We start from the raw sequence: 72,089 nt of genomic DNA on the forward strand, positions 1-72,089 counted from the left end.
ACATCAGTGTTTGAAATATCCTTGGTAAGATAAGTCTTGGAGAATACTTACATCAGTGTTTGAAATGTCATTGGTATGATAAGTCTTGGAGAATACTTACATCAGTGTTTGAAATGTCATTGGTAAGATAAGTCTTGGAGAATACTTACATCAGTGTTTGAAATGTCATTGGTATGATAAGTCTTGGAGAATACTTACATCAGTGTTTGAAATGTCATTGGTAAGATAAGTCTTGGAGAATACTTACATCAGTGTTTGAAATGTCATTGGTAAGATAAGTCTTGGAGAATACTTACATCAGTGTTTGAAATGTCATTGGTATGATAAGTCTTGGAGAATACTTACATCAGTGTTTGAAATGTCATTGGTAAGATAAGTCTTGGAGAATACTTACATCAGTGTTTGAAATGTCCTTGGTATGATAAGTCTTGGAGAATACTTACATCAGTGTTTGAAATGTCCTTGGTATGATAAGTCTTGGAGAATACTTACATCAGTGTTTGAAATGTCCTTGGTATGATAAGTCTTGGAGAATACTTACATCAGTGTTTGAAATGTCCTTGGTATGATAAGTCTTGGAGAATACTTACATCAGTGTTTGAAATGTCCTTGGTAGTCTTGGAGATAAGTCTTGGAGAATACTTACATCAGTGTTTGAAATGTCATTGGTTGATAAGTCTTGGAGAATACTTACATCAGTGTTTGAAATGTCATTGGTAAGATAAGTCTTGGAGAATACTTACATCAGTGTTTGAAATGTCATTGGTAAGATAAGTCTTGGAGAATACTTACATCAGTGTTTGAAATGTCATTGGTATGATAAGTCTTGGAGAATACTTACATCAGTGTTTGAAATATCCTTGGTATGATAAGTCTTGGAGAATACTTACATCAGTGTTTGAAATATCCTTGGTATGATAAGTCTTGGAGAATACTTACATCAGTGTTTGAAATATCCTTGGTATGATAAGTCTTGGAGAATACTTACATCAGTGTTTGAAATATCCTTGGTATGATAAGTCTTGGAGAATACTTACATCAGTGTTTGAAATATCCTTGGTATGATAAGTCTTGGAGAATACTTACATCAGTGTTTGAAATGTCATTGGTAAGATAAGTCTTGGAGAATACTTACATCAGTGTTTGAAATGTCATTGGTAAGATAAGTCTTGGAGAATACTTACATCAGTGTTTGAAATGTCATTGGTAAGATAAGTCTTGGAGAATACTTACATCAGTGTTTGAAATGTCCTTGGTATGATAAGTCTTGGAGAATACTTACATCAGTGTTTGAAATGTCCTTGGTATGATAAGTCTTGGAGAATACTTACATCAGTGTTTGAAATATCCTTGGTTGATAAGTCTTGGAGAATAATATCCTTGGTATGATAAGTCTTGGAGAATACTTACATCAGTGTTTGAAATGTCCTTGGTATGATAAGTCTTGGAGAATACTTACATCAGTGTTTGAAATGTCCTTGGTATGATAAGTCTTGGAGAATACTTACATCAGTGTTTGAAATGTCCTTGGTATGATAAGTCTTGGAGAATACTTACATCAGTGTTTGAAATGTCCTTGATGAGATAAGTCATTAAAAATACAGGTATCTTCGTGTGTACCAGATGAGATTATGCATTGGCATTCTTTGACACGATCATTTTGTCGTACACTACTACGTACAGTCACTAGAATGCCATCGCACGTTTGCTATTAATACACCCGATTCAGTCCGAAAGAAATTATACAAGTGTCGAACTCCGCGGAGAATCCGTAATCGGCCGACTTATTCCAATTGGCTTGGAATAGCGGTGAGAGATATTTTCATGACGCCCGTCTATAATGTTTTAGCATATTTTGTTTTCATCAGTGTCATTAAATTGCATCGGTATATAATACAATATTCTAAGAAACTACCCATAAAATTTGTGTGACATTCTACAAACACCGAATATCGTGACATCACGAGGGGAAATTTCAGCAAATTTTCATAAATTGCTAACGCAGGTAGCATTTTATAATGAAAGTAGACGGTGATCGTGAAGGAAATAGCTAGACATGTTGAACGATAGAGAACAAGCTGGTTAGAACTTTACCATCAAGCACATATGGCGTACATCTAGATAAGGGATTTCAAACTGCATGCAGTTTTATAAACATTGATGATATTAGCCAACACACGTTTGTTTGGATTTTCTGGCGAGTTATTACAGATTTGCACAAACGATCCATCGTTTATGTTGATATTGGTTTTGCATAACCTACAGACGAATGACCAAATTGTTCGTGCCAAATTGTATGTACTGCATTTTATTTTCCTTTGAAATAATTATGTCATAGGAAATCCCGAATGTTTTTATGCGTGTAGTGTTTTAATTTAAAACATGTTTAAGATAAGATACTATTTAAAACCAAATAAAGAAAAAGTAACATTATCTGTTAGTTGTTGGGTTTCTGTTTGTTTGTTCCTTTGTTCTGTTTTTGTTTGGTTTCTTTTCTTTTGATGGGGGGTGGGGGGGGGGGGGGTGGACGAACTCTTACTATGGCTGAAACTCAGGACAGTCCCTTTCATTTCCGGACAGCATGTGATTTTGTGCACGTAGCGACATTATCAAAGTGAACGTGCAACTATGTTACTAAACGTTTTCAAGACTTAAAAACAGCATCGACTTTGTATCGACTGCGATTCTGATTTCAAACGGATACATTGTATATTTCTCACACCTGCAATGTAGGCTTATTTTCTTCCAAAATCGGTGATAAATTGTTTTAATGATTTTCTGACAAACGATTACAGCTTTTGCACGAATGATCCATTGTTTATGTTGATATTGGTTTAGCATAACCGACAAACGAACGACAAAATCTTTCTTGCCAAATTGTATGCTCTGCCTTAGTAAGATAAGTCTTGAAGAATGCTGATATCAGTGTTTGAAATGTTCTTGGTAAGATAAGTCTTGACGAATGCTGATATCACTGTTTGAAATGTTCTTGGTAAGATAAGTCTTGAAGAATGCTGATATCAGTGTTTGAAATGTTCTTGGTAAGATAAGACTTGAAACATGCTGATGTCACTGTTTGAAATGTTCTTGGTAAGATAAGTCTTGAAGAATGCTGATGTCACTGTTTGAAATGTTCTTGGTAAGATGAGTCTTGAATAATGCTGATATCAGTGTTTGAAATGTTCTTGGTAAGATAGGTTTTGAAGAATGTTGATATCAATGTTTGAAATGTTCTCGGTACCGCCTTGCTTTTTCCCTTGCGATTACGGTGTTCCATAGAAAGAACATTCTTTGAAACCTGTCTAGAATGAAGACAGCAGCACCATAGTATTTATTAATTTTTAACTGTTTCTTAAAACGGAAAGAGTAAAAAATATACCTAGAGTTGTATCGTCTGTGCGTGATGTTCAGTTTGTGTACAAGCAAACCAGTGATGTAATAATCATCCACCCAGAAGAACGGAGTGGTCAATGATGTCCTGTACAATCTCTCTGTGACATCAGAGCTCATCAAATAGGCACAACCGGAACAATATCGCGGAAAATGGTACGGTGAGAAATCTTCTTTAGACACATACCATTTAGATTTTTTGTCACGTATCACTGGCATGTTCACCCAGACATGGCATAAAATCAATCTTGTACTTCCGTATCGAAATTCAACAGTTGGCAGTATATATCTGATAAAGACGTAAAAATTAACAAAAATATCATCGTCTGTTTTTAAAACATACACAGCTTGTCTACAGAACGTGGACACCCACTTCAATCCAGCGACCGCCTTGTAGGTCAAGTTACGATAACTGTCGACGAAATCCTCCTGGACTATGTCGCCATGGAGATCAGACTCCTCCCTCACTGACGTCATCACTCCTATATCTGCCACTTGTCCCAGAATAAAAACTACCTCAACCCTTTTGTTCAGATAATACTTCCTGCTCCCCCATGTCTGTCTAATTGCGTCTCGTTTCTCGAAATGGTCCGGTGCACTGTGAACATATGTTATGATGAAGATATCCTTTTTGTTGCAGAAAGTCTCGGGATTCAAAAGATAACGAAACGGATGTGGATTTACAATTGGACCTTCTACAGATAGATCTGTTTGTGGTGTTGCTTTGACTGTTGAAGTTGCCGTCGTGTTTGATCCCCTAGAAGAAGGAGACTTTTCACGTACTGTGGCATCATTAACTTTTGATACCCTTTTTTCGAGAAACTGGACGATCATCCCAGTAGATATGAAAATTAATGCCATCACTGCAAAATATTTAAAAATAATCCGAATTCTTGGTAAGGTCGCCTTTAATGCCGAAAACAGAACTGTATTTTTCCCCATATTCGTTGAGGCACTAACAGAACAGGACGCTATAGTGATCTGAAATTGAAATCATTAAAGTATTATTATCATTCTTTGCATATTTGAAACAACTCCAGGTAATTCTGGCACAGCAGTTGTCCTATCGGGGTTTTGGTGTCCGAGAGCATACAAAGCGTTTTATGATAGCCATTTGGAGGCTACATCTACTAAATACGATGCATCACTGACCAAAATGATGGCTGATGCTATTCCATCTTTTGCACATTTATTTGTTTATCGTTTGTGACGGTCCTTTCAGTTGTGGTGGCAGTACTCATGACATGTGTCGCCGGTAGCGCATGCTAGGCTCACCTTTTGGAAACACCCGATATCATCAGTTTTAACAGCGATACAGGAGTGCATGTCATTACAGTTGTATTTATTCCAATGCACTATGTCCTTTGCAAGTTTTGATTTAGTAAACCAGTCAATGAGTGGCTGTCTGCTTTGTGACGGTGCCAGAATGATGAAATCACGAATAAAGGATCTTCACGGCAGTGTTTGTCCTATAGAGGCACTAGATAGAGATTCATGGAATCAACCACTATTTTGTCAATTGCCCATTCGACTGCACTGATAACGCATTACGCTTTTGTCGTTCAGATTATAATATTAAAATTAGCACGCTAAATAGTAATTTGAAATTAAAATAATAAAATTATAAAAAATTTGAGAACTAGGTATATTCTGGGATCATGAGGATGAGAAAATTGTTAGGACCTATTATGTGTGAGGCATTTTTGGAGATTAGCTTCATTGTTAAAGGGACATTCCCGAGTTGTTTGCATTGTAAGATGTTTCCGACTAATAAAATATTTCTACGATTAAACTTACATATTAAATATATTTTCTTGTTTAGAATATCAGTGTCTGTATATTCAATGTGTTTCTGGTCGATTTAATATTTGTTAGAAGCCCAAACTGGATTTTGTCTTCAAATAATTTCGTACGTACGAAAAAATCTCATTTTTTTTAGGAAATAAAATGAAATTTAACCTAGTACAAATATTAGAACGATCAGAAACACGTTTAATATACAGGCACTAATATTTTAAGCAGAAAAATATATTTGATATGTAATTACAGTCGTCAAAAAGTCTCTGTTTTTCGACAACATCTTAAAAATTGCAGCAAACTCAGTAATGTCCCTTTAACTCTTTCTGCTGAAATCATTCCAACTCGGGGCGGAATCTAGCTCAGTGGATAGAGCGCTCAACTGGAGTATATGCCCACATATAGGCTATTCCTATACGATATCGTAAATCCGTCCTGGGCTACGTACGGCGTCACTACAACACACGTCAAAGCCCCCAAATGTTTGAGGATAACGAAAGGACAAATATAGCGATTCTACTCCGAACGCTGTGCCACAATTATGATGGTTTACCAGCCGATGATTGATTTATTACCTCATGCAACTCAGTTAAATAAAACAGATTTTGTCTTTCATTCCAGCTTCATACTTTGCAGTCGTACGCATATTCAAACTCAAAAAAAATATATCGGAACAAATCTATAAAACAAAACTTTCTAAACAGGTACAACATTTGGATGAGGTTTAGTCGGCAGACACCCATTCTAGATAATGGAGTGTAATTCGTGAATTTTATAAACTTAAAAAATAAAGTATATTCAAATATTCAAAAAATTAAAACAAAATTCTGATGTCAAACCTTCAATATCGCCAATAAGGAAAACGAAAAAATCCGTCAAACATCATAATCGGTAACATAACCCAAAATGTAAACGTTCATACTTTGATATCTACGTTACATTTGTTTTGGGGACAATATGAAGACAACTGTATGATGAACACAGCTGAAGTTTTAAATTAAAAAGCCCATAGTGGGAAACAATAGGCACTGGCAGTAACAGAGTGGAACCTTTTGCACACCACGCTTGAGCCGACAGTGGTTAGATAGCATTGTATGCATCGACCTTTACACAAAAATCATAGCACAGTTCTTGTTCACCTGCAAATGGTAACAAATGTGTGTTTTTTAAAAGAGTTCCTTTCCTAGAACACATTTCACTTGTACTACATCAATTTTGCACTGTGCTTTGGAATATCTCCAGGACGCAGTGGAGAACTGACGTTATGTACGAACTATATGAAAATTAAGGTAATATGACGAAGATAATTACGTACTATGTATCTGGACTGCGGTTAGGCATCGCTCTCTTTAATTTTCTTTTTCGTTCAGCCTGTTTTGAAATCCACGATCAGAACTTCAACAATTTGTTTCTCAAGACACTGAACACTTCAGTACTTTCTTCGTTATTGAACTGAGCAAATGAAGTAAAAAAAAGTTAACATTTTCACCTAGCTACAGTGTCGTATGTATCGATCGTGGCGGCATGTGCTGTATGTATGAATATCTGGCAAACTGTTGTGTGTCCGAGGACGACCCCTCACCAGGGAACTGCACGGTTACCTTTGATTTCAGTCTTTTTTTTATTTGGAAAGCGGAAGATTGCGATACTACTAACTGAAGCCCATTAGATGGAAGGAGCGTACAGCGCTCTCCTGGTGTGCTTAGGTTATAAGATCGAATACCCTCGCCGGACCCGTGGGCATTTCTCCTACATCGGCGGACCCGTGGACATTTTTCCTATATCCTTAGCCCGAGTACTCTGACTGTAAGAGAGCTAGACGGACATTTGGACATAAATACGCTCTCATTACAGTCAGAGACCAAGCTATGTTGTTTTTTTGGCAATTCCCGACAACCAAAAAGTTTCCCCTACATCGGCGGCGGACCCGTGGACATTTCCCCTACATCGGCGGCGGACCCGTGGACATTTCTCCCACATCGGCGGCGGACCCGTGGACATTTCTTCTACATCGCGGCGTACCAGTGGTCATTTCTTCTACATCGCGGCGGACCTGTGGACATTTCTTCTACATCGCGGCATACCAGTGTTCATTTCTTCTACATCGCGGCGTACCCGTGGTCATTTCTTCTACATCGCGGCGGACCTGTGGACATTTCATCTACATCGCGGCGTACACGTGGTCATTTCTTCTATATCGCGGCGTACCCGTGGCCATTTCTTCTACATCGCGGCGTACCCGTGGTCATTTCTTCTACATCGCGGCGGACCCGTGGTCATTTCTCCCACATCGCGGCGTACACGTGGTCATTTCGTCTATATCGCGGCGGACCCGTGGACATTTCCCCTACATTGCGGCGGACCCGTGGACATTTCCCCTACATTGGCGGCGGACCCGTGGACATTTCTCCTACATCGGCGGCAGACCCGTGGACATTTCCCCTACATCGGCGGCGGACCCGTGGACATTTCTCCTACATCGGCGGCGGACCCGTGGACATTTCTCCCACATCGGCGGCGGACCCGTGGACATTTCTCCTATATCGGCGGCAGACCCGTGGACATTTCCTCTACATCGCGGCGGACCCGTGGATATTTCCCCTACATCGGCGACGGACCCGTGGACATTTCTCCTATATCGGCGGCAGACCCGTGGACATTTGCCCTACATCGGCGGCGGACCCGTGGACATTTCTCCCACATCGGCGGCGGACCCGTGGACATTTCTCCCACATCGGCGGCGGCCCCGTGGACATTTCTCCCACATCGGCGGCGGCCCCGTGGAGATTTCCTCTACAACGGCGGCGGCCCCGTGGACATTTCTCCTACATCGGCGGCTGACCCGTGGACATTTCCCCTACATCGGCGGCGGACCCGTGGACATTTCCCCTACATCGGCGGCGGACCCGTGGACATTTCTCCCACATCGGCGGCGGACCCGTGGACATTTCTCCCACATCGGCGGCGGACCCGTGGACATTTCTCCCACATCGGCGGCGGACCCGTGGACATTTCTTCTACATCGCGGCGTACCAGTGGTCATTTCTTCTACATCGCGGCGGACCTGTGGACATTTCTTCTACATCGCGGCATACCAGTGGTCATTTCTTCTACATCGCGGCGTACCCGTGGTCATTTCTTCTACATCGCGGCGGACCTGTGGACATTTCATCTACATCGCGGCGTACACGTGGTCATTTCTTCTATATCGCGGCGTACCCGTGGCCATTTCTTCTACATCGCGGCGTACCCGTGGTCATTTCTTCTACATCGCGGCGGACCCGTGGTCATTTCTCCCACATCGCGGCGTACACGTGGTCATTTCTTCTATATCGCGGCGGACCCGTGGACATTTCCCCTACATCGCGGCGGACCCGTGGACATTCCTCCTACATCGGGAGACCAGATAACATTTCGCCTACATCCTCGGAGGACCCGTGGACGTTTCCCTACATCGGCGGACCCGTGGGTATTTCTTCTACATCAGCGGCGGACCCGTGGGCATTTCTCCTACATCGGCGAGGGGCCCGTGGACATTTTTCTTACATCAGTGACGGACCCGTGGACATTTCTCCTACATCGCGGCGGACCCGTGGACATTTTTCGTACATCGGAGGCGGACCCGTGGACATTTCTCTTACATCCTCGACGGACCCGTGGACATTTCTCCTACATCGGAGACGCATCCGTGGAAATTTCTTCTACATCGGCGGCGGACCCGTAGACATTTCTCCTACATCCTCGGTGGACCCGTGGACACTTCTACATCGGCGGCAGACCCGTGGACATTTCCGCTACAACGGCGGCGGACCCGTGGACATTTCTCCTACATCGGCGGCAGACCCGTGGACATTTCCCCTACATCGCGGCGGACCCGTGGACATTTCCCCTACATTGGCGGCGGACCCGTGGACATTTCTCCTACATCGGCGGCAGACCCGTGGACATTTCCCCTACATCGGCGGCGGACCCGTGGACATTTCTCCTACATCGGCGGCGGACCCGTGGACATTTCTCTTACATCCTCGGTGGAGGCGTGAACATGTCTTTTACATCCTCGGTGGAGGCGTGAACATTTCTCTTACATCCTCGGTGGAGCCGTGAACATTTCTCTTACATCTTCGGTGGAGCCGTGGACACTTCTACATCGGCGGCGGACCCGTGGACATTTCTCTTACATCCTCGGTGGAGGCGTGAACATGTCTCTTACATCCTCGGTGGAGGCGTGAACATTTCTCTTACATCCTCGGTGGAGCCGTGAATATGTCTCTTACATCCTCGGTGGAGGCGTGAACATGTCTCTTACATCCTCGGTGGAGGCGTGAACATTTCTCTTACATCCTCGGTGGAGCCGTGAACATGTCTCTTACATCCTCGGTGGAGCCGGGAACATGTCTCTTATATCCTCGGTGGACCCCTGAAGATTTCTCTTACATCTTCGGTGGAGCCGTGGACACTTCTACATCGGCGGCAGACCCGTAGACATTTCTCCTACATCGGCGTCAGACCCGTGGATATTTCCCCTACATCGCGGCGGACCCGTGGATATTCCCCTACATTGGCGGCGGACCCGTGGACATTTCTCCTACATCGGCGGCAGCCCCGTGGACATTTCCCCTACATCGGCGGCGGACCCGTGGACATTTCCCCTACATCGGCGGCGGACCCGTGGACATTTCTCTTACATCATCGGTGGAGGCGTGAACATGTCTCTTACATCCTCGGTGGAGCCGTGAACATGTCTCTTATATCCTCGGTGGACCCCTGAAAATTTCTCTTACATCCTCGGCGGACCCGTGAACATATCTCTTACATCCTCGGTGGAACCGTCAACATTTCTCTTACATCCTCGGTGGAGCCGTCAACATTTCTCTTACATCCTCGGTGGAGCCGTGAACATGTCTCTTACATCCTCGGTGGAGCCGTTAACATGTCTCTTACATCCTCGGTGGACCCCTGAACATTTCTCTTAGATCTTCGGTGGAGCCGTGAACATGTCTCTTACATCCTCGGTGGAGCCGTGAACATGTGTCTTACATCCTCGGTGGACCCCTGAACATTTCTCTTACATCCTCGGCGGACCCGTGAACATGTCTCTTACATCCTCGGCGGACCCGTGAACATATCTCTTACATCCTCGGTGGAACCGTCAACATTTCTCTTACATCCTCGGTGGAGCCGTCAACATTTCTCTTACATCCTCGGTGGAGCCGTGAACATGTCTCTTACATCCTCGGTGGAGCCGTTAACATGTCTCTTACATCCTCGGTGGACCCCTGAACATTTCTCTTACATCTTCGGTGGAGCCGTGAACATGTCTCTTACATCCTCGGTGGAGCCGTGAACATGTGTCTTACATCCTCGGTGGACCCCTGAACATTTCTCTTACATCCTCGGCGGACCCGTGAACATGTCTCTTGCATCCTCGGTGGACCCGTGAACAAAAGTAAAGTTTGTTTTATTTAACGATGCCACTAGAGCACATTGAATTTTTTTATCTTATCATCGGTTATTGGACGTCAAACATATGGTCGTTCTGACACTGTTTTTTTAGAGGAAACCCGCTGTCGCCACATAGGCTACTCTTTTACGACAGGCAGCAAGGGAGTTTTTATTTGCGCTTCCCACAGGCAGGATAGCACAAACGATGGCCTTTGTTGAGCCAGTTATGGATCACTGGTCGGTGCAAGTGGTTTACACCTACCCACTGAGCCTTAAGGAGCACTCACTCAGGGTTTGGAGTGACCCGTGAACATGTCTCTTACATCCTCGGTGGACCCGTGATCATTTCTCCTACATCAGCGGTGGACCCGTGGACACTTGGACATTTCTCTTACATCGGCGGCGGACCCGTGGACATTTCTCCTACATCGGCGGCAGACCCGTGGACATTTCTCCTACATCGGCGGCGGACCCGTGGACATTTCTCTTACATCGGCGGCGGACCCGTGGACATTTCTCTTACATCGGCGGCAGACCCGTGGACATTTATCCTACATCCTCGGCGGACTCGTGGGCATTTCTCCTACATCCTCGGCGGACCCGTGGACATTTCTCCTACATCGGCAGCGGACCCGTGGACATTTCTTCTACATCGGCGGCGGACCCGTGGACATTTCTCCTAGATCTAACCAGCTTTGTCGCCATCGTTTAACGTGTCCAGCTATTTCCTTCTCGATGACCGTCTACTTTCGTTATAAAATGCTACCTACGTCAGCACGCCACCGACATATTTACAATTTTCCTAAAATGTTCAAACCCCTGACGTCACGATATTTGGTGTTTGAAGCACGTCACAGAACCTTTGTGGGTAGTTTCTTAATATATTACATTATACACCGTTGCAATTTAATGACACTGATAAAAACAAAATATGTAAAGAAAATTATAGGAATGTCATAAAAATCTCTCTCACCGCTATTCCAAGCCAATCGGAATAAGTCGATTACGAATTCTCTGCGGAATGAAAGAATGAATGAATGTTTAACGACACCCCAGCACGAAAAATACATCGGCTATTGGGTGTCACACTATAGTAAATGCAAAAACATTGCTGAACAACATCAATATAAAAATTCAATAGTTAAATTAAAACAGTGTAAAGAACTGTGCAAAAATACAAATATCACAGTTAGATAATAGTTAAAATGTACAATAAAACGCAGTATCATGTAGGAACTGTAAAAATTTAATAAGTTCTGGATGGAATCGAAAGGATTCCATCACATTTCGTGGTCCAAATATATCTTTTCGAGTTTCTTTCAGATGGTTGCACTCCACCAAAATGTGGCGTACCGTCAGAGTACACTGACAGTGCTCACACTGCCCCTGCGTGTACTGTAACCTCACCGTGGTGCAGGGGTGAAACATTCTCCTTGACAATGGCTAATACAGTACAACTCCCCTTTTGGGGCGCCTTGTTTGCCGTGAGGTTCGACCCGTGAAAATGGATGATGGGATCCTGGTGATTGAGTTGGGGCATACCTGCGGGTATGACTTCTGACAATACATACTTTGGCCCGGAGTTCAAATAGACGGGTGGTCAGGTAGGCCCGACCTGATCAATCGGCTGGTCACGCCAAGCTCGAGAGCATACAATCTTTGTTTTGTTTACAGTTAGTCAAGAGCAAACATTTTTTTTATATACCATATGTATTTGTTGCTCTTGGGGCGGTGGCTAGGGTCAATTGGGTGATTTTGTATTCTTAATGCCCAAGTATATCAACCATGTATCCCTGGCATGGATGTCTGCTGGTTATCCGCAGCACCATGTCCCCTTGTTGGACCCGGTGGAGGGTGGGGGCATGGTTGATGAACATTTTTTCAAATCTAATATGGATCAACCAAAAATTATACCAAATACAGATGGGACCCTTAAAAGGGTCCACACCGAAGTTTCGGACTTCTTGTCTTCCGACGAGGAGTCCATGAAATCGAAAACTAGTGTGAAGAAATCCAAAGTGATTTCTTCACAAAACTGGCCAAGGTTTCTCGTCATCAGTTCCACTGATGACGGAGTCTTGAATAAACTTTCACCCTTTGCCATTCAAAAGGCAATTGTTGGCTTGGCTGGTGAGCCAAAATCTGTCAAAAAAATTAAGACTGGCCTTTTGGTTGAATGTTTAACCGAAAGGCATTCTACTTGTCTTCTCAAGTCGACAGTTTTTTGCAACGTACCAATTAAGGTAACTGCGCATTCCTCCCTTAATTCGTCAAAAGGAGTTATCAGATGCAGAGATTTGGAAGGTGTTAGCGAGGAAGAAATATGCCAAAATTTACGTACACAAGGAGTTACTGCTGTGAGGAGGATAAAGGTTCGTCGAAACAATGACTTGTTACCGACGAATACTTGTATCCTCACCTTTAACGTCCCTACCCTTCCTCAATCTGTCAAAGCCGGTTACCTTAATATTCCTGTTGAACCCTTTATTCCAAACCCCTTGCGTTGCTTCAAATGCCAGCGGTTTGGCCATGGTCAGAACACATGTCGTGGAAAACTTACATGCGCTCGTTGTGGTCTATTTGACCATGACAGCAAGACATGTAAGAACGATACACTTTGTCTCAACTGCAAGGGCAACCACTGTGCATACTCGCGAGAGTGTCCGCGGTGGAAACTGGAAAAAAGAGTTCAACAGGTGAAGGTACAAAATAAACTGTCCTTCACGGATGCCAGGAGGTTGGTGGAGACAGCAACACCTACAGTCGGTGACAAGTCATATGCAGCTGCAGCTGCTGCCAAAGTCGCCACTAAAAGTGTTGCAGTCAACACAGACCTCACTTGGCATTGTGATGAAGCCAAGTACAAGAAACTGTCTGATATTGAGAAGACGCAAAAACAGGTGCAAAAAGCAGCACAAAAACAAAAAATCACACCCTAGAAAAAGGAAATTGAAACTCAAGTGTCATTGGATTTTAAAAATCCACCAAATAGGTCGAGCACTAGTCTCCCTAAGACAGGCAATGACACAAAGAAATCTCCAAAGAAAGCTACAGAAGTACTGTCTGGTAGGCTGAAAAAGATCGAATTACGTTCGGTCCCGATCAGCAATATGTATGATACTTTGGCTGATATCGGTGATGATGATATGGAGATTTCATCTCCAGATCATTGCCGATCACAAAGACCACCAGCAAAGCCAAAGATAAAACCCATACTTCCTCCCGATGGAAAATAAAGTTATCCAGTCGAACTGTCGTGGGCTTAGGCCCAATTTTGATGAATTAAGTCTTCTAATTCAAAAGTATAATCCTTTTGCAGTGTGTCTTCAGGAAACTTTCCTGAAGGATACTGACAGTATTAACATCAGAGGATTTAATCTCTACCATAAATGTCAACAGAGTGAAAACAGAGCGTCTGGGGGCGTTTCCATTATTGTAAATGAAAACATTCCTCAGAGTGAAGTCATATTAAAGTCGACTTTACAAGCTGTGGCCGTAAAGGTCACGGCTCATAAAACTATTACTCTCTGTTCAGTTTATTTACCCCCTCGAAACAATTACAATTTTAACACTACGGACTTTCAAGGTCTTCTTGATCAACTCCCTACTCCCTTTATTATCATGGGAGATTTTAATGCACACCACACTTTGTGGGGATGCGATGACATAAACACTAGAGGTAAACAATTACAAGACTTAATTCTCAAAAATGACTTAATATTACTTAATGATAAAAGTCATACATACTTTCATCCTGCAAGTGGTTCTTTCACATCCATTGATTTAACCCTTTGTAGTCCATCACTTTGTGTTGATTTCTCATGGAAAGTTTGTCCAGACCCTTGTGGTAGTGACCACTTTCCAGTTATTTTGGAGAATGATGGACCTCCATCACTTGAAAGAGTTCAGAGATGGAGGTTGACGGGGGCAAACTGGGATCAATTTCGGCATCTATGCAGCATTCGACTGCAACAAACTGCCATGACTGGTGCCGATGATCCCATGTCTTTGTTCACCTCCATCTTGAAAGATATTGCAGAGGAAACTATTCCTAAGACTTCGGCAGTACCGAAGCGTTTCAATAAACCATGGTTCAATGAGACATGCAAAGATGCAATCAAAGAGCGAAACAGGACACTCGAGAGGTTCAAACGCGAACCTACCGGGGATAACCTGAATAGTTATCGCATTGCTCGGGCAAAGGCTCGTAAAACTATCAGACAGAGTAAGAAATCATCTTGGAGAAATTATGTCTCCAAGTTGACTTCTCAAACATCTGTGAAATCTGTCTGGAATAGGATACGTAAAATCAAGGGAAAAGAATCCAATAATACAGTTCGCCATTTGTCTGTCAATGGCACGGATGTTACGTCTCATCGTGACATTGCCAATGCATTGCCAGACAGTTTCTCCCATAACTCTTCTTCTTCTTTCAGTACAGATGCTTTTACGTCTGTCAGAAATAAAGCTGAAAAGCAACCTATTAACTTTTCATCTGAAAATGTTGAAGTATACAACAGGCACTTCTCTTTGGAGGAGTTGCAGGACGCTCTACGTAGAGCCCATGATACTTCGGTAGGACCAGATGAAATACATTATCAACTCTTAAAACACTTACCTGAATCATCCTCAATGGTTCTATTAAATATCTTTAACAAAATCTGGATTTCGGGTGACTTTCCTTCTGATTGGAGAAAAGCCATTGTCATTCCTATTCCTAAGCCTGGTAAGGATCCAACAAATCCTACCAGTTATCGCCCTATTGCTTTGACAAGTTGCATTTGTAAAACCATGGAAAGAATGATCAACCATAGACTTGTCTGGTGTCTTGAGTCCCACAAATTGCTTACTAACGTGCAATGTGGGTTCAGGCCTAGACGTAGCACGGTCGATCATCTTGTTAGATTTGAAACGTTTTGTAGGGATGCTTTTATCCATAACCAGCATTTGGTATCGGTCTTTTTTGACCTCGAGAAAGCTTATGATACCACGTGGAAGTATGGGATTTTGAAAGACCTCCATGGCATGGGCCTAAGAGGCCGTATGCCTGGCTTTATCTCAAATTTCTTACAGAATAGGTCGTTCAAGGTACGAGTGGGATCTACGTTATCCGATTCTCACTCCCAAGAGATGGGTGTGCCTCAAGGTAGCATCCTGTCAGTAACTTTATTTTCCGTGAAAATTAACAGCATCACCCAGTGTTTAAAACCTGGCGTTGATAGCTCGTTATATGTCGACGATTTTCAGATTTGCTACAGGTCGTCCAGTATGAGTATCATTGAACGTCAGTTGCAGCTTTGTTTGAATAAACTTCAACAATGGGCAACTGACAATGGATTTCGATTCTCAAAGTCAAAAACCGTCTGTATGCATATCCGCCAGAAAAGAGGTCACCATTTAGATCCTCAGCTGTTTCTGGACAAAACTCTAGTTCCAGTTGTGGAGGAGACCAAATTTCTGGGGGTTATTTTTGACAGGAGGCTATCTTTTGTTCCTCATTTACAGTATGTGAAAAAGAAGGGCTTGAAGGCCCTCAATATCTTAAAGGTTATTGGCAAGACTGAATGGGGGGCAGACCGAAAGGTTATGCTCCGACTTTACAGATCTTTAGTTCGGTCTAAACTTGATTATGGGTGCATTTTGTATGGGTCAGCACGTAAGTCTTACTTGCAAATGCTAGATCCTATTCACAACCAGGGACTTAGACTTTGTCTTGGTGCTTTCAAAACATCTCCTGTGGAGAGCTTGTACGTCGATGCACACGAACCTAGTTTGGGTGCTAGACGTTCAAAGCTTTCTCTGCAGTATGCTACAAAGATTAAATCAATGCCAAAACATCCTGCACACAATGCGGTGTTTGATAATAAATATATGAAATTATTTGATGCGAAACCGAATGCGATTCGGACATTTGGTCTTCCCATTAGGCAGTTTTTATCAGTTTCCAACATTGATTTAACAGACATTTTGGAAATGCCTTCATATTTTATTTTGCCACCTTGGTGTATCAAACCACCAAAAATTGTATTCAATCTTGTGCATCTTAAAAAAGATCGCACACATGCAGTTATTTATAAACAACATTTCATGGAAATCCAAGAGAGGTACTGTGATTACATTCCTGTTTACACAGACGGATCACGGGATGGGAATTCTGTGGCTTGTGCTACAGTTTTTCCATCAGACGGAATAATTTCCATGAGATTGCCCGATTCAGCATCAATCTTTACTGCTGAAATTTGGGCAATCATTAAAGCCCTGGAACAGATTAAGGATTCATGTGCATCCAAATATATTATTTTTACAGACTCACTTTCGTGTCTCCATGCTCTACAGTACATGAAATTGGAGCACCCCTTAGTTGGAATGGTGATACGAAAGTGTGTCTTTTTATCAATTGCCAATAAAGATGTTATATTTTGTTGGGTACCCAGCCATGTCGGCATTAGGGGTAACGAAAAGGCAGATGTTGCTGCCAAGTCTGCTTTGAACATGCCCCGTGTCCGTGTTGGTGTCCCCTACAGTGATTTTAAATTTCATATAAAGCAATATATCTTTTCGACTTGGCAAGACGATTGGGACGGTGCGGTTGCGAACAAGCTTCATTCTGTCAAAGCAGTCCTGGGAGAGTGGCAGTCATCCTACAGGCGATGCAGGAAGGATGAAGTAGTCTTGTGCCGTGCCCGCATCGGCCATACATATTTGACGCATTCATTTATTTTAAAGAAGGACCCTCCCCCTCTGTGTGAACATTGTCAGTGTACACTGACTGTGCGTCACATTTTGGTGGAGTGTGATCATCTCAAGCCGACGAGAAATGATATATTTGGCAACAGAAATGTTTTGGAATCTTTTAAATTCCACCCAGAATTAATTGTAAAGTTTTTAAAACACTTTGACTTCTATACAAAGTTTTAAAATGTACTCACTTTGACTTCTATACAAAGTTTTAAAATGTAGTTACCTTGATTTTATGTATTGTATTATACTTTTTTCCCCACAGCTCCTTACACTGTGGTTTTACATGAATATATATAAATAATATTTCCATATACTTACCATTTGTGACACCCAATAGCCGATATGTATTTTTGTGCTGGGGTGTCGTTAAACAAACATTCATTCATTGTGCTCACACTGAGGTGGAGGATCCTTCTTCAAAATAAAAGAATGGGTCAAGTAAGTATGACCGATGCTGGCACGACACAAGACTATTTCATCCTTCCTGCACTGTCTATAGACCGTCCAGTGTTCGAGATAAAAAAAATTGGGCAGTATCCCAGTTGGATACTAACATTTCAAAATCTGGTATCCCACCTGAGAATTTAGTATTATATGGTATCCCGGTGGGATACTGGGTTCTTGAAGTCTGGTATCCAAAATTAAATTCTGGTATCCCCAGGATATCGGGATACCGTTAATCTCGAACACTGGCCGTCCCAATCACGTTGCCAAGTCGAACAGATAAATTTGTTGATATTATTTTTAAAATCAGTATAAGGTACACCAACGCTGGCATGAGGCAAATCCAAAGCAGACTTGGCAGCTGAATCTGCCTTTTCATTACCCCTGCTGCCAACATGGCTGGACACTTTCGTATCACCATCTCAATTAAGGGATGGTCCAGCTTCATATTGCGCAAAGCTTGGAGACACGAAAGTGAGTCAGTAAAAATAATAAACTTGGATGCTATGGAATCTTTGATTTCTTCTAAGGCTTTAATGACTGCCCAAACTTCAGCACTAAAACTTGATGCCGAGTCAGGCAGTCTCATGGAAGTAATAGTGTCTGATAGGAAAAACGGTAGCACAAGCCACAGAATTCCCATCCCGTGATCCATCTGTATACACAGGAATGTAATCACGGTACTTGTCCTGAATGTCCATGAAAAACTGTTTATACATAACAGCATCTGTACGATCTTTCTTCAGATGCGAAAGATCAAACACAATTTTAGGTGGTGTAATACACCATGGTGGTAAAACAAAATATGAAGGAGTTTTCAAAGTGTCTGATAATCAATGTTAGAAAGCGACAAAAAACGCTTAATGCGAAGACCAAATGTACGAATAGCATTTAGCCTTGCATCAAACAACTTCATATATTTGTTGTCAAACACCGCATCATGTGTTGGATGTGTTGGTAAAGATTTAATCTTGGCAGCATACTGCAGAGAAAGCTTGACACGTCTAGCACCCAAACAAGGTTTGTGTGCATCAACGTACAAGCTTTCTACAACAGATGTTTTCCGTGCAGCCCACGTAGTAACCGAGATCCATCACAGTGACCGATTGCGGAGTCGAACCCACCATGATCTGATTCTCACCTCACCACACCACACGTCCAAACCCAATGACCGGATTCTCTGCGGAGTTCGACTTATTTAGCTTCCTTCGGACTGAAACGTTTGTTTCTTTTGTTTAACGACACCACTAGAGTACATTGATTTATTAATCATCAGCCATTGGATGTCAAATACTTGGTAATTTTGACATATAATCTTACATGGAACCCGCTACATTATTCCATTAGTTGCAAGGGATCTTTTATATGCACCATCCCACATACAATATAGCACATACCACGGCCTTTGATATACTAGTCGTGATGCACACAATGCCCGCTACTATTAACTTTGTGACTGTCGCAACATGCCACTACATAGCCCCAAATGGCTCACGCGAAGGCACCTGTGCAGCTACCGTTAGATTGATTTAGTTTAAAACCCATTTTGCCTGTCACAAGAGCATGGACCATCATATGTATTACGAACATGCACCAATATCGGAGTCCTGTCCAGTGACGATAGCTTGGGGAAAATCTGTCTAATCTGGCACTCTGTGCATACCAACACCTGGTCAGTGATTGTATTTTATCTTACATGCTAAATATTACTGTATATACTGACAAAGCGAATGAAGAAATTGTGGTAAAGAGAGGTATGTCTTGGTAGGTGTTACGAGCTGATCCCATAGGGAACACATTACGTGATTTTACAGTTGACCCGATTTCAGTTTGACACACATGACATTACGTATTATGTATACCGGTCGCTCCAGTTTAAAGGAGGGGACAATTAAGGCATTTGGCCTGGTATGCATATTCAACGATATATAAAGCACAGTATTGCTTAATATATCAACAAGTATAATCGTATAGTTAATTAATAAAACGGTTAAATGTGACGGCTATTATATATCACGGGCGCAGCCATTTTGTACCATCCCAATGAATACGCCCTCTGGCGAGCTGGTGGTTACGTAATACCCGGTACCTAACGTGTCACGTCAGGAATTAGTCTTCGAACTGAACAAACAAAACATACCTGATTTTTGCCAATGCATTGCAATGTTATGTAATAATAGCCATCTCAGTAAACCAGCAACAATTTAATTATATATTATTTTTCAATACAAAATAAACCACCATTGTCAAAGTGTTGAAATAACTCTTATTATGTTTGGTACATAAATTAATCCATGTACTGAAATAATAATCGGAGTATTTTCTTGGTTAATTGGTCTTTTCTTTCCGTGGTCTGTACCTCTTGTTCCTGATTGGCAGGTGTATATTTAGACGGTCCCCAATTCAATTCAATTCATTTATTAACCTTGAACATTTACAGTTCATCAGTTATACATACAAATACATATACAACAATGACGCAATAGAAGGTGTTGGCATGAAAAGGACACGAAGAATATAAATGCTTTTGTATAGAACTCTGTATATAGACTACTTAACTATTGATTTTCGTCTTTTAAACATTTTGAACAGATATTTCCCTAATTTACATAAATCATTTACATTGTTTGTTGATAGTAATTCTATCAATTTAAACAGATGGGTGGATTCTATAATATATCTTGATATATAAAATTTTATAATCACTGAAAAAGGGACAACATAATATCGCATGAAACTCGTCCTCAATTTCACCTATTTTACACAAGACACACAATATTATGTTATGATAGCGACCAACTTCAATAGCTAAACCATGTGATGATAATCTTATCTTTGTAATGCATTTTTTATATGGACTTGGAATAGGTTTCATCAGGTAGTTTTGTAAAATAAGCTATTTTACTAAATATTTATACAAATATGAACATTTGATAGACGTGTCCAGGAGTCCATTAAGATCTTGCTTACACTGGTCCATAATTCTCTGTTTTATTAATGACAAATGAAAATTATAGTTTAATGTTTCTTGGTTACACCACAGTTCATATAAACCTAATGAACACAGTATTTGCCTTATTTGTCTTGCCCAGTTATTACCTGTATCACATTTTGATCTAAGTTCCACATATGCAGAGTACAAGATACAATTCTTTGTGTTCAATAATTTAAACCAATATTTTATCATACGGTACTTACGAGTATACAAAAGGGGATATCTACCTAATTCAAAATATAACATAATAGTAGTAGTGGAACTTTTAACATTTAGAATATTCTTACAAAATTCTGTTAAAATTCTCTATACAGTTTGCCTTGTAAAAACGCCAAATCTCGACACAATAATTCAAAATACTTCCTATGTATGTATCAAATAAAGATAAAGAAGACCCACGGTTTAACATTAAAGGGACATTCCTGAGTTTGCTGTAATTTTTAAGATGTTATCGACTAACAGAGACTTTTTAACGATTGTTATTACATATCAAATATATTTTTCTGCTTTGGGCTTCTTACAAATATTAAGACGACTAGAAACACATTGAATATACAGACACTAATATTCTAAACAAGAAAGTATTTTTAATATGTAAGTTTGATCGTAAAAATATTTTATTAGTAGGAAATATCTTACAATGCAGCAAACTCAGAAATGTCCCTTTAACTTACTTGTATTTCTCTTTAATGCATATATGGCTTTTCGTCCCTGATCTGTCAATAAATTGATCACATGCGTAAATTTACCATTATAATTAAAACCTAATCCGAAATAAGTAAATCCGAGATCTACAGCCTCGAGTAACAACTCATTATAATACCATTTTTCATAATCATACCGCCACCCACCCTTTCTGAAAACCACTATTTTCGTTTTTTAGACACAAACCCCATTTTATACTATAGTAATATAAAGTGTTTAACATTTTCTGAAGATCTTCAGCCGTTTTTGAAAAAATCACCATATTATCAGCGTATAGTAATAAAAATAGACTTAGTTCCTTTAGCTCATAATCCGGACACATGTTCTCAATGCATTTTCTATATCATTTACATAAAAAGAATACAAAATCGGTGACAAAATTTCACCCTGCATTAGACCAATATCATTATTAAAGAAATGAGAATGAACTCCCCCTATACTAACACAGGATTTGACAGATTTATACCTATTTTAAATAATGTTCAAGCATTTGCCTCTAATTCCGATTCTGGACAGCTTAAATCTTAGGTTTGTTCTATTTACAGAATTAAATGGGTTTTTTTATAATCAATAAAACAGCAGTAAACTCTAGCTCTATCCGCAATGGTTTTTGTGATAATGGAAGACAAGCTAAAAATTGCAACTGTTGTTCCCAGACACTGTGTCTTGACACACTAAAAAGACGTGCCTCTTTTATTAAGATCACAGGGTATTGTGTGATAATCGTACAGATACCCCTTCAATCGTAATGGGCATTATCAGCCGCCCTGCTTTATTACTGTAAGTAATTCTGTAAAACCCTTGATTCAATAGACTTTCCCATCTAAAATCACAAAACTGACCAATTACGTCGTCCCAAAGAAAAGAAAAGTATCACTTGGGTATCTTGAGTGGTCATGTTTGCTCGAACGTACCCTACCAATAGGCCTAATAATATGCATTTTTACTTTGGATTTTTTTTTTAAAAAGAAAAATACTATAACTCCATTTCATTCTATTGATGCAAATTGAAATATATTTAGTTAAATAGTTTATTACACTATTAAGTAATTTATGTTGTTTTACAAGTCAGGTTGATGAAAGCGAAGCGCCTTGTAAATTAGAGCGTTTGTTTACACTGTGCATAGAAGAAATGGACGGAGCTGACGTCACTTCGCCCCAAGCTATACCAACGGTCGTCACAAAAACGAAACAAAATGGCTGCCCCCAGTTGGCAGGAATAATCATGTTTTTTTATTAACTCTAAAATTACGCGTTTGTCATTTGTTAAAGTGTCAGTATGTGTTGGTGGTCCGGGTATGCTCTTGTTTGAGTTGACCCTACCTTTAACATTTGAACAGACAATGACTTGTAAGTCATGCTGTGATTGACGATTATTTAATGACATAAAATATTTCAAGAGTGCATGTGTGTAAATATCTCAACCCACTTTGTTAATAATAAAAAGTATTATGTATACTAATAGAAAGAAATAAGGCAACACATGAATAGAACCAGTAAATATTAACTGCAGCCAAAACCCTCATGCACAGTATCAAGACGTTGACCATTGTACCGACACACATATTTTACAGACATTCACTATTCTAATCCACAGCATCAGGACGTTAACCGTTTTACTGACACACGTCTCTATATTTTATACAGACATTCACTATTCTAATCCACAGTATCAGGACGTTAACCGTTTTACTGACACACATCTATATTTTACAGACATTCACTAGTCTAATCCACAGCATCAGGACGTTAACCGTTTTACTGACACACATCTCTATATTTTATAGACATTCACTAGTCTAATTCACAGCATCAGGACGTTAACCGTTTTACTGACACACGTCTCTATATTTTACAGACATTCACTAGTCTAATCCACAGCATCAGGACGTTAACCGTTTTACTGACACACGTCTGATATATTTTAGACATTCACTATTCTAATCCACAGCATCAGGACGTTAACCGTTTTACTGACACACATCTCTATATTTTACACAGACATTCACTAGTCTAATCCACAACATCAGGACGTTAACCGTTTTACTGACACACGTCTCTATATTTTACAGACATTCACTAGTCTAATCCACAGCATCAGGACGTTAACCGTTTTACTGACACACATCTCTATATTTTACACAGACATTCACTAGTCTAATCCACAGCATCAGGACGTTAACCGTTTTACTGACACACATCTCTATATTTTACACAGACATTCACTATTCTAATCCACAGCATCAGGACGTTAACCGTTTTACTGACACACATCTCTATATTTTATACAGACATACACTAGTCTAATCCACAGCATCAGGACGTTAACCGTTTTACTGACTCACATCTCTATATTTTATACAGACATTCACTAGTCTAATTCACAGCATCAGGGGTCTTATGCATGAACCGAAACAATGACGAAGTCCCAGACTATTTACGGACGTCGAGACTTTCACGAGTAAATCGGAATGCATGAACATGGACAAGTCAAAGTCACTGCAGATTGGACGGACGAAATTACGCGATTTTTAGACCTGCTATAACCCAGGCGTAAACGCAGTAGTTTCGGACAACTGGGCATTTAGTATGGCGGCGGTTATACTGATGCGTTACAACAACACACGTGCTATTCGAAGAAACAGAATATTTCGAGATGTCACACATCCTTTGGAGATATATGATGATATTGAGATATATAAGAAATTTCGATGTGATAGGTACATGATTTTACAACTAACCGACGAGCTGTATGAGGATATTGCTTATCCATTAACACGAAATGGGTCGCTAACCCCCGTGTTACAAGTGCTTGTTGCTCTTAGGTTTTATGCAACGGGAACATTTTAGAATGTTATAGGCGACTTAATAGGCGTCGACCAGTCCACAGTTAGTCGTACAGTGTCAAGAGTGACCGACGCATTCCTTCGGCATATAAACGAATACATCGTTTGGCCAAATCAGACACAGGCAGATGAAACGAAGTTAAAAAAATTCCAAATGAGACGCTTTGTAAGTGTTATTGGTTGCATAGATGGGACACACATCCGCATCCAGGCTCTAGCTCAAGAGGAACACGAATTTATAAACAGAAAAAATGTCCATTCTATTAATGTCCACAAACAGTTTGTTTAAATATTATACTGTACACCGGTGCTACGGTTTCCTTTACACATTCTTTGATCATTGTAAATTTATTTAAATTAAATTATAAGTTAAACATCTGTTATAAAATTTATTATTTGTGTCATTTTCAGGTGATATGTGATGCTGATATGTGCTTCATCAATGTCATAGCCAAATGGCCTGGGTCAGTGCACGACGCGCGAATTTTGAGACAATCGCCCCTGTTTGCGGACTATGAAGAAAACAAACCTCCACTAAACGGCATTATACTGGAAGATAGTGGATACATGGCTCGAACGTGGCTCATGACACCCATTATGAACCCAACTACAAGAAAACGGACAAATTTCAACTTTGCTCACTCGTCAATACGAACAACTGTTGAACGAAGCATTGGTGTGGTTAAACAAAGATTTCATTGTCTCCGTTGTGGTTTACCACTGCAACCCCCCCCCCCCCCCCCCCCCCCCCCAAAGCCTGCAAAGTCATTATTGTGTGTTTCATGTTGCACAACCATACAAGACGTCAGAATCTTCCACCACCCGACGATGCAACAAACCCTTCAAGCATTTCAGAAGATGGGGATGATGGGGACGATTGTACTACCCAGCAAACCATATCAGAGAGAACAAGAACAGCGGCAGGGAAAACAGTTAGAGACAGAATAATCAACGAATGCTTTTAAAGTATTTTATAAATGTAACTCATACAAGAAAATACACACACACACACACGCTTAATATTATTTTACAAATACATATACGTTTTTGTTTTTTTTCACTGTCCTTGTTTTTTCAGTTGTTCTATTTGTAATTCAAGTTTAATCTTTTTTTAACTTCACCATTTCCGTGATGACTTCATTCTTATCTATTTCGGAAGACAACCATTTCAAAAATAAATCATTTTCATTTTCAGAGCTGCATTCTACGCTTGGAATAGGTAGTTTGCTCTTCCTCTTTGTTGTCTGCTTAGTAGAATACACGGATCTTGTATTACTCGACGAACCAATGGAATTGAAGGTTGATGTACTTTCGCCCCCAGTTGATGAAGATGGGCCACTAACATTTTCCTCTGTGTTGTTACCGATGCACGCGTCAGATGTAACACTTAATTCAGCATTGTTTCCAATATCTGTAGGAAATTATAATAAAAAATGAAATAAATACCTTGCAAATGATTTCACTTAATGTTATATGTGTGTGTTCATATGTTACATGCAATGAAAAAAAAAAGTAATCTGTATAATGCCTTTCGGGGGTGGGTAATTTGTCAACACATTGGCTACAATGAAAATATTGTAAAGATCAATCAAGTACCTTTTAGCGTAGAGCAGTCCTTTATTTAAGACTGAAATTTAAAATAATTACATTAATTAACGTTTGTAAAACTTGGTCCTCCGTCAACTTGTAGACTCACCCTCTGAGGATGAACATCAACTTTGGGGGTTACTATTACATAAAAGGGTAGTTAATTGATGTTTAGGTTACTATTACATAAAAGGGTAGTTAATTGATGTTTAGGTTACTATTACATAAAAGGATAGTTAATTGATGTTTAGGTTACTATTACATAAAAGGGTAGTTTATTGATGTTTAGGTTACTATTACATAAAAGGGTAGTGTATTGATGTTTAGGTTACTATTACATAAAAGGGTAGTTTATTGATGTTTAGGTTACTATTACATAAAAGGGTAGTTAATTGATGTTTAGGTTACTATTACATAAAAGTGTAGTTAATTGATGTTTAGGACTTTAAATTTCCGCAAATGTGTTGAAATTAGCACTGAAAGTCTGCCAATCGGAAGATAGCTTTAAATATCCAGGCATGCTTCAGATTGGGTGATGTGTCAAATTGCCTATAACATATATAAAACTAATATACAAAAAAATATATATCTTTCTTAAAGGGACACACCCTAGTTACAGTTATTTGTTAACCATTACGGCGTTGTTTTTCGCTATTAAACCCCATATTTCACAAATAAAATTGCACTTTACTTACATTTTATTATTTAGAATACACATTTCCATTCACCTGAAGTGCTTTGTGGTAATCCTGATGTTTGTAAAACCACGAAATGCATTTTTTGCATTTTTTCACAAGACGTGCTATCGAGAAAAAACCGTTAAGCAAGCGAGGTCCAATCTATTTTTAGAGGGAATCTTCCTGTGTAAACGTCACAGATGTTGGTATACCACGTGACCGTTATTAGAGGCACTGATTTTCCGTGATCGCAGAATCGCGGACGGAATCGCGGAAATATCTATCTGAAACGGAATTCCCGATTTTTTTCCAAAACATTATTTAACTTTAAATAGCGCATTTGATTAATTAAAATTTATTTTTCAAACTAGAAACTATAGACACCGACATCTGCCTGTGCTACGCTACGACACTAGTACCTTTGTATGTTACGCCAAATGTTTAATGTAGAGTATCTAGACGTTTTATCAGTCGTGTTTTCTTCGCTTATTCCCGGCGATTTAACGGGAAAAACCGAACATTGTGAGCTAAAATTGTCCGATATTTACTCAAGTGAAAGATATATTATGTTATGTTTGCTTATTAATTTTTAACATTTACGGCATTGCCATATTTCCGATCTCACAAAGGAATGCAGTAGTATGCCAGGCTTTGTTCAAAATAAATTATATAAGGGAAGTGGTTTATAGTGTGATCGTTTGTAATTATTTTCTCGATAATATCGTAAAGAAAACCGAAAATATCCGAAGTCTGTGTGAAACAAAAACAGAATTTGTTTAATACTGAAACGGAAAAAACCGGATTTTGTAACATTATGAAACGGAAAAGGGAAAAATCAGAAACGGAAAATCAGTGCCTCTACGTTATCATTTTGGTTCGGTTTGTTTTCTTGTGCACGGTTCGCGCAATCAACATCCGATTTGTTGTTGTTCATTTGTGAGATTTTTCTTCACAGTTCGTGAACATTTTTAGTAACAATAAAGTTCAGACAAATAAGTGTCTCAATTCATGTTTCCACAATTACTCCGTAAGCCACGCCCCCTTAGATACTGTTACTACGTCCCACGAACTAACATCCAAAATGACGGAATCCGTAGCAGACTGCGTAGCTGATCTAAAAAGTATTCCAGATGATGTGTCTGTTTTATATCTTCCTGAGAGTTCGGGCCTTTCCAGAAAAGCACAAGAGAAAGGTTTAAATTATTTTACGCAAGGCTACATCCACGATATAAAAATTTCCGACGAAAATCAACCGAAAGTAAATGCGAGATGCTGGCGTTCCATGAGGAAAAACGACTCGGCACACAAACTGCATATTCAAGTTTGCTTGGAGACGAAACAGCTATCAGAGGCTAACTGCTCCTGTAAAGCTGGGTGAGTATATTTTGGTATTAAACTAATATTGCAGCATGGTTTATTTTAGTGCAAAGCAAAAAGAAAAGTAACAAACCGGAATATAACAAATGACACACACGTGTCTTAAAGCTGCATTGTCAAGACTTTGTAATAATATTTGAACATTTACAATAGATCGCCCAACTGTTTAGTTTGAATTCACCTCACAACCAATTTCGGTCATATGCATCACACACACACAGTGTCTTTTTTTTTTTTTTTTTTTTTTTTTTTTTTTAACACTGTTCATGGGCCCCGTCTGTGGGCCCATTGGGCCATTTCTCGTTCCAGCCAGTGCACCATGACTGGTATATACTACCCTGTCTGTGGGATGGTGCTGCTAATCAAAAATAGTAGCCCATGAAGTGACAACATTGGGTTTCCTCTCTCAATATAGTGTAGTCCTTAACCATGTCTGACACCATATAACCGTAAATAAAATGTGTTGAGTGCGTCATTAAATAAAACATTTCTTTCTTCTTTTTTTCTGTTCATGGGATGTGTGTGGGCATGTATATTATTCATATTTATAATAGGTAATTTGTATATAGCTAAATATCAACTGTGTATTATTATTATTTGAAAACAACAGGTGTTCACGAATATAAACGAATTTCTTTTTGTACTTCCAGGCTAAGTGGCCACTGCTCACACATTATTGGGCTCTTAAAAACCTTACAAGGATTCAAGCTGCACAATTTAACATCAGTCCCAGAACAGCAGAGTTGTACGAGCATTCCAAGACAGGGGGGCCATCCAAGAGGGATGAAAATAAAGCCAATACCAATGAGCCATGTTGTGGTGGAAAGACCCACAGCAGAAGTCATAAAACGAAAGCCTGTATTGTGTCAGTTGGACATACAGAAGAAGTAAGACTTATAATGTTGATTTGTTCTTTGATACTATAGGTGGTATACCTATTGTAATTCTATTGATTCATTTTGAAATTAGCATCACCTCATTGAGATTTTTATTGTATTTCTGGAATATTTCAGTATGTTCTGCAACTTCTTTGCATATTGTAAAGTTGCATTTAAAAGTCTATAATACTCTCTGAAAATGTAGAGAATTAAATAATAACAATAAACTGAATATAAAATGTACATGTATATTTTAATGAATATAATAAAACACAGAATTGATTATATTTTGCATAAACTAATTTCATGTTGTTGTGAAATTAATATTTAATAATTAACTGGAATGTAGTATGATACTTTAAAAGTATTGTGCTGCTAACAATACGAAATTATTATGCACATAAATACCTCTGCAATATGAATACATCGTAATGACAACAATGTTACAATTCCTTTTTAACAAGTAAATACTACACCTTATAAGTTGGAAAACTGGCAAGATAGACTTAGATTATTTGTATTTGGATTGCAATTGGGGGGATTTCCAAGGAACTTATAAACAATGTTTTACTACATCTGTAGGTAGATATAATAATCATCATCTTTAGAACAGGTCTTACAATATTTTCTGTAAAATGTTGCAGTTGCTAATGCATCATACATTGTTGTAAAGTTTGTTTTATTTGTTTGTTTTTAGTTAGTATACAGCTTAGCATACAGTTATGCAACACATGCACTAATTCTTTACACTTCAGACTTCCTCTTGTTGAGTCTTCTGATGTTAAAAAACTGAGACAACTCGATGGAACGCCACTGGGATAATTTAATCAGAAGATGGACCTACAGTGGATACATCTTTTGAGAAAGTACCTGTTGGCTCACTGCTATCATATCGGGTAAAAACCTTTCTTTCTGTTTTCCAATTTCATTTATCCCTAACAAATGTATCTTGAAACAATGTCAAAAAGCAACAAACTGCCCAAATCTGGTTTATGTTTTGGAAGAGCGAAGTTGGGATTGTATGAAAGACAATTCTGTAGTTTTTTATTTTGGAAATTACTCTTTCAATGTGAATTCGATGTTTTGCAATTTTTTGTGTCAGTTCTGTATCTCCTGGGGACATCTGTGAACCAGACGAAGCAAATGGCGGTATATTTAATTTTAATCCTAGCTTTTCTAATTCGTTCCCAATGGTGAATCCTTTGTCTGCCATGACAGCATCTCCTTCCAGTAAATAACCTCTTTCAAGTAGAGCTTTCAGTAAATCATAAAGCCCACTGTTTGTTGTAATTTCTTTGTCTGATACAGACCCAGTAAACAGTTCAGAAACAAACATCAATGATCCACATGGATCACAACCAATAAGACACTTTAAGGTAGTGCTTGATTTGTAGTCACTGTACATTTGACTTTGTAGAGCCAGAGCACAAGGAGATTGTGTTTTAATTTCTGTGCCATCAATGATAATCAGACTTGTGGGAAATTCCTTTTTGTAGTCAGCAGGCATATTGTTAATTATTATATCCCTGTGTGGCCAAATATTTAACTGTCCAAATTTGAAATACATGTGTTCAGTCCATGCATTAAAAATGTCACTCGAAGATTGCAATGAAAGTCCCAATCGCATGAATATGTCTTTTAGGCCAAAATTATGCCGCAATCTACACAAACATAGAAAAAGACAATCTTTCAGGGCAAGCCTTCTAATGTCACGCCTACTTTTTCTGTAAGAAATGCAATCATCACTTGGTGCAAGAAAATCAAGGAGTGCAAGAAATCTTAACAGCTTTAATCCTGTGTAATACTGGAAAAGAGTTTTAAGTTTTCCCTCTCTTCTACAGACACTATCAAAACCAAATCTTTCTCCATCTTCTAATTTTTTCTCTAATTCTGTTATTCGTGTCTTCTGTTCTTGTACTTTCTTAAGCAATTCATCATTTTGCATTGTTGTCTCTTCTAAATGTTTTCGAAGTTTGTGACTCTCTGCACTATGTACCAGGAGATCAAGTGGGGAAACCCCTGAAAAGATATGAATGAAAAAAGACACATTCAATGTACTTAACAAAATATTTTGTATTATATTTTAGACAAGAAACTTCAAAAATATAGAAGCCTCTGTGGGAAATGGATGCGGCAATACACTATTTCCAAAAACAGCACCTGTAAAGTTAACAGATGAATATCTTTGCTTAAATAAAGACTTTGCCCTGGTTGATGCAGAAAAACTGGAAAGCCAGACACAGGGACAGGCAAGCTGCCAGTTATGGAAAACATCAAGGGCCAAACGAATAACAGCGTCAAATTTTGGGAAAGTTTTACAGCTCAAGTCTGTGCCATCTTCAAAATTCTTGGAGAATATATTTAACACCAAAGAAATATCAGCTGCTCCCTTGGAATATGGCAGAAGAAATGAACCAAAAGCAAAAGCCAAGTATCTTGAACTATATCATTCAAGACACATACATTAATGTGGACTGGTGATAAATAAAGAATTTTTGTTTTTAGGTGCCAGCCCAGATGGTAAAGTATGTGATAACAATGATTGTGGCATAATTGAGGTCAAGTGCCCATATACTGCAACAGACCATACAATTAATTAAGCAGTTGATGGACTTAAAAATCTTATTTTGAAAAGGGAAGGCAATTCAATTATTTTGCCTCAGAATCATCAATACTATGACCAGGTTCAAGGACAGCTGATGGTAACTGGCTCAAAGTTTTGTGACTTTGTAGTTTATACCAATAAAGACTTGCACGTTCAGCAGATTTATCCAAATATTGACCATATGCAAAACATGTTGCAAAAATTATCTTTGTTTTACATGAAATTTGCAAAACCCCATCTAGCCGAAATGGAAAAAAACAAGTAGTTCAGGTGTATATTGAATATACAGGTGTATATATGTTGTGGGTTAGGTTTCATTTTTGTGTAAATAATTTACACAACACATTATTATTACTACACATAAATGTGTAATTAATGCATTGAACACTTGAACTTAGTTTTCATCAGTTTGAGTACTTTCATCTTTATGGAATTCTGTAGGTGGAGCATTTTCATTGTCATCGGGTCTGGTGGCACTGAAATCATGAGAATGTAATCAATTAATGTCAGGGCTTGTAGATTGTGGTAGCCCTACCCCCATGGCTAATGATATTGAATGCTGGGCTAGTCAATAACTGCTACTGCCATGCCCAACGGTTAGTAAAAATATTTGGTCAAATGTTACAGTCAAGTCTATTTTGTAAATATGACTATCCTGCCTCCACCCCTACCCCAATGTTAGTGTTTTAAGCTCTACCTCACTCTTTAGGTGACAAATCCGATTATTACTATTAATTAGTAAAATTAAACTAAAGTTGGGCTAGTGATTTTTTTAATTATGGCTAGTAAATTTAAAAAATCCCTGATCCCATGGCTACTGGATTTTATGAATGTATTTTGTATTTCCTTGTTATTAATCTTGTATGTGAAAATCACAATAAATAAATTTGTTCAGCCAATGACTGCAAATTATCTTTAACACATATTAAAAAGCAGTAAGAAAACAACACCCAAGGTATTTGAAGACAAAGCCTGAGAAATTGTGACTTAAAAGTCATGTACTTGAACTTGCTTTAAATGGGGTTACCTACTCTGTATTACTTTCGATTGAAATCTCCTGTAATCGCCGTTTCTTTGGTGGGGGCCTTGACGGTGTTGATCGACTCCCATCTGCAGCTACTGGATCAGGGTGTATCTCTGATGGGCCTCTCTCTCCAACAAAATGCTGTAAAAGAAAATATTTTCAGATATCAAAATGCAAAATCTAACAAGGTAAGCTACAAATGGTGAAAAAATAAAATAAAGGATGGCTGTAAAATTTCATTTCATATTATGCATCTTCAAATCATGCTTTAGAATGGTGATCTATATGATATGCACTTAAAATATTCTTGAACTACAGGGAAAAAAAAAGAGTAACATTTGTTTTATTTAACGATGCCACTAGAACACATCGTTTACTAATCATCGGTTATTAGACGTGAAATATACGGTCATTTTGATATGTTTGTCAGAGGAAGCCCTCTACATTTTATCATGTAGCAAGGGATCTTTTATATGCACTTTCACATAGACAGGAGAGTACATACCACAGCCTTTGGTATACAAGTGGTAGTGCACTGCCTAGTACTGGGAAAAAAAAAACAATCGGTGGATTTGATCCTAAACTACAAATGAGTAAAATTACAATGAATGTAAGAATACTTTGAATGACTCGCATGCATTACCATTCCTTATTATGATAATGCCATATTTAAATTTACATTTCTTAGTTTTCTACTTCTGTCTGTTTAAATTTGAATTTTAAATAAATAAATAACTATGAAATAAATAAAAATGAGATAATTTCATGCACAGCTACACTCACCTTTGAACAAACATACTTGTGCTTGTTTATGTTATCAACATTTAGTTGAGAGTGTGGTCGTCCGCATAGTCGAATCCATTTTAAACATTTTTCTCGTTGCGTTTTCAACTTCGGAAACGGTATAAATGTCAAATGCTGTCCACTTTCGTACCGTTCATCCGATTTGCATGTCCCCCAAGCACATCAATTCACCATTGTGCCTAAGAATAATGCCTTCTAACAAAGGAAGTATTAGCGCTTACTGAACAACTGAACTAAACAATTATCAACATAAAAACACCGCTTGTGGGACATTATGGCGGACAAAAATAAAGCATTATGGGTATGTGGAAATAGCGCGCTTTGATTGGTTGAAGTTCCAAAGTGATTGACACCTGTGGAAACATGAATACAAAACGTTACAAACCCTTAAAACCAATAATTTTGCTAAGTCTTACGATATCTGGAGAGGGGATACAACCAGGACAGAACAGTTGGAACATGTCCAGGAGAGGTGAAAAGAACGCACCCCAAGTCTGTGCGCACTCTGTGAAATTTGTCGTGACGTAGGCATTGTTGTGCTTCGAGCGACATCTACCGGTGACATCAGAATACTAACTTTCAAAATTATTTCAAGCAATTGGGACATGGGGATTCCCATGGTATTTATCGATATAAAACCTGCTTTTTCACTCCATTTGATAAAAACGTGATCTAAGTGTGTTACAGGTTTGTAGATTAACCAAATTATAATTTATTTTCGCTAGATGGAACTAGGGTGTGCGGCTTTAATTTGAATGTATTTTTTTTATGAATTATAAAATAATACTTTCCAGTTTTGTCAGAATTATCATCTTCCTTCGTGGATTGTGATACTGATGTCAATTTTATGTACGAGTCAGTGGGCACATCAACTGTATAAATTAAACGAAAACATTGTTATTGTTAACAAATATTTATTAATAATAATATTTGCATTTACAAATGTTATATAAGGTTATTTAGTAAAAATAATATGACCGATTATCAAGCTACTGCACCCCATAAATAACTGATCCACTTTAAATATCTTAGACAACCGAGAATTTAGGCAGGGAAAAGTGTTAAAGCCGCACACCCTAGTTCCATCCAGCGAAAATAAATTATAATTTGGTTAATCTACAAACCTGTAACACACTTAGATCACGTTTTTATTAAATGGAGTGAAAAAGCAGGTTTTATATCGATAAATACCATGGGAATCCCCATGTCCCAGTTGCTTGAAATAATTTTGAAAGTTAGTATTCTGATGTCACCGGTAGAAGCACAACAATGCCTACGTCACGACACATTTCACAGACTTGGGGTGCGTTCGTTTCACCTCTCCTGGACATGTTCCAACTGTTCTGTCCTAGTTGTATCCCCTCTCCAGATATCGTAAGACTTAGCAAAATTATTGGTTTTAAGGGTTTGTAACGTTTTGTATTGAGACACTTACTTGTCTGAACTTTATATTTACTGAAAATGTTCACGAACTGTGAAGAAAAATCTCACAAATGAACAACAACAAATCGGATGTTGATTGCGCGAACCGTGCACGAGAAAACAAACCGAACCAAAATGATAACGGTCACGTGATATACCAACGTCTGTGACATTAAAAATAGATTGGACCTCGCTTGCTTAACGGTTTTTTCTCGACAACACGTTTTGTGAAAAAAATGCAAAAAATGCATTTCGTGGTTTTATAAACATCAGGATTACCAAAAGCACTTCAGGTGAATGGAAATGTGTATTCTAAATAATAAAATGTAAGTAAAGTGCAATTTTGTTTGTGAAAAATGGGGTTTAATAGCGAAAAACAACGCCGTAATGGTTAACAAATAAACGTAACTAGGGTGTGTCCCTTTAAATATTTTATTTTTATAAGGTTAAGTTAATTTACAAACGTAACCGAACTACACTGCATTAATATTTCGGCCGCTCTATTAAAAACTACGATCTGCGCCTGATAGGTTATGCAAATGCACAGGCCTAGTTATATTCAATATATACTACTCAAAAGAATTTAAGGGTCAAAAATGTATAACCAAATAAGTTTCAGAGTGTATTAGATTGATGATGTAAACTACACCAATTTTTTTATTTATTGTTCCATATTTACAAAAAACCACAAATAAACGTCACTGTATACAAGAAAGTCACATGACATGCTGTCAAAGTTGAAGGTTGTCAAACATGGATTTTACACATTAGAACATTCGTTTAATAGTGTGTGAATCCACCCCTGGCGCGAATACACTCGACACATCGTTGCCTCATGCTGTTAATCAACTCTTGGGGAATGGCCTGCCACTCTGCCATAAGAAGTTGACCCAGATCATGAAGGTTGGCCGGAGGGGCATGGTTATCCCGAACTCTCCTGCCGAATTCGTCCCAGGTGTTCTCTATTGGGGCCAAGTCAGGCGAATATGCTGGCCAATCCATCCTGGCGATACCTTGTTGTCTGAGAAAGTCCGTTACCACCCTGGCGCGGTGGGGTCTGGCATTGTCATCCTGCAGAACTGCCCCGCCGCCAATCTGCTGAAGGCCTGGGAGAACCAACGGCCGGATAATCTCATTCAGATTGCCATCCACCACATAGAGGGGGGTCCTGTGGTGGATAGAGATGCCGCCCCACACCATGAAGCTGCCACCACCGAACCGGTACGTTGTCTAACGTTAACGTCAGCGAAGCGCTCCACAGGACGTCTGTAGACACGAACCCGACCGTCGTTGAACTGGAGACTAAACCTGGACTCATCAGTGAACATCACTCGACCCCACTGAACACGTTGCCACCGCAGATGAAGCGTGCACCAGTGACGTCTGGCTGTTCTGTCACGTGGTAGGAGTGGTGGTCGAACAGCCTGGCGACGGCAGCGTCGATTATTGGCTCTCAGACGATTGCGTATGGTTTGATCAGACACTCGAGTTCCAGTCGCAGTCCGCAGATTGTCACGTAATCGGCGTGCAGTGGTTGTGCGTTGACGTAGAGTCATGTTGGTGATGTAGCGGTCCTCTCTATTTGTAGTGCTTCGGGGTCTTCCCGATCGTGGACGATTTCGAACAGAATTCGTTGCTTGGTACCGTTGCCACAGTCGGCCAACGACACTCTGACTGACACCAAGTCTCAGAGCAACATTTCTTTGCGTATTGCCATCCTGAAGCCAAGCAATAGCCCTTCCTCGATCTTCGATAGTCAGTTGAAGTCGTACCATTGTTGAATTTGGAGTGTGCACCGTACACGAACGCAAGCTCCAATTATACGGAAATTCAGCATTGGGAACATGGAATACACGTGCAAAGCGTGCAAATGAAGCGCTTTGTGAAAAAGCAAGTTATGGGCACTTAGCAGACCTTTCGCTTTCGCCCTAATTTACGTGCAAATGTAAGCATGTTTTCGCCATTAGAACTAGTCGACAGTGTCAATGACAGTGGATTTTAATTCATTTATGGGTTGCTTAGACCCACTTTCGTCAAAATGGAACAATACCATGCGTGACATTATGGTCTAGCTAATATAATTGACATTCAGAAAATAATGTCGAAAATATCGTCTGACCCTTAAATTCTTTTGAGTAGTACCACGTTAACTAATATTTAATTATGAAATTAAAGACTATTTATTTTTAGCGGGTAGAGTGTCATTAGTCATTACAGTAATAAATGTTTTTCTTCATTGTTCAGGGTGGGTTGTGTAAATGTGTTATTTGCAATTTTGAAAAGGGGTACCTCGAGTATCATGTAGCCCTTAACGGTTTTTATATATATATATATATATATATATATATATATATATATATATATATATATATATATATATAGTTTTCTACTAATATGTATAACAGAAAGTGATAAAGGACACTCGCGATCAAAAGGATCTATCGTGTCCACCCCGTGCATTTTGACCACAACAAAATATGGTAATATTATAAAGTTATTAATAGGACAATTAATTTTCATAACTTACGTTCAATACCGTGAACAAGGTTTGTGTTGTCGCCAATTATGGATCTCACTAAATCCTCATAGAGTACCTCAGGTAGAGGGTCCCCGCTGCCTGTAGCAGTAGCTTTTCTTTGATTTTGTAGAACGGCTTGTTTCATGTCCTTCCACCTTTTCTTAACTTGTGCCACGGTCCGGCCATGGCCACCAACAGCATTAACTTTGTTTGTAATGGTCTGCCACATCAATTCTTTCTTTTTAATAGTAATACCATTTTGAAAATGTGATGTGAAAAGGTTTTTCTCTAACGCTATTTCTTCCAATAATATTATATTTTGTCGTTGGCTACATTTTGGTTTTTGTACACGTTTATTTACGGGTGACTTTGGTGAGGCCATGTTTACACGTGCATACAACGTATCTCTGAATGAAATGGTGTACATTTACCACTCAAAAAAATGGAATTATGGAAAACGTCGTGACTATCGCACTTAAAGTCTCGCACTTCATTGTCTTAGTTCCTCGTCTAGTTCATGCATAGGCAATTGACGACGGGCAAAGTCTCGACGTATGTAGTCCGGGACAATGACTTGTCCGAGACTTTTGGTTGTCTCGGTTCATGCATAAGACCCCAGGACGTTAACCGTTTTACTGACACATGTCTCTATATTTTACAGACATTCACTATTCTAATCTACAGCACCAAGACGTTAACCGTTTTACTGACACACGTCTCTATATTTTATGCATGTACACGTATCAATATAACAGGAACATTGATGTGAATGAATAGCAAAGTATTAGTAACATTGATTTTCCTGAATTCATTATATTATGACGAACCTATAAAGGTTTGAAGTTGGTTATATTCATTGATATATGTACAACATGTTACAGTATGCTCGTGATTCAGCATATAAATTAATATTAATTTTGTCAGGGCAGCGGTTTCTTGCTAACACGGTTTTATTATTTACCTGGGAAGTTAGCAGTCTGGTGAATATGTGCACTTTTGCTGCAGGCAGTGGTGCATACCACCCAGTCAGATCTCATAAGTAAACTGAGGTCTTCGCTAAACATTACTGACACTTGGTTCTTTAACGAAAGTATGTATGCGGTACAGGAAGGTCAAAAGAAAAAAGTTGATCTGTTTGACAAAATATAATCAGACTAGTCACCAATTTAAGCTTGAACTATTAATTTATTCTGAACCCGTGTTCTGGGTCGCTAATTACTCTACGGTCGTACAGATTCGAACATTCATTTACTATTATACATGTACTTACATATCTGTTAAAGATACAGTTAATAAACATGTTTGTTAAAGGGACATTCCTGTTTGCTGCATTGTAAGATGTTTCCCACTACTAAAATAGTTCTACGATTAAACTTACATATTGAATATATGTTCTTGTTTAGAATATCAGTGTCTGCATATTCATTGTGTTTCTTATCGTCTTAATATTTGTAAGAAGCCCAAACTGGATTTTGTCTTCAAATAATTTCTAAAAAAATATTTTTAGGAAATAAAGTGAAATTTAACCTAGAACAAATATTATAACGACTAGAAACATGTTTAATATATAGCCACTAATATGTTATACAGAAAAATATATTTGATATGTAATTACAGTCGTCAAAAAGTCTCTGTTAGTCAATAACATCTTAAAAATTGCAGCAAACTCAGGAATGTCCCATTTTGACGACTGTAATTACATATCAAATATATTTTTCTGCATAAAATATTAGTGGCTGTATATTAAACGTGTTTCTGATCGTTCTAATATTTGTATTAGCTTAAATTTCATTGTTAGTTCCTAAAATAATATTTTTTAGTACGTACAAAATTATTTGAAGACAAAATCCAGTTTGGGCTTCTTACAAATAATATATTAAGACGACCAGAAACACATTGACTATACAGACACTGATATTCTAAATAAGAAAATATATTTAATTTGTGAGTTTAATCGTAGAACTATTTTCTTTAGTCGGAAACATCTTACAATGCAGCAAACTCAGGAATGTCCCTTTAAAGGTTAAATGTTATTGGTCGTTGTCTTTATTTATAAGTGCACATGGTTTTAAGGGTAGCCCATGTACATGTGTGTTAAGCGTGGGTATATGCGCGTGTGTATGTCTGTATGTCTATATGTAGATAGATAAAGAGAGATGCTGGACAAAGAAGTTATTAGATTATATTTGACTCAACATATGAAAGTGCGCCATGTCTCCAGATATGGTGTTTTCTATCTAGGCTCACCACGCTAAATATGGACGATCATTTTGATTTTACTTCTCTTTCAGCATCTGTGGATACCCTGTTCGACCGACCCACCTTACCTATGGTGTTTCCATCAGAAAATCTATAATATTAAATAGTGCGTTACAAATACCAAGCGTTCTCACATAAGTGTAGTCCAGTAGAAGATGTGTCTTAGTTATTTCTTTCCTCTTTTATGATGTCGGGGATATACAAAGCCAGACACTACCTGGTGACAGAAACTGCCTGGCTCAGGTACACCCATCCCCCATCTAGTAAATCCATTAAAACATTTCCAAATGTTAGTTTGGTCTAACGAAACAATTAGAGCACATTGATTTAGTATTCATCGACTATTAGATGCTAAACCTTTGGTAATTTGACATATAGTCTTAGAGAGGAAACCCGATACATTTTTTGTTTTATAATCTTAGGGGAAAACATTCAGTCAAGACTAGGAGATAGACTTGAAACTGAAAGTAGGAGGCGAGACGTAGCCCAGTGGAAAAGCGCTCGTGTGATGCGCCGTCGGTTTGGAATCGATCCCCGTCAGTGGGCCCATTGGGCTATTTCTCGCTCCAGCCAGTGCACCAGGACTGGTACGTCAAAGGCCGTGGTATGTGCTATCATGTCTATGGGATGGTGCATATAAAAGACCCCTTGCTGCTAATCAAAAAGAGTAGCCCATGAAGTGGCGATATCTGTGTGGTCCTTAACCATATGTCTGACGCCATATAACCGTAAATAAATGTGTCGAGTGCGTCGTTAAATAAAACATTTCCTTCCTTGAAAGTAAAAGTTGACGGACAATTCAATCAACACTGTAGAAGATAGACTTAAAAGTAAAAGTTGACGGACGGACAGACAAATCGGTATCAGAAAATATCCGCCAACGAATGTCATAACGTCCACTGTTAAAGCAATTGCTTGGATAGAGGCCTCCTGCAAATTGCAGTGGAAGACAGAGGCGGATCTAGAGGGTGGGGGCAGGGGTCCGCCCCCCTAAATTTTGGATAGTTATAATTTTATTATATATATATATATTTTTTTTTTTTACGATCTCCCTCCAAACCTCCCCCAAAGTTCCCTTGGCATTTCACCTGTCACTGCACCCCCCCCCCCCCCCCCCCCCCCCCCCAATGGATTTTCTGGAAGATTCACATTCATCCTTATTCTACAACATCGCGGAGAAACCAAAGTACTCCCACCCCTCAAAAAAAGGGGAATTAATGAATGTTTAACGACACCCCAGCCCAAAAATACACATCGGCAAATGGGTGTCATAAAAGGTAAGTATATGGAAATATTATTTATACAATTATGTAATGAATGAATGAATGTTTAACGAATGAATGAATGTTTAACGAATGAATGAATTAATGAATGTTTAACGAATGGATGAATTAATGAATGTTTAATGAATGAATGAATGAATGTTTAACGAATGAATGAATTAATGAATGTTTAACGAATGAATGAATGAATGTTTAACGACACCCCAGCACGAAAAATACATCGGCTATTGGGTGTCAAACTATGGTAATGCAAACAAATAAAGTGATGATCAACATCAATATAACAATTCAAGATTTAAATAAAAACAGTGTAAAGAACTGTGCAAAAGTACAAATATCACAGATAGATACTGACTTTTACTTAAAATTTCAATTATGCTGCATTGGCCATTCTCAAAGAGAATGTTACACCCCTGCACCACGGTGAGATTACAGCACGCGCAGGGGAATGTTTAACGACACCCCAGCACGAAAAATACATCGGCTATTGGGTGTCAAACTATGGTAATGCAAACAAATAAAGTGATGATCAACATCAATATAAAAATTCAAGATTTAAATAAAAACAGTGTAAAGAACTGTGCAAAAATACAAATATATCACAGATAGATACTGACTTTTACTCAAAATTTTAATTATGTAAAACCACAGTGTAAAGAGCAATACTATAAAAAATATCAAGATACATGTAAACATATTTTAAAATGTTGTATAGAAATCAAAGTGTTTTAAAAACTTTAAATTTGATTCTGGATGGAATTTAAAAGATTCCAAAACATTTCAGTTGCCAAATATATCATTTCTCGTCGACTTCTGATGATTGTACCATGCATTGGTGTTGGTCCGGTCCCTTTGATTTGACCCGTGGTGTATCCTGTACTTACATTCCATCAAAATGTGTCGCACAGTTGGTGTAAACTGAAAATGTCCACACTGAGGAGGACGGTCCATTTTAAAAATAACTGAATGTGTCAAACACGCATGGCCGATTCGGGCACGGCACAATACCTCTTTATTCTTTGTGCACCGTGTCGTGTTAGTTCCCCGCTTAAATCAGTGTTCGACCAGGTAAGAAAGAGGTTGTAATCAGTGTTCGACCAGGTAAGAAAGAGGTTGAAATCAGTGTTCGACCAGGTAAGAAAGAGGTTGAAATCAGTGTTCGACCAGGTAAGAAAGAGGTTGAAATCAGTGTTCGACAAGGTAAGAAAGAGGTTGAAATCAGTGTTCCACCAGGTAAGAAAGAGGTTGAAATCAGTGTTGGACCAGGTAAGAAAGAGGTTGAAATCAGTGTTGGACCAGGTAAGAAAGAGGTTGAAATCAGTGTTGGACCAGGTAAGAAAGAGGTTGAAATCAGTGTTCCACCAGGTAAGAAAGAGGTTGAAATCAGTGTTGGACCAGGTAAGAAAGAGGTTGAAATCAGTGTTCGACCAGGTAAGAAAGAGGTTGAAATCAGTGTTCGACCAGGTAAGAAAGAGGTTGAAATCAGTGTTCGACCAGGTAAGAAAGAGGTTGAAATCAGTGTTCGACCAGGTAAGCAAGAGGTTGAAATCAATGTTGGACCAGGTAAGAAAGAGGTTGAAATCAATGCAATACAAACACGTCTTCCACTGGCGAATCCATATAGCCCGGTGACACATTGCTAGATAGCCATTATAACGGGAACAAATGAGCTGATGAGGAGTTTTATCTTTCTTAAATTGTTCTTAACTCATTGAAAAGTTTGAAATGGGAATACAGCGCGCTAAAACCTGAACGACGTTAGAAATTATTTTTGTTTACGACACCGATTAATCATCGACTGTTGGATGTGAAACATTTCGTAAGTCTGACTTGTATCTTCAGAGCAATCCCGCTACATTTGTTTCTATTAGTTGCAAGGGATCTCTTATATGCACTGGGCAGTACATACCACGACATTACATATACTAGTGAGGCACCTATAATGAAAGTTAAAATCTCTTTTATTTAAGCGAATTGCCTTGCCTAGATGGAATAAATAATCAATCATCGGCTGTTTGATGTTAAACGAGCAAAAAAAAAAATATATATATATATATACATATATATATATATATTTCTTTTTGTTAACGTCAATGAATTTTATATGTACTTTCCCATAGACAGGGCAACATAACCCACGGTCTTTGATATACAGTCTTTGATATACAGTACTTATAGTTGGTTCTGATTGTGGCGGAAAAAAACACTTAGTGCGTCAGTCGAAGGGATTCAATCCTACGAACCAGAGTCCATAGTCCCTCCTCCTCCTCCTCATTGTGAACATTGTCGGTGTACATTGACTGTGCACCACGTTTTGGTGGAGTGTGATCATCTCAAGCCGACGAGAAATGATATGTTTGACAACAGAAATGTTTTGGAATCGTTTAAATTCCACCCAGAATTGATTTTAAAGTTTTTTAAAACACTCTGATTTCTGTACAAAGTTTTAAACTATACCTAGCTTGATATCGGTACTGTATTATACTTTTCACCACAGCTCTTTACACTGTGGTTTTACTTGATTGTATAAATTATATTTCCATTTACCTTTCTGACTCCCAATAGCTGGTTTGTCGATAAACGTTAATTAATTCATTCATTCATTCGTATTAGCGCTATGCTATTGTAAGATAGCTTCGCAAATATATGGCCAGGCACTTTAGGCATGTGCTCTATCGACTGAGCTAGATTGTGCCCCAAGTTAGAATGAATTCATCAAAAACGACCAACATGAGCTAATCTCCCGGTGGGTCACACATGGTGGGTCACACATAGTGGGTCTTTTAATGTTCTCGTCCCCATGATCCAAGTATGTATACTCAGTTTTCAAAACACTTTCATTATTTCAATTTCAGATTACTGTAGTGTTCTTATTTTAACAGTATAATAAGTTTCATTATATCAGTTTCAGATCACTATATTGTTCTATTCTATTAGTGCCTCGACGAATATGGGAATAAATACAATTCTGTTTTCAGTATCGAATACGACCTTACCATGAATTCGGACTATTTATAAATACTTTACAGTGATGGCATTACTTGTTATACCTGCTGGGATGCAGTTTCGCAGAAAAAATTGTCTTAACAGTTGATGCCATAGTACGTGAAAAGTCTGCTTTTTATAGAGATGCACACAGGACAACCTCAACAACCAAAGCAACGACAAAAACAGATCTAGACATAGAAGGTCCAGTTGTAAATCCTCATCCGTTTCGTTATCTTTTGAATCCCGAGACTTTCTGCAGCAAAAAGGATATCTACATCAAGGGGCAGAAAGAAATATTATCTGAACAAAAAGGTTGAGTTAGTTTTTATCCTGGGACAAGTCGCAGACACGGGCATGATGACGTCAAGACCAGGAGGATTTCGTCGACAGTTATCGTAACTTGACCTACAAGGCGATCGCTGGATTGAAGTGGGTGTCCACGTTCTGTAGACAAGCTGTGTAAGTTTTAAAAACAGACGATGACATTTTGTGTTAATGTGTACGTGTTTATTAGGTATATACAGTCAACTGTATTCGGTACGGAAGGACACGGTTGATTCTATGTATTGTCTGGGTGGCCATGCCAGTGATACGAGACCACGAATCTAAAATTACGGTATGTGTCTAAAGAAGATTTCTCACCGGACCACTTTCCGCCATATTGTTCCGGTTGTGCGTATTTGATTAGCTTTGACGTCACTGGAGCCATGCATAGGTTATCTCTGACCACTCCGTTCTTCTGGGTGGATGATTTTGACATCACTGGTTTGATAATACAGAATCTGAACATCACGCACAGGCCGTTCAACACTGGATACAATTTTTACTCTTCCCTTTTTGAGAAACAGTTAGCAACGTCATCAGTTGCTATCTTTCTAATAGACAAGCTTCAAAGAATGTTCCTACTATGGAACGCCGTAATCACAAGGGAAAAGTAAAGGTGGTACCAAGGACATTTCAAACACTGATATTAGTATTCTTCAAGGCTTATCTTACCAAGAACATTTCAAACACTGATATTAGTAATCTTCAAGACTTATCTCACCAAGGACATTTCAAACACTGATATTGGTATTCTTCAAAGGTCAGCTTGATATTTCTGTGCACTTAACTATGTTACCGACATGTTCAGTGTACTTCTGAATACTGTTAGTATCTGCGCCATTTATAACTTTTTACCTCCTTCCTAGATATGCCCTGCATCCGCCCCTGCCTGTTAAGACAATTCTCCGATTCGGGTTGCGCGCGCATCCCGACAAACCGCTTGGTGGCAGGCCGCAGTTACCATGACGACTACGGGACTGGGTGAAAACAAACCGCTATTTATATGGTAGTTAATGGGAGCACTAGAGGGATATCGTTAATTACAGGACTTCTGTCCGCGCAAATCGAAAATGCCGAAATCCTGAGCAGCATTTTGCAGTACAAATCATATTATGATAATGCACAGAAAGTTAAAATGTTTCATATATCCCGTAGACGAGTTTAAAAAGCGACTATGGTCAAATGCTTGCAAAAAACCATGGGTGCCACGATCCAAATTTACATACCTCTGTTCATATCTGAAGATGTAGGAGTGTAATAAAAACCAACAGATATGATAACATGATGGTGTGAACATGAAAATGGATTTGTCAGAAATCGGGGATTATTTATCGGTGGCAGATTTAACTTAAGATAGGCCTATGCTATAGTCCGTCCCATCATCTTACAACGTTTGTGGATTTTTTTTTAAATAATTTCAGTTTGTTTTGATGTAAGAAGGAAAATACAAAACAACAAAACAGAGCTATTTTTGTGTGCAATTTAGAAATCAGTCGGCTCAGAAATAAATAAACTGTAGTAAATTCCATAGTATGAAAACAAAAGTGTTCCCTGTTTGAAGGACTGCACATATATTGTTTTCTATTGCATTAACATGTCGCACTTTTTACGTGTATATTTTGTACATTTTTGTAAAGAAAATATTATTATAAACTTTGTACATTTGTCTGAACAGGTTTTCTGTCCTTTTTCTGCTTCTTTTTTAATTTTAATTTTTTAATTATTATTTTTATGTGATTATGTAAAATACTAATCATTTGATTAGGTTAATACAAACGTACGCTTGGGATGTCTCACAATAGGTGTATTTAGTCAACCTAGACATTTGTAAAATATCGAATATTTACAGAACAATTATCTTAAGAGAATATAAAAGCTATAGGTCCATAATTGTCAACATGTTGATGCAGAATCAGTTAAAATAGGGTTCTTACATTCCATGCTTATTGTAATACAGTAAATGTATAATTGGCGTCGTAATAGATTTATTTAGTTTTTACTTAAAAATCGTTGGTATTAACTTACCCAGCCATACAGGTGCAGTGTGCTGTCACAATATAGACAGACAGGGTTTTTGCCAGAGGGTAAAACGTGTATGACGCCATACTCAAATTTGTTTGCTGATTTTTTTTTTTTTTAACTTAATGAATGAATGAATGAATGAATGTTTAACGACACCCCAGCACGAAAAATACATCGGCTATTGGGTGTCAAACTATGGTAATGAAAACAAATAAAGTGACGATCAAAATCAACACAAAAACTCAAGATTAAAAAAAAAAAAAACAGTGTAAAGAACTGTGCAAAATTTTAATTTGTGCTGTATTGGCCATTCTAAAAGAAAATGTTACACCCCTGCACCACGGTGAGGTTACAGCACGCGCAGGGGTTTTTAACTTAACTTTTTGACAAAATTAATTACCCTTATCATTACTGTGTGTTTTCTTAACCCTAACCCTAAACGTAACCCATTTTGCTTCTGGGGGAGACACATTCCCCTCCATACCCCCTGCTGATTGTGGTTCCATTCAATTTCATAGCGCCATACCCAAACATTTCGTTCTGGCAGAAATATTGACAGACATATAATTTATTACGCCTTTACGAAGTTGTAAAATATAAAAACAGGTTTTTGCTGTTACAAATGCAAGGTTAGGCTCTAACTTTAAAAAACCTCTTTTTTTTACCTTTTTATATAGAGTTGGACAAGAAAACGTACATTACACATTCAGGGATTTATCCAGGATGTTTTGCCAGTGTCCCATGCCTGATGTGATTCGGGAAATTAGCACTACTTGGTTGGGGGGTTTTCAGGCCACTCAATGATGCATATATATATATATATATATATATATATATATATATATTGGGAATTTTTAACATGGCAATTGGAAATTTGTAGTGCCGCTTTCTTGTGGGAAGGGGCCTATGTTCGGACCCACAGAGCGCCTGATTTATTATTATTATTTTATTTTATTTTGGAGGGGAGGGGACTTAAGCAACACTTTTGATATTTTGATTGGCAGCAAACAGCTAATCAATTTTAAATTGACTAGAAATATCGCTAATTAAGATTTTGAAAATAAAATGTTCTTTTTACTATTGACTCTCACATGAAACATAGGAAATATTAAATAGCATGCACACGCATGTTTATGCATGTGCAATATGAATATGTGTATATGGCAACTTTAAGTAAAATTAACAATAAACTATTTTTATTTCACCATATATCATGTTCAGGATTGAAAATAGAGGTGCTGTGTTTCTGACTGGACAAACATCTCTAACACTGATATGCGATTCAGTGTAAATGAGCCATTTGTTTTCACCCAGTTCACTGGTTGCTAGGCATGCTAGGGTGAAGGTCAGCGGATGTGACGTGCAACACGAATCGGAGAATATAAATAATTGCAATATTACACCACCCAAACTTCCCCACCCGCCAGCTTCATAGCCTTATTACGACCTCTTCTTGATTTCACTCTGGATTCGCCCCTGCCTATTATGACAATATAAATGATTGCAATATTACATTACCCACTTTTCCCCACCCGCCAGCTGCATAGCCTTATTGTGACCCCTGCTTGATATGACACTGGATCCACCCCTGCCGGTTATGCCAATATATAAATAATTGCAATATTACACCACCCACCCTTCCCCACCCGCCAGCTTCACAGCCTCGTTACGACCCCTTCTTGATTTCACTCTGGATTCGCCCCTGCCAGTTATGACAATATAAATAATTGCAATGTTGCACCACCCACCCTTCTCCACCCGCCAGCTTCACAGCTTTGTGACCCCTACTTGATCTGACACCTGATTCGCAACTGACTTTACTGATTTTCACAATTAATGTTAGTTAGCAGAAATGACAAGTTGTAGAACTAGCAATAATTGATAGACATGACTACTTTTAATAACATAAAATAGTACTTTCATTCTAATCATGCACATCTGTTCTGTTCGCCTGTTTAAATAATTAATTAATGTCTTCTTTAGTTCTTGATGGTGAACTTAACTAATTATAATTAATTAATACCTTTTATGCCTATTTTCATTGTATATTTTCCACTACGAGAAAATCGAATATCAGTGTTTGAAATGTCCTTGGTAAAATAAATCTTGAATAATACTAATATCAGTGTTTGAAATGTCCTTGGTGAGATAAGTCTTGAAGAATACTAACATCAGTATTTGAAATGTCCTTGGTAAGATAAGTCTTGAAGAATACTAACATCAGTGTTTGAAATGTCCTTGGTAAAATAAGTCTTGAAGAATACTAATATCAGTATTTGAAATGTCCATGGTAAGATAAGCCTTGAAGAATACTAATATCAGTGTTTGAAATGTCCTTGGTAAGATAAGTCTTGAAGAATACTAATATCAGTGTTTGAAATGTCCTTGGTAAGATTAAGTCTTGAAGAATACTAATATCAGTGTTTGAAATATCATTGGTAAGATAAGCCTTGACGAATACTAATATCAGTGTTTGAAATGACCTTGGTAAGATAAGTCTTGAAGCATACTAATATCAGTGTTTGAAATGTCCTTGGGAAGATAAGTCTTGAAGAATACTAATATCAGTGTTTGAAATGTGCTTGGTAGGATAAGCCTTGAAGAATACTAATATCAGTGTTTGAAATGTCCTTGGTAAGATAAGTCTTGAAGAATACTAATATCAGTGTTTGAAATGTGCTTGGTAGGATAAGCCTTGAAGAATACTGATATCGGTGTTTGAAATGTGCTTGGTAGGATAAGTCTTGAAGAATACTAATATCAGTGTTTGAAATGTCCTTGGGAAGATAAGTCTTGAAGAATACTAATATCAGTGTTTGAAATGTCCTTGGTAAGATAAGCCTTGACGAATACTAATATCAGTGTTTGAAATGTCCTTGGTAAGATTAAGTCTTGAAGAATACTAATATCAGTGTTTGAAATGTCCTTGGTAAGATAAGCCTAGAAAAATAGTAATATCAGTATTTGAAATGTCCTTGATAAGATAAGTCTTGAAGAATACTAATATCAGTGTTTGAAATGTGCTTGGCAACATAAGTCTTGAAGAATACTAATATCAGTGTTTGAAAAGTCCATGGGAAGATAAGTCTTGACGAATACTAATATCAGTGTTTGAAATGTCCTTGGGAAGATAAGTCTTGAAGAATACTAATATCAGTGTTTGAAATGTCCTTGGTAAGATAAGCCTTGACCAATACTAATATCAGTGTTTGAAATGTCCTTGGTAGGATAAGCCTTGAAAAATACTAATATCAGTATTTGAAATGTCCTTGGTAAGATTATGTCTTGAAGAATACTAATATCAGTGTTTGAAATGTCCTTGGTAGGATAAGCCTTGAAGAATACTAATATCAGTGTTTGAAATGTCCTTGGTAGGATAAGCCTTGAAGAATACTAATATCAGTGTTTGAAATGTCCTTGGGAAGATAAGTCTTGAAGAATACTAATATCAGTGTTTGAAATGTCCTTGGTAAGATAAGCCTTGACGAATACTAATATCAGTGTTTGAAATGTCCTTGGTAAGACAAGTCTTGAAGAATACTAATATCAGTGTTTGAAATGTCCTTGGTAAGACAAGTCTTGAAGAATACTAATATCAGTGTTTGAAATGTCCTTAGTAGGATAAGCCTTGAAGAATACTAATATCAGTGTTTGAAATGCACTTGGTAGGATAAGCCTTGAAGAATACTAATATCAGTGTTTGAAATGTCCTTGGTAAGATTAAGTCTTGAAGAATACTAATATCAGTGTTTGAAAAGTCCATGGGAAGATAAGTCTTGAAGAATACTAATATCAGTGTTTCAAATGTCCTTGGGAAGATAAGTCTTGAAGAATACTAATATCAGTGTTTGAAAAGTCCATGGGAAGATAAGTCTTGAAGAATACTAATATCAGTGTTTGAAATGTCAGTGGTCAGAGATAATCTATACATAGCCCCCGCGACGTCAGGGCTCATTATATAAGCAGATCAGGAACAATATGGCGGAAAGAAGTCTGGCGAAAAATCTTGTTTAGACAGTTACCATTTAGATTGTTGGTCGCGTATCACCTCCATGTACACCCAGACATGGCAGAGAATCAACCTTGTCCTCCCATAACGAAATTCAACATTCGACAGTATATATCTGATTAACACGTAAAATTTAACGAAAATATCATCGTTTGTTTTTAAAACATACACAGCTTGTCTACAGAACGTGGACACCCACTTCAATGCAGCGTTCGGCTTGTAGGTCAAGTTATGATAACTGTCAACGAAATCCTTCTGGACTATGTCGCCATGGATACCCGACTCATTCCTCACTGACGTCATCACTCATGTGTCTGCGACTTGTCCCAGGATAAAAACTAACTCAACCCTTTTGTTCAGATAATACTTCCTTCTGCCCCAGGTCTGTCTAATTGCGTCTCGTTTCTCGAAATTGTTCGGTGCACTGTGAACGTATGTTATGATGTATATATCCTTTTTGCTGCAGAAAGTGTCGGGATTCAAAATATAGCGAAATGGATGCGCTTTTACAATTGGACCTTCTACAGGTAGATCTGTTTGTGGTGTTGCTTTGACTATTGAAGGGTGTATACTACCAAATCAAATCCCATAGACGATAATAGTAACATATGTGGCCAAAGAAGCAAATTATATCTTAATTTCAAATGGCCTCCATTTATGAGACATGTTTGTTAAAACTACATTCCCTGGAATATTTTTTATTATTTAAGCATATAGAACAGAAAATCCCATTACGTTTGGTGCATATATCACGCCGCACTCCGCATTGGTTTCACTACGCTGGCTTATCCAGGTCAAAAACAAAGCTAGTATTTTGAAAGTGGGACACTTTTGACGGGCTCGTACCGATCTCGGTTTTCATTGGCTTATCACAAGTATAGAATTCCCCAAGAGATCACGTGAGATTTCGCAATTTTTGAACAAATTTAACTGTCTTGATTGAGGGGTCGTCTCATATCTCCAAAACATATTTATATCCATAGAGGTATGGTACAACGCCTTTCCAGGGATCGGTGAGTGGGGGATTTGCCTTGAAATTTTGACAGTGGTCAGCTGTTGGCATACGCGTTACATGTAAGGGGGTGTTCCTAATTACGTAACGCTCTAGGTGTAGAGGAAGAGGGTACTGTATTTCGATTTACGTAACATTTTTCAAGACCATATGTTATTTTTATTCATTACTTAGACCTAAAAAGGTGTTTTTTGAAAATGCGCGGTCAGTCGATCAATCCCCATCGGCGGGTATACAAAAAGACCATGGTATATGATATCCTGGCTGTGGGATGGTACATATAAACAATCCCTTACTAAAATACAAAAATGTAGCGGGTTTCCAAGGCGCGTGTGCAGGGATTTCAGCGGGGTTGGGCGAAGTTTATATGGCCCCCAAAAATACATTTCAATTTTTTTTTAAGCCTGGGCAAGTAAGGGTTTCGACCTCCAATACCCTCCCCCTGCACATGCACCCGATTCCTCTCTAAGATTATATGTCAAAATTACCAAATGTTGAACATCCAACAGCAGATGGAAGGAAGGATAGGATATGTTTTATTTAACGACGCACTCAACACATTTTATTTACGGTTTTATGGGGTCGGATGATTATTAAATCAATATGCTATATCTTTGATGTCGTTAAACAACCCCCAGCCCCCAACTTTACCATTTCCAAACGAAATAATATTTATTTGAATTTGTCGATCACGTAAAATTAAAAAGTGAAAACGTTCATTGTCTACTTTAGTATATTTTATTTTAAAAATATATGCATGATTAATGTGTTACTAGTATACAAACTAAACTTTGAAAGTTCTACTAACACTTTATAAAATATCAATTCTGAAATAGGAAGGTACTGCCGGTTTTAACTAAAGACTCCTCAACCGAACGTTCTTCGTACAGCGCAAGATTTCTCTTTTAATTTTCTGAGACGAACCCTACAATTTGAAATCGGCAAACGCACGTGTTAACTGAAACTGACAACAGGCTGTCGTTTGTGCTTTGCCGAGCTATGGCGGCACAGGCGACGAATCAAGCGTATACGTTTGACGACATCCGTTCACAGCGAACACACACGACTTTTTTAAAAGTGCATTTGAGCTTGTATTTCACATTTGTACATGATGTTATAATATGGTAACCAGATAATGTAACTTTAATATATGAGTTCAACACGTGTTAAAACCACAATTTGAAGCTGCTATTTCCACATTTTAACATATATGATGTAATCTGCCAACTTAAATTACAACTTGATTTCAAGATGGCCACCGTTTACGTGTAGGTTTTGTCAAAATACTGAGTTCTAAATGCTCTCAAATCACTATTCAAACTGCTATATACATGTACATACTTTAACTTCTGTGATGCAATGTTAATTAAAAATGTCTGTAAGTTACATTTTAATGTAGCCGATATCTTGACTTTTAAAATGGTTTATTGAAGTCATTTCATACTGATGGAACCCGATTTCACAAATCACTCAAATAAAATTATATATCAAAATGTTTGTATTACAACTGGAATAAATAAAAACAATAATGAGGCCTACTTTTCTGTAACATTTTTAGAATCAAATGTGAGCGGTTGATTTGTTCATAAGCTTAATGATAATTCTAATTCAATCAGTATTCGAAATTTGATTGGCTAATGAAATTCATTTTATTGAAAATTTCGGGGATTCCCCAAGAGCCAATTCACATATTCATACGCAATTTCTCTGTTTAGTTGAACGTACAGGTTTTGTTTTAAATTTTGCTGTTGAATCGTTTCTAATGTAAAATGCGTGTTGCTCTATATTTTGTTACGCAAATGCTGTTTAAAAACGTTTGTGTGACGTCATGTGTGTGACGCTGACAGAAATTATCACTAGAAAACGGAAACTATGGTAGAAGACCAGTTATTTGTGAACTGAATCTTCAGCTGAGATTTATGCTTGCCAGCCCCTGGCATTCTAAATGGCCAACTATGTTTTAAAAACAAAGAAAGATACAGGTATTCTTAGTCTAAAGGAAATTACAAAAAGGGTCAACATTATAAAGAGGACGCATTTAAAATATTTTTAGTTAAATGTTAAAGTTTTTAAAATTGATTTATTGAATTATAATGGGAATAACTATGTTGTATTTGACCATTTGCAGACGTTAGGCCCAATGCTGATTTTACAGTCGCAAATATCCGCTTCGCGTCGCTGGTAAAACTGAATTTGCAACTGCAAAAACCAGCATTAGGCCTAACGTTCGCAAATGGTCAAATACAGCTTAGTTATTCCCCCATTTTAAAACATGCATAAAAAAAAAAATATATAATGTATTGAAATATGAACACTTTTAGGTAAATACTAATGGAAAAGTTGAAAATATCGTGGGTAGATAGCCCAGATAGCTGAGTTGTATGCCCAGGGCAGCGTGCTTGAACCTTTATTCTATATAAACACGAAAATAAGTTATTTGAAATTAAGATGTAATTTGCTTGGTTGGCTCATAGTAAAGTCCTATAATCAAGTGAGAGAGAGAGAGAGAGAGAGAGAGAGAGAGAGAGAGAGAGAGAGAGAGAGAGAGAGAGAGAGAGAGAGTGTGTGTGTGTGTGTGTGTGTGTGTGTGTGTGTGTGTGTGTGAGTGAGTGAGTGAGTCTGAGTCTGTTGCTTTTATCCGCTCTGTTCCCACCAACCAGCTAAGCTACTATATTTATAACAAACGTTGAATTGAACCACTAATCCATATAACCTGCGACACATTGTTAGTTAGACATCATAACGTGTATGGATCATAACGTGTACAGATGAGGTGGTAAGCGTTTTACTTTGTTAAATTGTTTTAATAGTGTGTAGCTAGAATGAAAGTTAAAATCTGTAATTAATCAATCATCGGCTCTATGGTAACAAAGAAGTGGTAATTCTGGCACATGTTTTTCAATATAGTTTGCTTTTCAGTAACGGCAGTGGATATTTTATATATTTTCCCAGAGACAGGACAACACATACCACGGTCTTTGACATACTAATTGTTAGTTCTGTTTGAGATGGGGTAAAGCATAATTTGTACGCCAAGAGGTTTCCATCCCACGAATAAAACAGTTCGGGCGAGCGCAATGGCAGCAGAAAACATCGATAATAAGCCAATTTCCTGACGTGTCGAACTGCCATGACTGGTGCCGATGATCCCATGTCTTTGTTCACCTCCATCTTGAAAGATATTGCAGAGGAAACTATTCCTAAGACTTCGGCAGTACCGAAGCGTTTCAATAAACCATGGTTCAATGAGACATGCAAAGATGCAATCAAAGAGCGAAACAGGACCCTCGAGAGGTTCAAACGCGAACCTACCGGGGATAACCTGAATAGTTATCGCATTGCTCGGGCAAAGGCTCGTAAAACTATCAGACAGAGTAAGAAATCATCTTGGAGAAATTATGTCTCCAAGTTGACTTCTCAAACATCTGTGAAATCTGTCTGGAATAGGATACGTAAAATCAAGGGAAAAGAATCCAATAATACAGTTCGCCATTTGTCTGTCAATGACACGGATGTTACGTCTCATCGTGACATTGCCAATGCATTGGCAGACAGTTTCTCCCATAACTCCTCTTCTTCTTTCAGTACAGATGCTTTTACGTCTGTCAGAAATAGAGCTGAAAAGCAACCTATTAACTTTTCATCTGAAAATGTTGAAGTATACAATAGGCACTTCTCTTTGGAGGAGTTGCAGGACGCTCTACGTAGAGCCCATGATACTTCGGTAGGACCAGATGAAATACATTATCAACTCTTAAAACACTTACCTGAATCATCCTTAATGGTTCTATTAAATATCTTTAACAAAATCTGGATTTCGGGTGACTTTCCTTCTGATTGGAGAAAAGCCATTGTCATTCCTATTCCTAAGCCTGGTAAGGATCCAACAAATCCTACCAGTTATCGGCCTATTGCTTTGACAAGTTGCATTTGTAAAACCATGGAAAGAATGATCAACCGTAGACTTGTCTGGTATCTTGAGTCCCACAAATTGCTTACTAACGTGCAATGTGGGTTCAGGCCTAGACGTAGCACGGTCGATCATCTTGTTAGATTTGAAACGTTCTGTAGGGATGCTTTTATCCATAACCAGCATTTGGTATCGGTCTTTTTTGACCTCGAGAAAGCTTATGATACCACGTGGAAGTATGGGATTTTGAAAGACCTCCATGGCATGGGCCTAAGAGGCCGTATGCCTGGCTTTATCTCAAATTTCTTACAGAATAGGTCTTTCAAGGTACGAGTGGGATCTACGTTATCCGATTCTCACTCCCAAGAGATGGGTGTGCCTCAAGGTAGCATCCTGTCAGTAACTTTATTTTCCGTGAAAATTAACAGCATCATCCAGTGTTTAAAACCTGGCATTGATAGCTCGTTATATGTCGACGATTTTCAGATTTGCTACAGGTCGTCCAGTATGAGTATCATTGAACGTCAGTTGCAGCTTTGTTTGAATAAACTTCAACAATGGGCAACTGACAATGGATTTCGATTCTCAAAGTCAAAAACAGTCTGTATGCATATCTGCCAGAAAAGAGGTCACCATTTAGATCCACAGCTGTTTCTGGACAAAACTCCGGTTCCAGTTGTGGAGGAGACCAAATTTCTGGGGGTTATTTTTGACAGGAGGCTATCTTTTGTTCCTCATTTACAGTATGTAAAAAAGAAGGGCTTAAAGGCCCTCAATATCTTAAAGGTTATTGGTAAGACTGAATGGGGAGCAGATCGAAAGGTTATGCTCCGACTTTATAGATCTTTAGTTCGGTCTAAACTTGATTATGGGTGCATTGTGTATGGGTCAGCACGTAAGTCTTACTTGCAAATGCTAGATCCTATACACAACCAGGGACTTAGGCTTTGTCTTGGTGCTTTCAAAACATCTCCTGTGGAGAGCTTGTACGTCGATGCACACGAACCTAGTTTGGGTGCTAGACGTGCAAAGCTTTCTCTGCAGTATGCTACAAAGATTAAATCAATGCCAAAACATCCTGCACACAATGCGGTGTTTGATAATAAATATATGAAGTTATTTGATGCGAAACCGAATGCGATTCGAACATTTGGTCTTCGCATTAAGCAGTTTTTATCAGTTTCCAACATTGATTTAACAGACATTTTGGAAACGCCTTCATATTTTATTTTGCCACCTTGGTGTATCAAACCACCAAAAATTGTATTCGATCTTGTGCATCTAAAAAAGATCGCACAGATGCAGTTATTTATAAACAACATTTCATGGAAATCCAAGAGCGGTACTGTGATTACATTCCTGTTTACACAGACGGATCACGGGATGGGAATTCGGTGGCTTGTGCTACAGTGTTTCCATCAGACACAATAATTTCCATGAGATTGCCCGATTCAGCATCAATCTTTACTGCTGAAATTTGGGCAATCATTAAAGCCCTGGAACAGATTAAGGATTCATATGCATCCAAGTATATTATTTTTACAGACTCACTTTCCTGTCTTCAAGCTCTACAGTACATGAAATTGGAGCACCCCTTAGTTGGGATGGTGATACGAAAGTGTGTCTTTTTATCAATTGCCAATAAAGATGTTATACTGTGTTGCGTACCCAGCCATGTTGGCATTAGGGGTAACGAAAAGGCAGATGTTGCTGCCAAGTCTGCTTTGAACTTGCCCCGTGTCCATGTTGGTGTCCCCTACAGTGATTTTAAATTTCATATTAACCAATATATCTTTTCGACTTGGCAAGATGATTGGGACGGTGCGGTTGCGAATAAGCTTCATTCTGTCAAGGCAGTCCTGGGAGAGTGGCAGTCATCCTACAGGCGATGCAGGAAGGATGAAGTAGTCTTATGCCGTGCCCGCATCGGCCATACATATTTGACGCATTCATTTATTTTAAAGAAGGACCCTCCTCCTCAGTGTGAATACTGTCAGTGTACACTGACTGTGCGGCACATTTTGGTGGAGTGTGATCATCTCAAGCCGACAAGAAATGATATATTTGGCAACAGAAATGTTTTGGAATCATTTAAATTCCATCCAATGTTAATTGTAAAGTTTTTAAAACACTTTGACTTCTATACAAAATTTTAAGATATACTTAACTTGATTTTATATATTGTATTATACTTCCCCCCCCCCCCCCCCCCCCCCCCCCACAGCTCCTTACACTGTGGTTTTACATGAGTGTATATAAATATGTTCATATACTTACCATTTGTGACACCCAATAGCCGATATGTATTTTTGTGCTGGGGTGTCGTTAAACAAACATTCAATCAATCAATCAATCAATCACATGGTTGGTTTGTTAAAGGGACATTCCTGTGTTTCCTGCAATTTTTAAGATGTTATCGACTAACATAAACTTTTTAACCATTGTAATTACATATCTTACAAATATTAAGACGACCAGAAACACATTGAGTATACAGACACTAATATTCTAAACAAGAAACTATATTTAATATGAAATATAAGTGTAATCGTAGAAATATTTGTATTACTCAGGAATGTCCCTTTAATGTTCTAGTACCTCGTGATCCATGTATGCACCTAGTTCTCAAAACCCTCTTCCATCATAGCATGAACCACATTATACTAATAGTTTTATTATTTTTATTTCAGATTACTGTACTGTTCTATCTTGTCAGTCTCGACGAATATGGAAAAACCTGCTGTTCAATTTTTGTTATCGAAGATTCCTGTAAAAAGACTTCGGACTATTTATAAATATTTTGCAGTGATTTCGTTCACTTTTGTGTCTGCTGTGATAATTGTGCAGTTTTTCGGAAATAGAACCGTAAGATTTGATGACGTAATAAGAGGCGAAAAGTCTCCTTCTAGAGGATCAAACATGACGCCAACTTCAACAGTCAAAGCAACACCACAGACATATCTACCTGTAGAAGGTCCAGTTGTAAATCCTCATCCGTTTCGTTATCTTTTGAATCCCGAGACTTTCTGCAACAAAAAGGATATATACATCATAACATACGTTCACAGTGCACCGAGCAATTTCGAGAAACGAGACGCAATTAGACAGACCTGGGGCAAAAGGAAGTATTATCTGAACAAAAGGGTCGAGTTAGTTTTTATCCTGGGACAAGTTGCAGACACGGAAGTGATGACGTCAGTGAGGAATGAGTCGGATATCCATGGCGACATAGTCCAGGAGGATTTCGTTGACAGTTATCGTAACTTGACCTACAAGGCGATCGCTGGATTGAAGTGGGTGTCCACGTTCTGTAGACAAGCTGTGTATGTTTTAAAAACAGACGATGATATTTTCGTTAATTTGTACGTGTTTATCAGATATATACTGTCGACTGTTGAATTTCGTTATGGAATGACACGGTTGATTCTATGCCATGTCTGGGTGAACATGGGGGTGATACGCAAACAGCAATCTAAATGGTACCTGTCTAGAGATGATTTCTCGCCAGACTTCTTTCCGCCATATTGTTCCGGATCTGCTTATTTGATGAGCCCTGACGTCACGGAGGCTATGTATAGGTTATCTCTGACCACTAACATGTTCTGGGTGGATGATGTATACATCACTGGTTTGCTGATACAGAATCTGAACATCACGCACAGGCCGTTCAACACTGGATACATTTTTTACCCTTCCCTTTTTGTGCAAGAATTAGAAACTGATAAATACTATGACGTTGCTGTCTATGTGACTCATAACCTTCAAAGAATGTTTCTTTTGTGGACCACTGTGAATGCAAGGGAAAGCAAAGCAGTTGATACCAAGAATATTTCAAAGATTGCTATTGATTTTCATCAGAACACATCTTAAATTTAAGTGCAATCATGTGGTTGAAGACGTTTTTTTGTATCAATCATAAATAGCGAACGTAGTTGCTGGCCTCGGTGGTGTAGTGGATTGTAAGTAACTAACATATTATTGAACTTCTTCGCACAGAAGATTTTAATCGTAAGACGGGCATTACGGCTACCGTAAGGTTGCTTTCTGGAATTAAGCTTATCTAGGTATTTCTCCGGATATAATCACGAAAATAAGAATCATTAACTTATTCTGGTTTGAAGAGAAATTCTAACATTCTTCCATATATTAATACAAATTGTTAAAAATAATTAATAACATTCACTGATGCAACATTTAGGGGATAATGTCACTGTCTTTCGTAGTTAACTATAAGGATTTATCACAAAATTTGAATTTAGGGACGAGACGAAGTTGAGTGCCCAAATTCAAAAATTGTGTGATAAATCCTTATGGTTAACTACGAAACACAGTGATATTATCCCTATTCTAATATTACACCTATTCGGAGTATATGTAAGACATTTTATTATGTTTTTATTAAAGAAATCCCACAAATATTAAAAACTTAATTATCTATTCTCCTTACTTACGATATTCAATGAAAACGCTTGTAGTAAGTAAAAGTATGACGTAATATTTCTTTCGTTCTCTTCACATTTAGGAACGAACCAAATGACAAATTTATCACCATTGTAGTCTGTCTTTTGAACATGATTTATTGTAATACAGGATACACTAAACGAAATAGTTCCGTTGGCTGTTAATATCTGTTGCAAGACATATAGATATGAATGGACTTTACATTTGTGAAACAGTGTTTCAACTTTATATTGAATTATTTTGAGGAATTCGTGTGGTTTAATTTTGTACAAAAACCACGTTGATGGGGTAGGTCTACAAGTTTATAACTGTTGCTAACATATTTTCACTTAAAGTTTTTATAAATACATACAATAATATGCATTTACTAAAGGGTAAGTATTATTTTCAAACGTTTTTCAAAGTTGTGCCATATTTTAAAGCAGTTAATGTTGTTTAAAATTGTGTTTAAAAAAATCAAGTCATTTCCATCTTGTCTTCTTTATCAATTTTATTGTCCCACAAAGTATGTTCTAAAAAAAAAAAGGTACTTCAGATTGTCATATAATTTTTTTCTGATGAACTTGCTTGCAACCTTTTGGGAACACAAACTAGAAGAGCAGACCACAAACCAACACATGCTGGTGACTGCTGCGATCGATCAGTGACTGGACGTTACTTGGGGTGGGTGGGTGCAAGTTCATTGCTGCTAACGAAGTGTTAAAAGTTACAATGGCGCGGAGTGATTACAAAATAGTAACAATAACATAATTTTGAAAATTATTTATATCGACGTTTAAATTTATTGGAATGAATGAATGAATGAATGAATGTTTAACGACACCCCAGCACGAAAAATACATCGGCTATTGGGTGTCAAACTATGGTAATGCAAATAAATAAAGTGATGATCAACATCAATATAAAAATTCAAGACTTAAACAAAAACAGTGTAAAGAACTGTGCAAAAACACAAATATCACAGAATTTTACGGATACTGAATTTTACTCAAAACTTCAATTTTTTGATGTATTGGCCATTCTCAAAGAGAATATTACACCCCTGCACCACGGTGAGGTTACAGCACACGCTGGGGAAGACATAGAATTAATATACTAACGAAAACACGACACATGAGGCTAAGTGATAGCATATCGGACAAGTTCTCGGAATTTTGTCATCGCGAGAAATCCTGGTTGCCCAGCCCATGCCAGCGTACATCTATCGTCCGATTTATCATGAAAATTAACCAATGAGAAAAAAGGCTTATATGAAAGTTGTATTAGAATATAAAGTAATGTAAAGAGTCACTTGATTATTTTGAAATAAAGAAAAAGGGTTTAAACGATTTATTATGTTTTCTTAACATAGCCGAACGTAACTTGCAATATTGAGCTTCAAAGAGCTATAAATGTAGTTTTGTTTTAATTTAAGTCACTTATATCATTAATAATGGCATTAATAACGAAACGATTATTTACAGATTGGAGTACACAAACGACTCTTGCTGGGTACCCAAATGCTAGGTTTATCCAAAAATAAGCGTTTCGCATTGACGAGACTAGGTTCGCGGTACAATCAGTGTGGGGCGGGACGTAGTCCAGTGGTAAAATTCACGCCTGATGCGCGATCGGTTTAGAATCGATCCTCGCCGGTGGTCACATTGGGCTATTTCTCGTTTCAACCAGTACACCACGACTGGTATACGTCCAATAAAAAAAACCCCAGCACGGTGGAAATCGATTACACTGTGACGTATAATTAACCTGGCAACCATGTGTTTGTGATGCGTAATTCAGCTACAAGTGCAAAGGATTGTAAATATCTTTTAGTCGATAAATATGTTAAAATTTGCTTAAAACCTGGTTTTTGAGGATGTGTAAGAAATAGACTAATACATTCGTCTCCGTTAGATACCATTTATCTCACAACTCGTTTACAAAAAACGCATCAAACTCGCTTTCGCTCGTTAGATACATTTTAAAACAACTCGTTGTGAGATACATGGTATGTTAGGGCCACTCATGTATTATTCTCTATATCTCAAAAGGGTAATTTCGCCGCAAATAAGTCAAATAGGTTTCAAAATATAAATACCTTGAATTTGTTATTGTATTATACTTTTCACCACAGCTTTTTACACTGATTTTACATGATTAATTTTTTCAATATAAATAATAATGTTCATTCTTTTTGTGCTGGGGTGTCGTTCAACATTTATTAATTGAAGGTCAAATAAAGATCACCATTCGTGAATACATCTAAGCTGTATATCCATTTCCATACGTTCAAAGTGTTTTTGGTCATCCTGTTGTTTTTAATATCACAAAATGCATTTCTCATATTTTTAAAAACGCACGTGCGTCTGAGATGTAACAGTTGTGGAGTCGAGTTTTAGTCTATTTCAACGTCACAGAATCATGTTTCATTCAATTGTAATTTTATCCAAATGCGTTACAAGTTTGTAGATTAACTAAACATAGTGTAAATTTTCATGGGCTGAAACTAGGGTCTGTTCCTTTAAGATTTATACAGCAATTGGTATGTACTTGATAGAGAAAAAAGTTAAATGTATGTAATGAATTTGACAGTGTTTTATGTGTCTCAAAAATGGATGCTTGTAAGATAAATGATTTTTCAGTTGTCTCTAACATTCAGTATGACTACTGCAGTTTACCAGTCTGCTATATATCAGGCCTTTATAACCGTTTCTGTGCCATACATAATTTCAGGTTTCTGTGTACATACATATATATTTGCTGGGATAATGGGACTTGCATCATAGAATAAAATTAATGGCGGCAATTGTCGTGTGTGAACAATTAAAGTGCTGACCTAATTTGCATTTATAAACATTGAACGAACAGTTTCGGTATATCCGGATATTAGTCCGATATATCTATGGTCAAACACACACATAAAGTGAAATATATGTATATTTTTAAGGTGAGTGAATTGAAGTTTTGTCTAGGACTGACTAGTTAAAAGCTATATATGTATATTTTAAATGCTTACTAACATAGCAACTCACGTTTGTTGTCATCGTATATGAACAATACTTACCGAGTCGTGTTATAATTTTTATTTTATTTTTTTAAGAGCGCCTATAGAATATAGATATGATTGCTCAGTGGTGTAGTAAACTTACGTGTATTTGATGATAACATTTGTTTTTACAATATGGTATGATATATGTGTATACATAATCATATTCAATTTATGCATTTTGGTTTAGGGTAAAAACGTTCCAACCTCGGAGGCATTCACTATGTTGAAATAGTCATTGTAGTCTGTAAGCTAATATCTTTGGCAGTTTGCTGTGACCCTTTTTCACTTTTTGGTGGTGTGACATGACAAATGAAAGCGAGGTTTTAGGAAATCCCCCTTTTTCTGTACTGCAATATTAAATTAGTGACAAACTGCTTGGTTGCGCCAACCAAAATATTTGTAGGTTTAAAATTTGTTCAGTATTCACATATTTATACAACATATGGAACTCTGAACTTGGAACTTTTCTTCATGTTTTTAAGATGCAAATCAATGGGTTTTTGTTGTTTTTTTGAAGCCGAAAAAAAGACATAATTGGCCTTTTGTCTCTTGCTTTCCTTGTATATTGTGGATAATTTGCAATGGTGAGGATTCGTGAGGTTCTTATTGTAGATGTATAATTATTTGTTATATATATATATATTTTTTTTTTATTATTTTTTTTTTTTATTATTATTAATTTTTTTTAAATTATTATTTGTTTTGGGGTTTTTTGCTGCCTAAATTTGAAAAAACCCCACACGGCATTTTTTTTGTGTGTGTTTTTTTCCAGATATTGAAACATGGTATTTTTTTTTAAAAGGTCGCTATTATACACAATGACATGTACTTTAACTATGTTGACCTGAGAATAATGGTATCATCTCTGCTTAATGTGTTGCTCACTATATGTGATTTTGTTATTTATTTGTTTTTTACATCAGTTACCCACTCTGGAGGTCTTTTTATTTAAAATTTACATTACATCCACATTATTGAAATATTATTCATTTATGGTATTGTCTATTACATGTATATGTTTCGAAAAGAAATTGGGGCTCTTTCATAGATGTCTTAAAACAACTATGTCGCACTAATACATTCCTGGATAATGATAATGGATAATAATATAACTATACTATCAATGAAATGTAGAGGCTTAAATGATTATTTGAAAAGAAAGGAAATTTTTCAATATTTAAAAAAGAAATCGGCAAATATATACTGTCTTCAAGATGTACATTTTACTAAAGATCAAGAACGAATTATTATGCAACAATGGGGTTACAGTCAATGCTATTTTAGTTCATATAAATCTAATGCCCGTGGCATAGCTATATTATTTAATAATAATTTTGAATTTAAGGTTACAAATAAATTTAATGATAATGTGGGAAATTTGTTAGCATTAACGATAGAAATAGATAATCAATCACTATTACTTATTTGTATTTATGGCCCTAACACAGATACACCAGGATTTTTTGCTAATATAGAGACTATTATAGAATCATCTGAAAGTAAATTGTTTGTGGAGACTGGAATCTTGTTCAAGATCCCGCCCTTGATTTATTTAATTACAAAACATTGAATAACCCAAAAGCTCGAAAACAAGTTACAGATTAAAAAATTTTTTTAGATCTTTGGAGGGAAAAAAATCCTAATTTGAAAAGGTTCTCCTGGAGGCAGCAGACCCCAATAAAACAGTCTCGGTTAGATTTTTTTCTTATTTCGCATAACCTTTTATCTTCAGTTACTTCAAGTAATATTCTACCAAGTTTCAAGTCTGATCATTCACTAATTACATTAACATTGAAATTAAAAGAAATTGAAAGAGGAAACGGTTTTTGGAAATTTAATAATTCCTTACTTCATAATAATAAATATGTAAGTTTAGTCAAAGAAACTATGAAAGAAACTCTTGAACAATATAAAGATACAGAAAATAATAATTTTGACTTTACCATAAACGACCAATTACTATGGGAAACACTACTACTTATGATACGTGGAAAAACAATTTTATATTCATCAACTAAAAAGAAAGTTCAGATGAAAGATGAAATAGACTTAAATACTAAACTAGATGACTTAACAAAAGATTGAGATATTTCAAATGATATTGAAGTAAAAAATAATATTATAAAAGAAATTAAAGAGATAAACAGTAAAATTGAAGATGTAAATATTAAAAAAGCAAAAGGAAATTTTATACGGTCTAAAGCTAGTGCATGGAAAAAGGCGAGAAACCAACAAAATATTTTTTAACGTTAGAATCGAGAAATTTTTAAAATAAATCCTTTACTGAATTAGAAATTCGGGATGGTGTCTAAAACACTAAGGATTTTTATAGATAATAATAACTGTATTTAAAGATATGGTTTAAAAATAGATATGTCGAATTACTGTATATATTCTACACTATATAATGTTATGTTCTATTGTGCTATAGTTGCCCGTTTATTTTCCTTTATTAGTACTATAGCTACACAAAATGTTTGTAAACTACATCCATGTGCCGTACATGGTGATCTTAGTGTAAATAATGTTCTGTTCTGGTCTCGTGATTTAGTGTTAAAGGTACACACTGAAATCCTATATTTTAATGGGCTTTTATTTTGTTGGTTTTGCTAAAACAACCCCCCCCCCCCCCCCCCCCCCCCCTCCCAAAAACAAAACAAACACAAAACTACATTTTGTTTGTACTTATAGAGACATACCCTAGTTTTTAAACACTAAGGGATATTTTTAACTATTAGTAATTTTTGATAACTGAAATCATATTTTATTGGTTAGATTATCCATTTCCGTACATCCGAAATGTTTTTGGTGTGTTTATTATCACAAAATGCATTTCTCGTATTTTTAAAAACACACGTTCGTCCGAGAAGTAACAGTTATGGAGTCGAGTTTTAGTCTATTTTTAGAGGGTATTTCACCATTTCAAGTCATAGACTCATGTTTTACTAATTGTAACTTTATTTTAGTGTGTATTTCCATGGGCTGAAACTAGGGTGTGTCTATTTAAATTCATGGATTGAAAAGATAATATTGTAACTTGCCATTGTATGTATGAATTTTCGTTGTGTCATAAATTCGTTAATTACACGAAAATTTGAAACTACAAACAAAAGTGATTTAGCAGTAGTCCTTTAACGATATAGCACAGTATTTTGCTGAAACTACAGATTTTTGCTGTGAGTCTTAACATCTTTAAATTCTGTGTGTTTTTACTTGACCTTATGTCTGCAGAAAGCCAAAGTCTGTGTCTTGTTGTTACTGACTAGCGTACGCAAGACATTTGATAATGTTGGGTTTTTGAACGTGTCCTTCAGAAATGCATGCTGTTTAATTATGTACATAATTTACAACGCTCATTACTGCAACTGAACACCAACATTAGGCCAGTATTTTTTAATTTTTAGGTTTACGAACAAGAACTTTTGTGCACAAAGGTAGGAGGAAAAAAAACCCCAAACCTGTTTGGGGTGTATAAGTAGGGTGAGCGAAATAGCGAATCGGACCGAAAGAGAGCGACCGAAGACGAATTAACAATTCGTATCTACAAAGGTATATTTATTGACGAAATAAGTGTTATTTCTCACTGTCACCTTACGAAATGCGCCACAATAGACTAGAATGGTAACCTTTTTTTTTTCTTTAAAGCTATTTGTGGAAGTCACCGGCACAAAAATAAAAAGTAAAAGTGAAAAATACGACTACGAGCAAGATTTACGTCGGCGGGTTCGTAAACCGAATAATAAAAAAAATACTGGTCTTAGGATTTAAACAATCTCATTAAAATTAGCTCCACTATTACATGTGGATCTAACAGCAGCCAGTTGGAGCTCATGTCCACCAATCAAAACCTTACTTGCAGAATCATGCCAGTGATTTAAAAATAATTTGAAAACATTCCGAATTATCCTGAGGGTATACGACATGTTTCGTGTGAATTACGAATGCCTTAAAACATGTTTTATTTTATAAAATAAATAATTTGTAATGTAAAACTGAAGATTGATTTAGTTGGGGTTTTCTTTATAAATAAATAAATAATTTTTAATGTAAAATTGAAGACTGATAACCCATCCCGTACGTATTGGTATGGTTTGGTGTACTGCGGGCACTAAAATAGACTCGCCCGATATTTTTAGAATTTGTATGCTTCCAAAAAACGTTATAAAAGGCGAATTGTGATTGGTCAATATTTAAATTATTATTTACAGACGAAATGTTACCTGGACATTGGGGACTACGCAGTGTTGTTAGTTTTAAATCACTGGCAGGATTCTGCAAGTAAGGGTTTGATTGGTGGACATGAGCTCTAACTGGCTGGTGTTAGATCCACATGTAATAGTGGAGCTAGTTTTAATTAGATTGGGATTTAAATATTGTGAGTTCTGTAGTACTGAACGAATGTGTTAGTAATATTACACACTCAGAATTTTTTAATTCCAAAGGGTCTAATGACGCGCTCTGGGGCTACTAGTCCACCAGCAGAAACATCGACCCATTAAATGCAATATTTAAAAACACCCAGTGTCAACAGGCAGGATTCGAACTGACAGCCTGCGACGTTAACCGCTCGGCCACCGGGTCTTCCACACAGACAAAAAAAAAATGGAAGCTCAATTAACCTTAGTAAACGATGTGTGCTGTCAAACACATTATCCCTTCTGGTTACATGTATACTGCTCGACAATCTTGCCCAACGGTAGATGCAATGTGGCAGGATCGATCGACTTCAAGAAAATGTGGTCTTGCCATCGTTAAGTTCCAGTCCTGTCTTCGCTGTGGGTTATAGTATCTTGACACACACATACATATATATATTTGCTCATACAAATTTAACACCGTTGTTTCCAAAGTTTTCCTTTTCTTTTTACGTTCAGTATGGCTGGAATTAATTTTTGTGACAAAAACACAGAACATTTTTGCTGAAACGAGGTATGTAATGGGGCGGGTGGTAGTCCTGTAGTAAAACATTCACTTCATGCGCGGTCGGTCTGCGATCGATTCCCGTAGATGGGCCCACTGGATTATACTTCGTCCCAGCCAGTGCACCACGACTGGTATATCAAAGGCCGTGGTATGTGCTATCATTTCTGTGCGATGGTGCTACTAATGCAAAACTCTAGCGGGTTTCCTCTCTATGACTACATTTCAAAATTACCAAATATTTGACATTCAAACACCTATGATTAATAAATCATGTGTTCACGTGTAGGTCTGTAAACTGTGTAATTTAATACGTGCCTGTAAATAAAGCTATCTGTTTTGCGATAAATTTACACAAAACATATACTATATTCAATAATCATGAAAAAAACTAATTTAACCGCCTATGTCTACTATTGATCGTTTCTCTTTTTTTCATATATTTCTATCCCTATGAGATTACCCAATAACACAAGGTGTTGTTAATGCTTACCTTGTACGCCTGACCCAAACAATCAAATAACTGAACGTGCACGTTCAGAGCAAGCTGTTGTACTATAGCGCACGGCTCTCCTAGGCCCCAGTTCCAATTGGTGGCAGCCCAAGGTAGGAGGAAAGTTGGGGAAGGGGAAAAAGGGGGTAGGGGGTTCGCACACTCAGACCAGCAAGCGTAATGCTAGTCTCAGACTATCAACTGTCACGACGGAGTTGGCCAACTCGCCGATCTCTCGACTTCTACGACCGACTCTTACAAGTCGATTCTCGTCGTATACAACTCCTATGACCCATTATTTGTTAATCTGAGCGCACTCGTCGTTGGCCGCGAGTTGGGGAAATTACACAGCAAACTGTCGAGATGGAAAACTCCGTTGTGACAGTTGATAGTTTGAGCCTAGCATTCATTCATTATAAGGGAGCATAGGCAGCCCGAACCGAGGACTAAAAGTCTGGTGGAACGGGATTAGGAATTACGCTTACCCAAAAATTTCTATCCTTGTACATACTTGCCAAAATTTTAGAATTAGAAAGTGGTAGGTGCACTAACTTTACAAGAGGTGCCGAGCGCGATATGTCTCTTGTGTTTCGATTGGTCAAGAGTTTATGTGCAGCCAACCATAGCGCAGCTTTTAGTTGTGAATATAAAGTTTCCCGCCAGAGGCCGCAAGCAGAAACTGAGGGAATCAGGTTACCATGACAACGCGGCATCCTCTAGACCTAGTCATGACTCATTAAGTTGCTGTCTAGTAACTGACCTACTGAAATGTGGATTAATATTATTTGTATCGATTTAAACACACAGCTTAAATTTTATATATACTTTTTTTTTTTTTTTTTTGCTCAGTGGTAGGAAAGCAAATGCGGTTAACACCGTTGTTTGAAGCAAGTTGGCAAATGCTTATATAACGAACTGGTCACTTTTACAAATAGTTTTGTCATAGTGTATCAGCTAGGGGGACCTCGTGTGCAAAAAATGTACCCTAAGTTACCCACTGGAATTTTGATGTGACCACTTCCCTTAACAGAAAAACTTGGTTACCATTTCCATAAGTGAGAAAATGGTGTTTTGTGACCAATTATTCGGGGTAGGGGGAACGAATCTTTCACCCTAGAAACACGTCAAAATGTCGGTCTTGAGTGGTGCCAAGGAACAGTCATATCAGTAAAGTGTACTTTATTGCAGAAAACATGAAAACAACAAACATTCGTCAACTTTCATTTGCGCTTTTGGCAACCGCTTCGATTTCCTGTCTGCGATGGCTATTATTTCATGTCTGTTCGTAGATGGGCCCTTAAAATGTTTGTTGGACTCTTTCATATATATTACCTTGATATTACCGCAATTGGGTCAATAACGAGGTGTCACAAACAGTGAAAATGTTACCCTCTGTACAAAATCAAAGCACATGCCAGATCCATGTTTTTGTCCTCTGGGGTCTAACTTTTTGGAATAGATATAGAATAATACGATGTACTTAATGCCACATAGGGCCTAAACAATAAATGCAAAATGCTACTCTAGTAAGGAATTTCCTCTACCAATGGAACTATTCTGGTTTGGAAAATTATTTATATGTTTGAGTCAGTCACTCAGGTTTTGAACACCTATGATTATCCTGACTTTTAAATCACTTTGACAAGTACAAAATGCTCAGGGATTTTTGACAAGCGGTACTGTTCCACACTTTTGACATGTGTAGTGGATTGCAAGGTCTTCGGAATTGAACTGTTCCCCTTGATAAGGATCAGAAGATCATCAATAACTTCAAAACTAAACTGTCTTCGGTCAAGGGGTGCGCATGATGTGAGGAGGGACACCATCTCGTTTGTAGCAAAGTAGGCAATGTGCAACCTAATGACATGACTTGTGGTCATCCAAACATGACCGCTTGGCATGATGATACCTTAGGCTTCGGAGCTGGTTCATGGTTTTTATCGTTCCTTTCTTAAGTACCTGTGTCAGATAGGCTTCTGCTTTACCAATCACTGTATCCAGGTTACCTATCGCCACCATAAAGTCATTTAAGTGCATCTCTGGATTGGCAACTAGGGCAGCATGCTTGGTTCCAACGTTACTTGTATAGTCACATCCAGTGAGTGTGTGGACGGCTGGCAAAACCTGACACAAACTTCGTCCGATCTTCTTTGAAAGGATATGTATCGGAATGCATCTTGTCAAATCACCAACCCCAGCCTTCATCCAGAGTTCTTCAAGGCCGTTTGCATTCAGCTCGCTCCAGTAGAACATAGCAAAATTAACACATCTGTGTCTGACGATAGGACTATGATACACTTTTTACCTTGTTTAGCAGCATGCATCGCATGTGGTATAATAATCATGTCAGCCTCTTCTGCATTACACTTTAGTTCTGAAACCTCTACAGGTATCGTTGTCTTGGACCAACAAAGAAATGACTGACTATAATCTCCATCGTAGGAGCACTCCAATTCCGTACTAGCGCCTCTGCATAAATGAGGAATTCAAATTTTGCTTTGTTTACACTGGGTGGCCAAAACATGTCCATTTCTCGAGGGAGAGGGGTTTTCCTGGACACATCATTCAGATCTATGGGTGATTTCTTCTCTCGCCTTTGCCACTCAGAATCCTTCAAAGACGTTTCCATGTAGGAATCAAACACAAAATCAATTCTTGAGGCAGCCTTTGCTGTAGAGGCAACACAGCCTACAATAATGGCATCACGGAATTCACCAACTTTTTTGGAACTCTTTGTTTGGATCTTCCGAAATGTTTGCCATCACATCAAATGTACAGCATGTTCCCTTTGAGTCATGAGGTTTCGATGTTCTTGGGTCGAGAGCTTCAAGTTCGTGGACAATTTCACTGGCTTTGTCATTCGGCCTTCATCATCAAATAGAGGAGATGTTGTACACACATCGTACTTCATCCGTCCTCGTTTTGCAATCTCTAGTGTACGTTTCATCTGAGCATCTTCTCGCTTGTTGACTTCTGTTTATCCTTTGTACAGGATTGGATCCTTGCAGATTGCAGCGAAGGTTTTAAGGTTTGTACGATGAATCGTGTCTGACAGTCGATCAGTCTTCTCTGTGTATCCTTCTCTACGAAGTTTCTCATAGATTCTCTCCACATTGAGCAGCTGTTCTCTGGTATCTTCTGATATGACTTTTGGAGGAGTGAGGAAGGGACATCTCTATGCCATCTAGTATGACTTGAATGTTGGCCTTCTCAAACTCGGTTGCTGCCTTGGTGAATGACCTATTGACTTCTAACTCATAAGAGGAACTACCTATACCAGCAAGTTCTCTGTGAAGGTTTGTGATGGCAATCATCTCATGATATATCAGTTCCCACTTGGCAACAAACGTCTTCTTTCGTGAACTACCAATTATTCCTGATGCACTTTTCTGGGCTCTGTTGATAGTCTGTTCCAACGCAGGTCCGCTCCAACCACTTTGTTAGTTTTATGACAAATGTGCCCTCCATAAACTCTGAATGCACTTCTGGTGCTATCTTGGGCAGCCTCCTCACTCATGTTCTCAATATACAGGGAGCACCATCTCAAGTAGTTCACGGAATCAAAAGCAGCAAACAAGGGTAGCAGATCTTGAATGGCTTGTACCTGAAGGCTCCAGTTTCCCTCGCGATCACTCAGAATTAGGTTCTCAAGATGAGACATCAGGTGTAAAAAGGTGTTCCAATACTTGTCTCACTTTCCTCACAACACTTTGTAATGAATCGTTCAAATTCATCTACTAGTTCAGAGCCGATGTGGTCCTAGCATGTGTGAAGGAGGGGCACACTTTCGGGAGATTTCGATTTTACTCCTTTCAAATGTAGGAGGGTATCGAGTAGATCCTTCTATTCTGTAGCTCAGTCGTCTTCATTGAAGAAGGCTTCCCACTCTAACCTTGCAAATGCCCCTTTCAGCAGCTGCAGGCGTTTCTGAGACCTCACATAGTTTTTTCCGCCTATGACTGATTCTACAACATTTACTCCAAAAACGCAACTGTCTATCAGTATATTTTCTACCCCACTGCTCTTTATGTACTTGCCAATGCAACCCAAATCAACTTTAGCCATGTAGAAGGAACCAAGGCACAGTACGATATTACCAAAATCATTTGGGCGGACCAGCTGTATCTC

The 72,089-nt window shown here is 38.0% G+C and overlaps 5 protein-coding genes and 1 long non-coding RNA gene across 7 annotated transcripts; 4 read left to right on the top strand and 2 right to left on the bottom strand.

Moving 5' to 3' along the window:
* Window positions 1-3,216: 3,216 nt before the first annotated feature.
* On the bottom strand, window positions 3,217-4,332 carry LOC121367292 (beta-1,3-galactosyltransferase 1-like). The gene has a single exon (XM_041491404.1). The coding sequence runs from the start codon at window positions 4,330-4,332 to the stop codon at window positions 3,217-3,219; it is 1,116 nt and encodes a 371-aa protein (XP_041347338.1).
* Window positions 4,333-12,521: 8,189 nt separating this feature from the next.
* LOC121367293 lies at window positions 12,522-23,935 on the top strand. Its single transcript, XM_041491407.1, has 2 exons — window positions 12,522-13,529; window positions 23,879-23,935. The coding sequence occupies exons 1-2, from the start codon at window positions 12,522-12,524 to the stop codon at window positions 23,933-23,935; spliced, it is 1,065 nt and encodes a 354-aa protein (XP_041347341.1).
* Window positions 23,936-24,776: 841 nt separating this feature from the next.
* Window positions 24,777-25,817, top strand: LOC121390311. Its single transcript, XR_005960194.1, has 2 exons — window positions 24,777-25,326; window positions 25,556-25,817. It is a non-coding gene; the product is annotated as an uncharacterized LOC121390311 (long non-coding RNA).
* Window positions 25,818-27,856: 2,039 nt separating this feature from the next.
* Window positions 27,857-29,768, top strand: LOC121369450. Its single transcript, XM_041494549.1, has 3 exons — window positions 27,857-27,998; window positions 28,652-28,888; window positions 29,635-29,768. The coding sequence occupies exons 1-3, from the start codon at window positions 27,907-27,909 to the stop codon at window positions 29,699-29,701; spliced, it is 396 nt and encodes a 131-aa protein (XP_041350483.1). The 5' UTR covers window positions 27,857-27,906; the 3' UTR covers window positions 29,702-29,768.
* A 4-nt stretch (window positions 29,769-29,772) lies between these two features.
* On the bottom strand, window positions 29,773-33,445 carry LOC121369449. Of its 2 annotated transcripts, XM_041494546.1 has the most exons (3): window positions 33,292-33,445; window positions 32,516-32,649; window positions 29,773-30,898 (listed from the first exon to the last, which is right to left on the bottom strand). In XM_041494546.1, exons 2-3 carry the CDS (start codon window positions 32,592-32,594, stop codon window positions 29,805-29,807), a joined length of 1,173 nt encoding a protein of 390 aa, XP_041350480.1. In that variant the 5' UTR covers window positions 32,595-32,649; window positions 33,292-33,445; the 3' UTR covers window positions 29,773-29,804. The 2 variants fall into 2 exon arrangements, with proteins under 2 accessions (XP_041350480.1, XP_041350481.1); XM_041494547.1 differs by lacking the exon at window positions 33,292-33,445 and having other exon boundaries at window positions 32,516-32,720.
* A 20,357-nt stretch (window positions 33,446-53,802) lies between these two features.
* Window positions 53,803-59,985, top strand: LOC121367459 (beta-1,3-galactosyltransferase 1-like). Its single transcript, XM_041491641.1, has 2 exons — window positions 53,803-53,925; window positions 57,750-59,985. The coding sequence occupies exon 2, from the start codon at window positions 57,787-57,789 to the stop codon at window positions 58,927-58,929; it is 1,143 nt and encodes a 380-aa protein (XP_041347575.1). The 5' UTR covers window positions 53,803-53,925; window positions 57,750-57,786; the 3' UTR covers window positions 58,930-59,985.
* The last annotated feature ends 12,104 nt before the right edge of the window (window positions 59,986-72,089 follow it).

The sequence above is a fragment of the Gigantopelta aegis genome, chromosome 3, assembly GCF_016097555.1.
Source record: "Gigantopelta aegis isolate Gae_Host chromosome 3, Gae_host_genome, whole genome shotgun sequence".
In the NCBI taxonomy this organism is placed as follows: Eukaryota; Metazoa; Mollusca; class Gastropoda; order Neomphalida; family Peltospiridae; genus Gigantopelta; species Gigantopelta aegis.

What these genes read in the sequence shown, in the direction of transcription:
- LOC121369449 (XM_041494546.1), bottom strand. Translation starts at nt 32,594, where the DNA reads ATGGGAGTCGATCAACACCGTCAAGGCCCCCACCAAAGAAACGGCGAT. An exon ending in TCAATCGAAAGTAATACAGA is followed by an intron (nt 30,899 to 32,515) that starts GTAGGTAACCCC and finishes ATATCTTTTCAG; the next exon opens with GGGTTTCCCCACTTGATCTC.
- LOC121367459 (XM_041491641.1), top strand. Translation starts at nt 57,787, where the DNA reads ATGGAAAAACCTGCTGTTCAATTTTTGTTATCGAAGATTCCTGTAAAA.
- LOC121369450 (XM_041494549.1), top strand. Translation starts at nt 27,907, where the DNA reads ATGAGGAAAAACGACTCGGCACACAAACTGCATATTCAAGTTTGCTTG. An exon ending in AACTGCTCCTGTAAAGCTGG is followed by an intron (nt 27,999 to 28,651) that starts GTGAGTATATTT and finishes TTGTACTTCCAG; the next exon opens with GCTAAGTGGCCACTGCTCAC. An exon ending in CAGTTGGACATACAGAAGAA is followed by an intron (nt 28,889 to 29,634) that starts GTAAGACTTATA and finishes TTTACACTTCAG; the next exon opens with ACTTCCTCTTGTTGAGTCTT.
- LOC121367293 (XM_041491407.1), top strand. Translation starts at nt 12,522, where the DNA reads ATGGATCAACCAAAAATTATACCAAATACAGATGGGACCCTTAAAAGG. An exon ending in TTGAGAAGACGCAAAAACAG is followed by an intron (nt 13,530 to 23,878) that starts GTGCAAAAAGCA and finishes TATTTTATACAG; the next exon opens with ACATTCACTAGTCTAATTCA.
- LOC121367292 (XM_041491404.1), bottom strand. Translation starts at nt 4,332, where the DNA reads ATGGGGAAAAATACAGTTCTGTTTTCGGCATTAAAGGCGACCTTACCA.